Source organism: Oryctolagus cuniculus, chromosome 16 (assembly GCF_964237555.1).
Source record: "Oryctolagus cuniculus chromosome 16, mOryCun1.1, whole genome shotgun sequence".
Classification (NCBI taxonomy): domain Eukaryota; kingdom Metazoa; phylum Chordata; class Mammalia; order Lagomorpha; family Leporidae; genus Oryctolagus; species Oryctolagus cuniculus.
The window spans coordinates 57,066,053-57,138,141 of NC_091447.1; the positions used below are offsets into that span (position 1 = coordinate 57,066,053).

Consider the following 72,089-nt stretch of genomic DNA (forward strand, 5'->3'; position numbering starts at 1 on the left):
TGAGGAGTGAATCAATGGATGGATGATGTCTCTTTCTCTGCCTCTCCCTCTCTCTCTGTTGCTCTGACTTTCAATAAATAAGTAAATAAATAAAACATCATAGCTGTGTTTTTCCACCCCAAATAGTAAGCTTTCTTACTCAAATAATAAATCATTAACTGCATTTCTATGATACATCAAATTCTTAAGTGCAATTAGACCTATGTGTGCAATTTTTATTTTACCCAGAGTACTTGTTTATTCCTTTAAGTGGTATTGTACAATTTTTAAAAAAATCAGTTTAGCTGTATTTTATGCTTATTGTTTGTTAATAAAAATTCTCCCTTTATACTTTTTTCCTAAGAAGGTCTCAGTAGCTTCACAGACTTTTTTTGTAGATGTACTTTGGAATAATTAGGCATGGAAAGCCAAGACACCCTGGAAAAAAAAAAAAAAAAAGGAAGACCTAAATGGAAGATCTCTGGGAGTGAGATCCCAGTGGAAAGAATGGGGCCATCAAAGAAGGAGGTACCTTTTTCTGAAGGGAGGAGACAACTTCCACTTTGACTATGACCCTGTCGGAATAAGATTGAAGTCGGCGAACTCAAAAGGCTTCCATAGCCTTGGCAACTCATGACTAGAGCCTAGGGAGATTACTGATGCCATAAACAAGAGTGTCAAATTGTTAAGTCAACAACAGGAGTCACTGTGTACTTACTTCTCATGTGGGATCTGTCCTTAGTGTATTGTTCAATGTGAAGTAATGCTATAACTAGTACTGAAACAGTATTTTTACACTTTGTGTTTCTGTGTGGGTGCAAACTGATGAAATCTTTACTTAATATATACTAAATCGATCTTCTGTATATAAAGAGAATTGAAAATGAATCTTGATGTGAATGGAATGGGAGAGGGAGTGGGAGATGGGAGGGGTGTGAGTGGGAGGGAAATTATGGGGGGGCATTGTAATCCATTAACTGTACTTTAAAAATTTATATTTACTAAATAAAAAATTTTTAAAAAAAGAATTAAATTTTCTTAAGAGTTAGTAGAAATATACCAAATTTGTGTGTGTTCATAAAAAAGTAATATTTCTGTTCTGAAACATGTCTCTGCAGGCCCTCAAAACATACTCCAAACTGCATCCAATCTGACAACAAAGGGACTTTGGTTTCCCTGAAGCAGAGTATGAGGAAGGTGCGTGAATGAAAGTACAGCACAGTCCCATGTGTTCAATTTGGTTGCTGTGACGGAGTGAATATTTCCTGCCTGTTAGAAACTAGCTGATGCCTCTGTTTAGTAAGGAGTGCACTGGGGTCCTCAGGTTGATTGTCACAGCTGCCCCGACCCAGAGCTGTTACAGCTGCAACAAGGACTCCGTGGCGTGGGCTGTGGCCGTCTCAGGCAGATCATCCGTGTGCTTAGCATGTCCTGAGGCTGACTCTGGGAAGCCTCTTCCCCCTCAGGAATGTAATCTTGTTATTTCTCCTTCCCACTGGGCCTGGGCCGGCTGGGGCCCTGCTACAGCAGAGCATGCTGAAGGGAATCCCACCAGCCTCTGCTGGTCCAAGGAGCTTCCCAGGGTCCATTTGGCTCAGAAAGGGTGGGTGAGTCCTGAGAGAGCAGGAAGAGAGGGGTCAGGTGGACCTTGGCTCCGTGGCAGCAGCCACTGCCTCACGAGGACTGGGGACTAAAGGGAGCAGGGCGGCCTTGGAAGGGAGGAAGGCAATGCCTTTGGTTTCCTGATAGTCTCACACCCAATGTTCATGTTCAAATCTGTATTCCTTGCCCAGCCTTATTTGCTGGAGTCTCTGGGACAGCATGAAATGACCCCAGGGATCAATGTCCTTTTCCTGTGCCCTCCTCTTTGATAAGTGTGATGTCGACCGTAGGCAAAAGGACTTGAGCCAGCGGTAGCGCCACCTGGCACTCTGCACCACAGCCCAGGAGAACTGATCCTCCTTCCCAGTATGTTGATAGGTGCGGCATCCTTGGTGTCCAGTTGCCAGGTGCGACACTGGGTCTCAGGTACCTCACGGTGCACAACAAACTGGGCTTGTGTGAACTTCATGAAGTCCACGGGAAGTGAATGCTATGAAGAAACTATGCATGGATTTCAAAATGTTTTTGTGCCAAAACAATCTTCCCTTTGAATTCCACCTCCCAGAGAACATTTTGAACCCTCTTATTGCTCCCAACAACCAGGCCACTACAGACACAGACACAGAGAGATGTCAAGGGGTGGAGCGGTGTCCTGGGACCTCAGGCTGGGTCTGTCTAACATCCGAGACCAGGGCTCTTTCCCCTACAATAAGAAAATGTGTTTAACAAAACTAAAAAACCCAAAGCTGTTATTTTTCTAGAAAGTCTGTTTGCATAGAGCATGCCAAAGTGTATTCAGTCTGTTTTAGTCTTATATTCATTTGAGAGACAGACAGATGGACAGAGCTCCCAGCTGCTCATTCACTCCCCAAATGCCAGTGATCACCAGGGCTAGGCCAGACCAAAGTGTAGAGCTGGGAACTCCATCCAAGTCTCCGACCTGGGTGACAGGATCCCAGCTACCTACGCCATCACATCTGCCTCCCAGGGGTTTCTGTTGGCAGACGCTGCAGCCAGGAGCCGCAGGCAGGGACCACACCCAGGAACACAGAGTGCAGGTGCCCCAGCTGGCATCTTAACCTACAGGCCAGACGCCTGCCCCCGCCTGTTAATTTAGAACCCAGAATTGATGCTTTGTCCGCACTGTTGAAAATGTAAGCAGAATGAAAATCAATAAATAACGAAACAGCTTCTGAGAAGCTAACCTTGAATTTCTTCGCCTGTGATGTTGAAGCGCGTGCCACTGGGTCATTGAACATAGCCACAGGGAATGAGATTAGCTGCTGCTTGATGAGAAATGTGACTTGTGATTTCTTCAAAAGAAAAGTTAATTAGCAGCATCTTATTAGAATATGTTTTGGTTTAACTGAATTTAATGGTGACATTATCCATCCCATTATATCTGACTATTCATTTAGTTTCGTAACACACCTTGAAATAAAAGAGGTTGAATAGGTGGATTTGTGATGGTTTGCAAATATAAAAGCAAGAAAACAAGACACACTTGAGTAGCTCAGTGAGAACAGGCGTAGGAGAAACTCAGGCTAATACACTGCACAACGAACAATGAACTTGCACACAAGTGACAGGCATACACAAATTTGGTTCTGAAATTTCTAAGTGTAATGGTTTATGTGAGAAATTGTTAGCATAATTCTAAATAACATCAATCTGGAATTGTCATTTTTGCCAAAACTCCTGATGTTGCTTTCATTCTGAGGTTTGCAGATAGGCAGGAAAGTCAAGGGGACCAGACAGGACGACAGCTTGATTGGGAACTTGGCGACTGTTGCTCGGAGAGCAGGAAGATATGCACGGTTTAGTTACGATGAAATGATGAAGCAAATTGATGGTACTAGAGATTATTTTCAGAAACAAAAGACTATTTGCATCCAGAAGAACCTGTTACTAATATGTGTTGATCTAAATCAGTATAGCTTAGATTGTGTGTAATTGCTGCCAGTCCTATGGCCCACCGCGCCAACATCGTCTGTAAACTGAACGTCAGTGTCACTGAAAATTCAGCAGAGTGAACCACAGCAAGGAGACTGAATAGGACGTGTGGACCACGTGGTTCATATCCCTGCCTGCAGAGTGCTGTACGGATCCTGATTCACCTCGGATACAAATCAACTGTCAGTCAGTGGGTAGATAGAGAGGAGCAGAAACTGAGTTCCCAGTGAGGATCATTAGATAACCAAATGTTGCGAACTATGTTAAAGGATGTTAGCTGATAACATCTTATTTATCAAATATTTATATAGCAAGTCATTTGATCAATTCAAATTTATTATCGTAATATATTAATAATTAATCCCTATTAATTTTCAAATATGTGTCTTACCTCTAACATTTCTTTGAAAATATCATTTTTTACTCTATTTCTTCAATTGAGACACATGGGGTACTTCAAAAAAAGAGAAAATGGAGTTACAACATAGCTGATTTGGGTACAAAAAATGAATCCCATGCAGTTTTTTTCATAATATGTATTTACATAAAATTTCTGAAGACTCCTTGTATATACAATTTAAAAATTTTTCACAAAAGTAGATTTATTTTAGTTCTGTTTCCCATGACCATTTTGAAGTACCCTTGGATTGTCACATTTTGAATCTTAAATTCTTTTTGACAAAGGTAAATTTTAAAATCATCCTGCAAAGGATGACAAAATTAAAAATCACTATTGCACATGCCAGAATTAATAAGTATTACCATTATTTAGATTAAAATTTCCCCTAATTTGTATGCAGTTGCCCTACTATCTTATAAATTAAATTCCTGCTTATTCAGAAACTGGAAATATTGTTTGAGAGGTGACCATCGTTCTTACGGATGTCCCTTCCCTAATAAACTTTGCTACTTTACTTTCCACTAAAAAAAAAAATTACAATTCCAGATGCCATTTGTTGAAAAGCTTAACTTTTCAACATTTTGGGACAAGTTGGCTGCATGGGGCTCTCTGCCCTGCTCCGTCAATCAGCTTGTCTGTTCTGTCCCAGCAGCACTGTCCTGGTGGCTGACGCTTCAGAGTAAGTCTCCATGTGGGTCATGCAGGCCTCCAGCTTGTTTTTCCCTTTCTATATTGTTTGCCCTTTTGTTGGTCTTTATGTTCACCACATAGTCTCTAGAATCAGTGTGTGGATAGGTATGAAATACTTTCTGGGATTTTGGTTGTGATCGCATTGGATCTACAGATCAGCTTGGGACAAACAGATGTTCTGTCAATAATGCTTCTTCCTATCCATGAGCATGGACTACCTCTTGACTTATTTAGTTCTTCTACTTTGTGCATCAGAGTTTTTAGTTTTCCTGATATGTTTCTTGTATTTATTTTGATGGATTTAGTACTGCTTTATTTTGTATGAGTGCTAATGTAAATGGAATTATTATTTTAATTTCAAATACCAGTTGTTTGCTGGTATACAGGAAAGTTTTTATATAGTAACCTTCTATCCTACATTCTTATAATAATGGCTTCTATGTTCTGGAGTTTCATTGTTGATTTCTTTTCAAAGGTTCTATATAAATTTTCACAATATCTTATTGACAAATAAAAACTTAATGTGTCTTCAAACTCTGCACACTTGATAGTTCTTCTTTTGTCCTCTTGCATTAGCTAACTCTCCCATTATGATGTGGAAAATGATTGGTGACAGCAGATATCCTTGCCTAGTTCTTGATCTTATAGAAAAATCTCCGAATTCCTTACCATTAAGTATGATGATAGCTATGTTTTTCATAAATATTATTTATCAAATTGAGGATGTTTCTCAGTTCATAGTCTGCTAAGAGCTTCTATCATGAGTGAATGTTGCATTTTTGTCTGTTTTTTATATCTATTTATATGACTACACAATTTTTCTTCTTTCATCTGTTGCTATGATATGATATACCATTAGATTTTTATATGGAATCAGCCTTGCCTAAATATAGATAGAATACTTCTTAACCGATGAATTATTTTTAAAATTTCTCTCCTAGAGAAAAAAGATAAAACTAATTAGGGGTGTTGGAGTCAAAAGATGTTCAGAAGAATTCAGAGAAATCATAAATGAATAGGTCAGTGTGATCAGCTCAGATGAGGGGGTCTTGGGTTTGCAGTGCCCATGCCTGCAAACTGACGGACCAAGAGAGTGTGGCCACACAAGCTTGCCTGACTGGATGTCCACTGGGTCCTCGATCACCCAGGAGAGGCCAGGGCTTTTTCCAGTCATGCAGGGTGTGGAGGGGAGAGAAGCAGGCTCATTTTGAGAAGTTAAGGTGAGGCGGTATCTCCTGTGTTTGCTGAAGAGGTAAAAGTTGAAGGAGGTTTGTAGAGAGCAGAATGGTCCTACAGGGGGCGGTCTGCAGCTAGGCAGGAGGAGGAGCTCTGTGTGGTCAGGGGAGGAAGAGGGAGAGGTGACTGTTTCCAGAAAGTACATCACCTGGCCAGCGACAGGCACAGGAGACAGGGGCTCAGGTGTCCCCACTGGGGAAGTCTGTATTTTAACAGGCTCCTGGGCTACCTCACCTCCTCCCTACATTGCTCATCTTAGCCATCAGGGAAGTGCTTTTCCTGGCCTGGAACCATGGCTAGGAAACAGCTCTCGAACTCTAAAGGCTCTGGAACAGGCTCTGCTGCCTGGTGGTGGCATCAAGGGCTAGAGGAAGTTGGGGGCTGTGAGACCCCTTCCCCAAGAGATGGTGTCTGGGAGGCCAGAGTTGTCTGTAGACCCAAGGAAGTGTTGGCAATAGAACTGCTTCTCTGATGTTCCTCTCGTGCCCTCCATCTCTTCTGATTTTTAGCCACACACTGATGCCTGGCTACGTGCGATTACTCAGCCTGATTGGCTGAATGTTCTTACGCTGATTTTTTCCACTGTGCTCTCTTCTATTTCCTTCGAAGATCATTGTGTGATGTGCATCAAGCCAAGAAACTCTGAGGGAATTAGCGCCTTCTTCCCTGCCCCTTTGCCTCCCGCCCTGCACCGATGTGTGACTGCGCTGATGCATCACTGTCACATCAGCTGGGACCGCGAGGGTGCGACAATAGTGGGGCAGAAACACACCACAGTGAGCAGAGCTCCCAGAGGGCTGTGCTGCCTTTCTTCTCAGACAAGTTGTGGTGCCCTGCACAGAACTGTTGCTTACATGAGAAGCAAAAGTCTCATCACAGCCTATAAAAAGAATGTATTTTTTCTCTTTCTCACATGTTGTAGATCATTACCCATTTAATGATAATTGTTCTTCCATTATGACATGAAGCCATCTGTTCAATCTCTATAGAGATCACTAAAAATACTACTATTATAATGAAAGCAGACCCATTCTGATAACTCAGAGCCACTGCAACTCTCAATGTGTGTCTCTGTGTGTGTGGTATTGTTTCGTAATGACTTTATGGGTATAAAAATGTAGCTTCTTAGTATATCATGTGACTCTGGGTTCTTCATAAATGAAAAGAACCTACTTATGAAGAACATAGCCCCAAGAAGCATTTGGCCAGTTGCCCAAGGATATAAAACTGCTTTTAAACTGATGTGAACATCAACATTTGCTGGCAAAAATCATTACAGCCTGAACTGTGACAACAGTCTTAATGCAGGAGACCAAGGAGAACAGATCCGTGAGTGAAATATCTCCCCAGTGACAGGCATTGATCCTACAAGGAACAGAACAACCGACCATGTACAACTGGATAATAACTGCGATCAAACTCCACAAAAGAGAAGCCCACGAATTCCACATATGAAAGGGAGCTGGGGCAGTGTGAATATGGTGCCAAGTGGTGGATAATTTCTGGTGGGGCTCCTACAAAGAAAGGGACAGGCTCTGTGAGCTGGGCTGCAGGGTAGGGAACTGCCCACCAACCCTATTTACTGCAGTCAGCTAACCCCAGATGACACTCCAGTCTCCACGTTTAAGATGTCACTCGCATGGATGGTGAGGATTGATCAAAGCAAAGCTGTGTAAAACTTAAAGACCCATGCATAATGAAATGAAACGCATTTGTTAAGTGTGCTGTGCATGTAAGCAGGCCAGTCCTCTGCTCCTGCGGCTGAGTTCATCAGCAGAGCAAGGAGGGAGAGCAGAGGAAGCAGCACCTCCCGGGACACTGTGCAGCGGGACGGCTCCCAGCCACACAGTTCACCTGCTCCATCTGGTCTCTGGGCTGAGCCGTGCTATCACCTGCTCCTGACGCAGCATCACACAGGCAGCTCCAGCCTGTGAGACACTCAGGGTGGGCTGTACCTGCTCCTGACACAGCATCACACTGGCAGGTCCAGCCTTGAGACACTCAGGGTGGGCTGTACCTGCTCCTGACACAGCATCACACTGGCAGCTCCAGCCTGTGAGACACTCAGGGTGGGCTGTACCTGCTCCTGACGCAGCATCACACAGGCAGGTCCAGCCTTGAGACACTCAGGGTGGGCTGTACCTGCTCCTGAGCCAGCATCACACAGGCGACTCCAGCCTGTGAGACACTCAGGGTGGGCTGTACCTGCTCCTGACGCAGCATCACACAGGCGACTCCAGCCTGTGAGACACTCAGGGTGGGCTGTACCTGCTCCTGAGCCAGCATCACACAGGCGACTCCAGCCTGTGAGACACTCAGGGTGGGCTGTACCTGCTCCTGACGCAGCATCACACAGGCGACTCCAGCCTGTGAGACACTCAGGGTGGGCTGTACCTGCTCCTGAGCCAGCATCACACAGGCGACTCCAGCCTGTGAGACACTCAGGGAGGGCTGTACCTGCTCCTGAGCCAGCATCACACAGGCAGGTCCAGCCTGTGAGACACTCAGGGTGGGCTGTACCTGCTCCTGAGCCAGCATCACACTGGCAGGTCCAGCCTGTGAGACACTCAGGGTGGGCTGTACCTGCTCCTGACACAGCATCACACTGGCAGCTCCAGCCTGTGAGACACTCAGGGTGGGCGGTACCTGCTCCTGAGCCAGCATCACACAGGCGACTTCAGCCTGTGAGACACTCAGGGTGGGCTGTACCTGCTCCTGACGCAGCATCACACAGGCAGGTCCAGCCTGTGAGATACTCAGGGTGGGCTGTACCTGTTCCTGAGCCAGCATCACACAGGCAGGTCCAGCCTGTGAGACACTCAGGGTGGGCTGTACCTGCTCCTGAGCCAGCATCACACAGGCAGGTCCAGCCTGTGAGACACTCAGGGTGGGCTGTACCTGCTCCTGAGCCAGCATCACACAGGCAGGTCCAGCCTGTGAGACACTCAGGGTGGGCTGTACCTGCTCCTGAGCCAGCATCACACAGGCGACTCCAGCCTGTGAGACACTCAGGGTGGGCTGTACCTGCTCCTGAGCCAGCATCACACAGGCAGGTCCAGCCTGCGAGACACTCAGGGTGGGCTGTACCTGCTCCTGAGCCAGCATCACACAGGCGAGTTGTGGACATGAGGACATGGTCAAGGTATCAGAAGAGTACACGAACTCTCCACCACGTCATATGGGGAGATTAATTTTTTTAAATATAAATTACATTTATATAAAAACCTACTTGTAAATTGTAAATAGTAGTGATTAGTTAAATGTACAAAAATAAATTTAAAAATTAATAGCCATGTCCTTAAGAATTGGTCATTTGTAGCTATTGAGAGCCTTCTGAGTCCTCTAGATTTTTTTTAAAGATTTATGTATTTATTTGAAAGGCGGAATTACAGAGAGGCAGAGGGAGAGAGAGAGAAATGGAGAGAGAGAGAGAGAGAGAGGGAGAGAGAGAGAGATGTTCCATCTGCTGGTTCACTTCCCAGATGGCCACAACAGCTGAAGCTGGGCCATGCTGAAGCCGGGAGGCAGGAGCTTCTTTCTGGTCTCCCATATGGGCGCAGGGGCCCAAGCACTTGGGCCATCTTATACTGCTTCCCCAGGCCACAGCAGAGAGCTGGATTGGAAGTGGAGCAGCCGGGACTCGAACCGGTGCCCATATGAGATGCCGGCACTGCAGGTGATAGCCTTACCCATTAGGCCACTGCGCTGGCCCCTGTCTTGAAGGATGGAATGAATTGGTGTCATCTACAGCTTCCCTCCTGTCTTAACGTGTTTTAGAGCCTGTGATCTAACCTGGCTCTCTGTTCCCCACTTCCTACCCTTCCTAGTGTCTAGCTGTCTTGACATGAGTTGTATACATGTATCAAAATATCACAGTGTACAAATAGTTATCCAGTAGAAGTAAAAATGTAATAACTGCAGCTCTTACAAATTAGGTTTAAAACATTTAAGTCATTATAACAGAGATGGATTATGAGGGTTGTCTTCTTAAATCTATATATTGGGAGAAAATAACATTGAGTAAATTATCTTACTCAACAGTGAAAAACCAAGTGATGAATTCTAGACGTCTTGGTCCTAGAGAATCCTGAACTTGGGTGACACATGGCTTTCTGCACAAGACGTTGTGTTCAGGAATTCTCAACAGAAGAACCCACAGGACAACACTGGGGGCACTGGTACCTGGCACTAGAAGTTCCAGAAGCCCAGGCGAGGGTGTCTCTCAATGGACAGACCACAGAGCAAGCGTGCCTTCCCAGACACACACACAATGAAAGGCTGCTCAATATTTTTTGATACAGATTGTTTAAGAGATCATAGAGCCGGCGCCACAGCTCACTAGGCTAATCCTCCGCCTTACGGCGCTGGCACACCGGGTTCTAGTCCCTGTCGGGGTGCCGGATTCTGTCCCGGTTGCCCCTCTTCTAGGCCAGCTCTCTGCTGTGGCCAGGGAGTGCAGTGGAGGATGGCCCAAGTGCTTGGGCCCTGCACCCCATGGGAGACCAGGATAAGTACCTGGCTCCTGCCATCGGATCAGTGCGGTGCGCTGGCTGCAGCGACCATTGGAGGGTGAACCAATGGCAAAGGAAGACCTTTCTCTCTGTCTCTGTCTCTCTCTCATTGTCCGCTCTGCCTGTCAAAAAAAAGAGATCATAGAAAGGGGTGCAGAGGAAACAGAGGGGAAGCATGCAGCGCCCCACATGTTCTCTTTCCTGGTAAAGGAGTAGCCGTGCACAAAGACCACAAAGGTGCATCAGTGTCAGAGAGCAGGTTCCTGGGGAAAACCTGGCTCAGAGTGGGAGGTGCCTCCAAGCAGACACTCTGCTTACAGCAAAGCCAACTGTCCCCATGGCCTGTGGAGCCATGACAGGCAGCAAGGCCACCGTAGCTGTGGGCATGGAAGGAAGGGGTCTGAGCAAGATGAAAGACAGCGTGGGAGCTCAAGGGACACACCTCATAGTGCTGTGGGCTCCTGAGAGGCGGGAGCCTTCCAGAGAGGAGGGGCTGTCTGCCATTCTGACATGGGTCCCACTCCTAGGGACAGGGACGCTGTTTCTAAGGACTGACCTGCGAGGTCTCCTCTGAGGGCTGGAAAGAAAGGGGCCCGTGTGGAAGCGGCCGTGTCCATCCCAGTGGCAAGTGCAGCCAAGACTCTGTGGATCCACACAGAGCTGGCTGGGAGGGAGGCGGGCAGTCAGGCCCCTGAGGGTGCAGTGAGAGGCAGCAGGCAGCACCACTGTGAAGCACCCTCAGCCTCTCCAGGGACAGAATAGGCCATGAGTAGCATGAGGGTTTTAGCATCCGGGCAGGAGGGCCCTTGAAACCTTGCTGAGCACAGGGACAGCACCTGGGCCACACAGCTGGACAGCTTTTTATTAGTGTAGCCACCCATGCCCTGGGGGGTGCTCACCTTTACTGAAAGTCAATTGAATATAGATGCCAACCACGTTCTCAGAATAACTCCACTGCAAATCCCGTACTAGTGTTTCATGAAATCACTGCACGCTGATGTCTGGCGGAGCACACACAGAATGGACCACCAAAGGGGAGCTCCTAGCCTCCCCCAGGTCTGGCCATTGTTCGAGGGACTCCGAGAACCCAGGGATAGTGCAAGATCAGATGTCTTCCTGGTGCTTGGAACACAAATGGAATATCCTATGGGAAATAGGGTCTGTAAGGGATGTCCATTACTGAGAAGTGTTTTATGGAAACGATAATGCTAACCCCAAAAGTTACTCTAATTTGCACTCCCTGTTCAACAGGGCCATGTGATGTCTCCTGGTAGAAGTCCTGTCTTGGAGGTAAAACCACAAAATCGGCAGAGGAAGACCATAATGCAGGTTATCCTGTCCACTTGGTTGCTGCGATCCTCCTCTGCTAAGATCAGTCCTTGGTGAGTGTTCTCAAGAGACTCAAATTTCTTCACATTCTCACCTGCACAGAGACTTCCAGCCACGTGCTTCTTTCTACGACTTCTCACTGTTTGTTTTCTAATCGTGGTTCTTCCAAGTTCCCAGTCATCCAGCCACACCGTCAGCCAGACCTGACCTGCTGGGCACTGAGAACTCTGGTCATCCCCCCGCCCCTCACAGACCATGAACAAGCAGGTGTATTGCCCAGTGCTGCATCTTCAAGGAGAATTTCCCATCATCCACGCCATTGGCTGCAGTGCTCCAGCTGTTCCTTTAAGGGGCTGCTTGCACAGATCTCTGTGGAAACCAGACCCTCCTGTTGCTGCCTCAGCCAGCCCATTGCAGGATGCCCCCACGCAGGTACAGGTGTAGACTTGGAGAGGAGGTGCTGTAGAGGAGTTGGACACTGCTTCTATTTCTTCATGTCACCCTGCTAGGGTCCCTCATGTGCACACCACTGGCATTTGATGGAGGAGCAACCCTGGGAACTCTCAGCTCTGTGGCTGGTGGGCCAGATGCTGCCCACTCACAAAGAACAGCTTGGGTCACACGGTAACTCGGGGTGAAGGATTCAGTCTCCAGCAACAGCGGAGAAATCACTGTTTCTGAAAAAGAGACCAGAGTCTGAGAGGAAGGTGAGGATTTTCTCCAAGTTCCTATGCGCCTGGGCTGTGGTTCTCCCAGAGGAGCGTCTCACACCTCCAGGCAGGGGCTCTGTCCACCTCTGAGCCTCCGGCACTCAGCTGTCTGTCCACAGCACTCTAGACAGCACATCCAATGAAAGTGTCACCTTGGAAACCCAGACTGGCCCCTGAAGCAGGGGCCTCATGCTTGCTCTGGGTGTCCAGCTACAACAATTTCTTCCCGCCCCCCTGGCTCTCCGAGGAGAAGGCCCAGGGTTTCAGTCACATTTATTTCTCACCACCTGGCACATAAGAGTGGCGCAGTTGCTGCTGTGTCCCTGCTGGGTCCAGTCAGCCTGAGGTCAGTGTAGTGGCTGGGCTCATGTTGCACTGCGGGGAAACACAATCAAGGCCCTGCAAATCAAGTATTTGTCTGGCTGACCTGCATTTTGGAGCCTGGATCTCACCTTGTCCTGTCCTCTCCCCTCCTGGTGTTGTGCGCTTTGGAGTGGCACACAATTTTATAATGCTCATCAATTTGATAGAAATATTCCAAGGAATGAAGTATGCCTTCACCTACAGGCTTGCCTCATAGTAAGTTTGATTACCAGGAGCCAAGGGAAATATTTAGTGTTTCTATTGCCAAGTGAGTCCGTGGGCTTTCAGTGCAGAACGGAAGGATTTAATGTAGAGAAGTGCTCCACGTGACTGTGTACTGTCAGCTCTAAAGTCCGCAGGCTGGAAACAAGCATGGCTCAGGTCTGCAGCCTTGGGACGCAATGTCTTCGTCGATTTTGCTCCCAGGATTGGGGTTGCTTGATGAGGACTGCCAGCACTCAGAGGTGCAAGGGCAGATAGGCTGTTTCTCCTGTGCAGCTTGACACAGGTGCACACATCGACCCCCGTGGTCACCGAGTGCCCTGGGCTTCCCCCTGGAATGACTGGTCTCCTGCTCAAGATGCTATTCTCATTGTTCTTGTTTTTTCTGAAGTGAAACTCCTCTAATGCTAAATTCTTTCAGCTGGTCTGGGTCTGAAAAACAATCTTCCTTTGTTTTATTTCATAATACATATTTTTCTTGGGATACAATTCCAGATTGGCTCACTGTTGTCCACTGTCGCCTCTCTTGTGTTTCATCCTGCTCTCATTCCTTCATTCTTTTGTATACATCTCTTTTCTCTGCCTTTTTTTCTCTTTTTTTAAGACTGGCTCTTTCTTGCTACTTTTGAGCAGTTTTACTATGAAATACCTTAGTATGATTTTCTTCAGCCTGGAGCTTTTGAAATCCTTGGATATGTTCATTTATAGTGTTCACCACGAGTTGTTTTTCTGTTACTGTTCCTTTCCGGGAATCCAGCTATCCATGACATTTTTGACATCCCCACATCAGTAATCCCTGAACTTCCCCAAAGCTCACGGATGCTCTCCCACTCCTGAAATTCATTTTCCTCCGTGATTAATTGTGGACGGCATTTACTTCTGAAATTTTACACTCACTAAAGTTGACTCCCTATCATGTCTAATTGGCTTTCAACACCCCCAGTGTGTTTTTCATGGCAGATATTGCAGTTTTTATCTCTGCATGTCTAATTTGGGCCTTTAGAATGTTTTTCATGTCTCTGTAACACATTTGGAACAAATTGGATGCAGCTATAATAATTGCTTCTTTGTTCTCACTTGCTAATTCCAGTGTCTATGTCAGCCATTAGATGATACACATTGGTTTATTTTCCTCTTTGTTTGGAGCTGTGTTTCCCCAGTGTTTGCATGTCTGGTAATCTTTAATTGGACATCAGAGGTTGTGAATTTTAACTTGTTGGTTGTTGAATATTTCTCATTCATATTCTTGAACTTTGTTCTGAACCATATTTAAGTTACCTAAGACAGGTTGTGTGCATTGTGGCTGCTAACTTTTTTTTTTTTTAAGATTTTATTTATTTACTTGAAAGAGTTGTACAGGGAGAGGAGAGGTGGGGAAGGGTCTTCCATTTGCTGGTTCACTCCCCAGTTGGCTGTACCTGCCAGAGCTACACTGATCTGAGTCCAGTAGTCAGGAGTTTCTTCAGTTCTCCCACATGGATGCAGGGGCCCAAAGGACTTGGGCCATCTTCTACTGCTTTCCCAGGCCATAGCAGAGAGCTGGATTAGAAGTGTAGCAGCCAGGACTCAAACCAGCGCCCGTACAGGATGTTGGCACTGCAGACAGTGGCTTTACCCACTGTGCCACAGCGCTGGCCAGTGGCTTTTAACATTTATGAGTGACCAGGGAAGCATTTTAAGCGGAGATAGTTTTCCTGACTCTTGAGGCAAGAGCTTCTCTTGGTTCTCTTCTAAGCACACTGAGTTTACTCAGATATTTGGATATGGGTGTGTTTTCTTCTCCTCTCAGCAATTTGCTCTACTTTTGTTTTATATTATTTTAGAACAGCTTAATAAGATGACCAATAAACAAATATACAATATATTTTCATTTCTTCCATATTATTAAAGTGGTGCAATGAACATCTTTATATACCAACTTTGATTGCCTTCTAGATCATTTTATTTAAAAAATAATTACAGAAGCAGGCTTAATGGACTAGAGTATATAAACATTTTTAATGACCCATATAAATATTGTCAAATTGCTTTCCTCAAAGCTTGCAGCAGACTGAGCTCCCATAGCATTGCCAGTGTGCTTTTAAAAATTTCTGGAAAATGCATATTATGAAAAAAATTGGGCATGGATTTCAATCTTTGCATCAAAATAAATTTATCTTTTAATTCTATTTTTCTATGAATTCGTTGAAGTACCTTCACATGATACATAATCCCTTCCAGTTGTTTTGTCAATAACAAAAAAAAAAGAACAAATTAATGAGTTTTCTTGATAAAAATAAACCTTTATTTTTACTTGATTTCGATGGAGAAAAAAATCATCATGATACATATATGCATTCAATTTTTCTTTGTAAACTTCCCATTCACATAATTTATTTCCTTTTTGTCAGTGTATTCAAATATATTGATTTGTAAAAATTTGTCATGCATTAATAATATTTCTGTCAGAGTACCTTTTGAAATTTGTTTCCCTGATTATTTTTGTACTTTATATTAAATATCTTATTTTGGAGTAATTTTAATATTGCAAAAAGGCTATGATTTCAGAAATATTCATATTGACAAAATGTAATATCTTTCAAAATTTTATTGTTTTCTCTACATAGACATAGATGGTAGCTAGCTAGATTTTACTAAATAATATTTTATTTTCTCAAATAACAAAGCATATTAAGTTCTTCTCATTTTCAGAGCATTACTTATTTGCTTGTTTGAAAGGTAGAGTGACAGAGAGAGGGAGAGAGATCTTCCGTCCTCTGGCTACCTTCCCAGATATCCACAACGGCTGGGGCTGGGCCAGGCCAAAGCCGGGGGGCAAGAGCTCCATCCAGGTCTCCCACATGTGTGGCAGGGGCCCAAGCACGTGGGCCATCTTCCTTTCCCAGGACGTTAGCAGGGAACTGGATTGCAAGTGCAGCACTCAGGAATCCAACCGGCACCTCCATGGGAGGCTAGCGTCACAGGTGGTGGGTTTACCTGCTGCACCACAGTGCCGACCCCTACCAGTCACATTTTCAATGTAGCATTGAACCTACTTTCACCTATCATAAGAGCACCCCTCTCTTCACCACTGCTTGGCTGTGCTCTGTTATCTAAGTATTAGAATTGTAGATTGTTATTTTAGGCAGTGACTTATCATCCTTTAATTATTTTTCTAGCTGAGCGATGACTTATGCTCCCTACTTTTCTTTGCAAAATGAGCAGACTGGTATGCTCGCTCACCTGATTCTTAGATAATGCATAGTGGTTCACCTCCACACTGGGACTCTGCAATCTGCAAATGCCGTAGTGTTTCCCATGTGCATCCTGGAGAGCTCCACTTTCCTTCTAGCTGCACAGCTCTCCTTGGCATGCATCTAGCACAATCCTCTGCCTGGGGCTTTGAGGTCTTTATCAAGATTTTATAATTAATTGTGTATATTGCTGTTAAGTATTGGGGCCCATGCTGTGGTATAGTGGGTAAAACTGCCATCTGCAGTACCGGCATCCCATATGGGCACCGGTTCGAGTCCCGGCTGCTCCACTTCTGATCCAGCTCTCTGCTGTGTCTTGGGAAAGCAGTGGAAGATGGCCCATGTCCTTGGGCCCCTGCACCGACGTGGGAAATCCAGAAGAAGCTCCTGGCTCCTGGCTTCGGATTGACATAGCTCCAGCCCTTGCAGCCATCTGGGGAGTAAGCCAGTGGATGGAAGATTCTCTTTCTCTCTCTCCCTCTCTCTCTCTCCCTCTGTTTCTACCTCTCTGTAACTCTGCCTTTCAAATAAATAAATAAATCATCTTAAAAAAGAAACTTAAATATTCAGGATAAATTTCTAAAGGTGGAACTGATGGACCATTAGCAAGTGCACACAGGATTGTGTTCAGATTGCTGAGCTGACTCCCGCAGGGATTTTATCATCTCACGTCCTCATCAGTAACTTAAGAGCAAGAACAGAATTTCCCCAAAGCCTAGCCACAAAGACACCTTGTCAATCTTATACATTTGGGCTGGGTTCCTTTCCTGCGTTTCCTATGAACTGTTTGGTCATTTTCCATAACTGTCTTCCATATAGGCTGCACCATTACATTATGCACTTACAGGAAAGCTCGTTGGGACAGCTGCTTATTGGGACTACGCTACCTTTCCTAATTAAGTTGTCAAGAGTTGACATTTTGGAGATCTTCAGACATTCCATTAAGAACTAAGAATGACTTTACAAATTTCAAGTCCATTTTTGTATTTTTCAGTAATAGGTCTAAGGGTTTTTTGGTAAAAGTTCTTAATTTTTTCTTCCTAAAACACTCTGATTGCATTTATTTCTAATTGATTATTTGGGTATATGGAAGGAGAGATAATCACATATTAATTTTCTTTCCTGACATCTTGCTGAATAATTTGATACTTTGAGTTATAGCTGTTATTGATTAGTCAGGACTTCCCAGGCATATCATATTCATGGCACTAGAGACATGTCTCACTTCCTCTCGATTCTGTGCCTCTAGTGTTTTCTCCAGCACAAGACAGAATGGGGCAGTGGCACTGAGTGCACCTGCCTTGTTTCTGACCTTAATGGAAAAGCCTCTGGACTTTTCCAGTTTTACATTAGGAGAAAGAAGTAATAGAGTTTGATTTTCCTTAAGAAAATTACTTGTTCAATTTCACACCTGATAGCGAAGAGAAGAGAGAGAAAGTGATTTTCCGTTCACTGGTTCACTCCCCAGCTGGACACAATAGCCCAGGCAGGGCCAGGCTGAAGGCAGGAACCAGCAGCTTCTTCCGGGTTTCCCACATGGGTGCAGGGGCCCAAGAATTTGGGCCATCTTCCGCTGCTTCCCCAGGTGCGTTAGCAGGAAGTTTGAGTGGAAGTGGAGCAGCCAGGATTCAAATTTACACTCTAATGTGCCATGTCACAAGTGAACTTAATCCTCTGCAGAACACCAGCCCCTAGATGTTGACTTTGTATCCCTTGTCTTTCGGTCTTAAACTGTGGTCCTATGGGTTCCCTGGATTTGCCAGTGCGTGGGGATCCCCTGGGTGCTTCACTTCTGTCTCAGGTGATTGACAGTTCCTGATTGGCCCCAGGTGGATGAAAGGCAGCCCCAAGAGAAATGCACTCATGGTTTGAATTTCTGCTCTGCCTCATTAGGCCCATCAGCGTGTTCTTTGATTGACAGCATGGCCACACAAATGAAGTGACGATGGACCTCAACACCCTGTGCAAAAGTATTTCTTTCTTAAAGTGCTGGTAACAGCACTTCTGTGATTTCAATTGTGCAAAATATCCCTGTTGCAGGCCTTCCAGACTCACAGCTTTCCTCAAACCTGTGTGTGACATACGCTTGATGAAACCCAAACGCTTCTCTGATAGTCACCTCCGAGATGGCTATGCCATTCTGTGCAGATTTAATCCTACCATGTTTCCTGCAATTGTTTTAAAATATTTTGACTGTTTAGGGGGAATATTTATGTCTCATTTGGATTTTTTATACTTTAGGTATTCTTTAATCGTTCCTAGGGAGTCTGAAATCAAGCCCAAAAGATAAGAGTCAAGACGCCTTGGCTGCATTCTTGTAGTTGTCAGTCAGTCACTCACTCACTCCGCAGTCCTACAAGCTCTCAGGGAGGTGAGTGATCTGGATCCCACTCAGTAGCATCCCCTATCCTGCGCAGGCAATGGTCAGAGGACCTGCCCGGGGCCCCTGTGGGCTGTGGAGGGCTGGAGAGCACGCAGTGAGCAGTGGTCAGCCCACCAGCCCTCACGTGGCACTTCCAGGCTGGGGCCCCTGCCACACTGGCTGGAAGGGTACTCGGGACGTGCAAGAACCTGAGAGGAGGGGACCTGTGACTCAGGACTTGAGATCAGCTTTATTCTGTGTTGGGTCATGTGTAATCCAGCAAATCGAGTCCCGAGCCCTGATGCTACTCAAAGACCCTATGGTGGCAGGACCCCAAATACGGAGTTTTCAGAGACACAATCAGCTTGCCTGCTCCGTCTTGATTGAATGCATGATCTTGGCAGGCTGTCTCTGGAGCTCACCATTTTCAGGCCACTCAGTAACTAGTCGTGTGTTTTTCTTCTTGAAGAACTTCACAAACCAAATAAAATAAAAATGAAAAATCTGTTTACTAACAATAGATAAATCCACACAGGGCAAGAAAGTATGAGTTCAAAGCAATGCATATGTAACTGTAGGAAGAGTTTCAATTTCTGTCTGCTGATAATCAAAATGGTTTGGATGTTTAAATTTAAAACGTAGTCTCAATATTAGAACAACTAAGCATATTGCATCCTCTCTGAGTGGTGTCTATGCAATTTACCACACTCGTCCCATGAAGTTCAGCAGCAAAGTCCATCTGGCTGTAGGTGCAGCGTCCCTCTGCGGGGTTGTCTCGCTGCAGGATCAGACAAATGCCACAGGAGTTCCTAATGAAAGCCCTGTCTGCCTTGTGTCCTGATCATTCCTGGGCAATTGTATGCCCATTATCCGTGGCGGCCTTCTCCAAACCCAGGGGAGTTCATCGCCTGTCACCTTCTCCTCAAGTCAGATCCACTGATACTGGGTCTTCTCCCTAATGACCAGCAAGCATCAGTGTTGTTCAGGGCATGTCTTGAGCAGCCCCAGTTATTGATAGCACATTATACAAAAAGTTCCTTCAAATCAGTTTTGTTCATTAAACAGAACGTTATTCTATTCCTCAGCAGACTGTCAAATGGGATCCACTTTCTAGTATAATTTAATAGCAAATTTGAGTCTTTCTGTTATGTGAAAAGGACACTTTCCAGCACACTTAAAAACAGTTGTCTAATTGAGGAAATATTGTTTGAGACATTTAGCAGCACAGGCATTAACATTACGTTAGCGGGTATTTATTCCAAGCTATAAATTTTCTCTAACTCATTCAGAGTGAGAGTCCATTTTCCTAGTATGTATTTCACAGTAAATTGGATACTACATCACTTTCTTCCCACAGTATCAGTAATGAAACAAAGATAGGCCAATGAGGTTTCTTTCAGGCAAGTGGCTTTAATATATTCAGAAGAAACTGCTCACTTAAGCGAAGAATTTCTTCTTTTGAAAAACCATGGAACTTGTTAGAACAATGCTACACATCAGTTATATGAGGGTCTGGAAAATGTGCAATACCAAAAACTTATACATGGGCTTAAAAAATTTGCACTGAAACCAAATTCATTTTAATATCATTTTCTCATGAACATTTAAAGAATTTTAAATTATTACTGTTTACTTGAGAAGCAGAGAGAGCAAGCACACTGCCATTTGTTGGTTCACACCGAAGCTGGGTGCAGAGACCACAGCCCAGGTCTACCACGTGGGTGGCAGGAACCCAAATCCTTGGGCCACCACCACGCTCTCCCAGGGTCTGCATTGCCGGGGAGCCGGAGTCAGGACTATCAACCCCAGGTGCTTCAAAGTGGAACCAGGCCTCTCGACCAGCAGGCTAAATGTCTGTCGCCCACACCCACACCCATGAATTTTCACTTGAAGAACCTTTGCACCTGTGTCTTTGGAAGTAGAAATTAAAGAAAAAAGACAAGCTCTTCAGGTATAGAAATAGCATCACTGTAAGTATCTTGAAAATCAGTCTGAACCATGAAAGCATGGGGCCTTTTCACAGATGCCCCGGAAATGTGTTTAAATGTGATTATAATCTGAGCCAAACAATGATGCCAATAGATCTGAGGATCACAAAATCAGATGATCTTCTTTGAGAGAAATGAAAGTAACACAGATAAGATGTGCTAGTGGCTTCACTGTTCACTGAGAACTCAATATATGTCAAGCATTGTGTAAAATTAAATAAGACACATGAGTAAAATTAACTAGTGACCATGATCTTAATGTAAATAACTCATTCAAAATACATATTTGTTACTGGAACAACAATGCATTACAGAGTTTGAGTAAAATTATTTCAACACAGTGTAAATTAGCCAAAGTACCTCTAAATAAATTTGAGAAAACTTGACTTAAGCTACAAAGTATGTCAAACATAATGGTAAGTTTCATAAGTACTCACTTGTACTTGTGTAACACAAACATGGGTGTAATCACAATAAAACTTTGAATTTAATTATTTAATGTTTCTATAAAAAGAAGAAACAGAAATAAATGAATTTAATCCAAATGTAAAACTTTAGTAAAGTACCATTATTAAGTTTTAAAGAAAACAGAACTAAAGACAACTTAAGATGTAGACAAATTTCTGGAGAAATAGCTAATCAAAAATAAATATATAAAACAAAAATATTTATTTAGGAGAAGGAATGATGATGTAGACAGTGATGCATCATAAACTTTATACATGAAAATGCAAGTTTTCTAAATTTTTCAATGATTAAAGTTATGTAACAATTTTCAAAATTAAAAAAAAATCACAATTTCCCCAAAATTTTCTTCTTAGAAGCTATAGGCCTAAATAGTTTCACTCTTAAATTCTTTCCTATATACATTTAACTAGTTTTCTAAGACATAGTAAAAATTACCAAATGTAGAAAAAACTCTGGGGGCCGGTGTTGTGGCATAGCAGATAGAGCCACTGCCTGCAATGCCGGCATCCCATATGGGCACCAGTTTGGCCTTAGCTTCTCCACTTCTGATCCAACTCATTGCTAATGTGCCTGGAGACCCAGTGGAAGACGGCCCCGGTGCTTGGGCCCCTGCACCCAGTGGGAGACTGCGAAGAAGCTCCTGGCTCTGGGCTTCAGCATGGCCCAGCTCTAGATGTTCTGGCCATCGAGGAGTGAAGCAGCAGATGGAAGATTTCTCTCCCTCTCTCTCTCTCTCTCTCTCTTTCTCTCTGACCCAATCTAGCCCTCTCTCTAACTCTGCCTTCCAAATAAATAAAATAATTATGTAAAATTAAAAAAGCTCTGGTGCTAAAGTAAGACAAACACAGAATACGCAGGATCCAGGGTTGATTTCACCAGTGCCCTGCCTGTGCCCATGGCACATGAGACCTATCAGCCCACCACGGCCAAGGTGCATATTCTCTGTCAGGCTGTGAAGCCGGTAGATTAATGGAGAAGAGATGAAGTGAACACAGTGATGAATGTGAAAAATCACTTGAGAAATGCAATATCTAAAATATCTCATTATTGTAAGTATTCTCAAGCAAAGAAATATTGATCATAAATACAATGTCCTGTGAATCAAAATGCTGGCTTATCTATAATGTAACTTGGGAAACTGATTTGGAGAAATTTATCTGCAAGAAAAAACTTCCCCAGAATATACAGACCATACTCATATCTTCATGTGAATTATTATCTAAGTGTATGTGTTCTCATTTTCCCCTTTTTTCAAGAAATTCATTAGGACATAAAATCCTTGATGTGGAAGCTTTGGTCTGGTTATAAATTTTGAACTATAAAATTCCTCCATTAGGATTCTCCATAAAAACAGAACCAATAAGATAATGTGTGTGTGCATTTCTATAAATAGATAGAGATATAGATGATAAAGAGATAGTAGATTGGTAGAGATATAGATATGATTTAGAAATATATACATATAGGTATAGATATAGTCAGATATAGAAATATGTGTAAGTATAGATTTAGTTATTGGTATATATTAAATGTATAGGTGTAGATGATTTAAAATAGGAATAGATATAGATATACATTTTGATACACATATAGATTAGAAGTATATAGGTATACGTATAGACAGACTTATAGATTTTAATATTATTTATATGTATAGGTATAGTTGATTTAGATATAGACATAAATACGTATATACACATATATATGATATAGGTATATGTAGAGATAGAGATATAGGTGTCAGTATGTATCCATATGCATAGAGATGGAGATGGAGATACTGGTATATATTTTATATATATATTTTATATTTATATTTATATATACCAGTATATATTTATATATATATATATATTTATATGTGTAGGTTAGTTGACTTAGATACAGGTACACATATATGCTATAAGCATAGGTGGAGATAGAGGCACCCACATGTATTCACACATCTTAGGTGTATACAGAGATGAAGATATGGTATCAGTAGGTATTTATGTGTGTAGAGACAGATGATACAGATCAGCACGGATGTAAACACAGACACAGATGTACAGAGACTTGTGGTGAGGGATGGCTCCTGTGGCCGTGGAGGCTGAGGCTTCCACTGCGTGCCATCCACCAGCTGGAGATAATCGGGGTGCAGTCTGGCCAAGTCCACAGCCTTCAGCACCAGGAGATCCATGGAAGACTGCAGAGGAGGCGAGTGCCCCTGTCTCCTGTGCCTCAGCTCTGCCCTGAGTCTGCAGGCTCAGACACGCAGCCCTTCTGGAAGCTAACACTCAGACACACTCAGAAACATCTGGGCACTCGCGGCCACTCAGGTTGTCACCTAGAATCATCAATTTCCATGTATTATTTATTTAAAAGTTTATTTATTTATTTATTTATCTGAGAGGCAGAGTTACAGAGAGAGAAGAAAGACACAGAGAAAGATATTGCATCCACTGTTTCATTCCTCAAATGGCTGCAATGGCTGGGGCTGGGCCAGGCCAAAGCCAGGAGCCAGGGTCTTCATCTAGGTCTCCCACTTGGTCCACTGTGGGGAGCAGCTCGGACTAGACTGTTACTGGAATTAAGACTTATTCTATGCATCTGCTCTCCCACAATATGGCGCTGGGAGAGAAGTAAACAGCTTCCGCACAGCTGCCTCCAGTTCAACTAATAAACTGTAGGACTTGCTCCTGATTGGAGGAGAGCAGCGTACTCGGCGTGTGGGCAGCCGAGTTGGGATTGGCGGAGGAGGACTATAAAGGAGGAGAGAGACGGCATGCACCAGGAACATCTATGGGGAACATCTAAGGGAACCCGTGCAGCCCCCGAGAGAGCCGGCCGGCGGTGTGCCGCTCCCCTGCGGAAGTGGGGAATGCGGCCAGGGGGAACTGCCCTTCCACGGAGGTGGAAGGGATAGTAGCCAACCCGGGAAGAACCAGCAGCAAACCCGGGGAGGGCCGAGCAGACAAAAGAACAGCGCAGGGTCCTGTGTCGTTCCTCCACGAAGAGGGGGAGCGACAGTCCACCTTCCACTACATTCCCAGGCATATTAACAGGGAGCTGGATTGGAAGTGGAGTGGCCGGGACACCAACCGGAGCCTATGGGAGATGCCAGCTTTGCAGGCCACAGCTTAACCCACCCTGCCACAATGCCAGCCCCTACCATGTTATACATTATAGTATTTAATGTAAATCTATTTCCCTCCAAATTCCATATGCATATCCATGTAACAGTCTACTCAGTAGCCAGGTACTCTTATAAATCCATTGCCTTCCAACTCATTCCTACAGTCATCATACCAGGCATATCAGGCATCTATGCCCTAAGATCAATTGCCATTCCTCTCCTCTGCCACTGCCAATTTTATTGCCATGCCTTATATGCTCCAAATCCCATCACTTTAATATGTGAAGTGACACAGTGGCTGTGTGATAGATTACTGGCCACAGGGTTGCAACACTTAGGCATGCTTAGTGAATTCTTTTAATGAAAACATGCCTGGAGTGACTTTTTTTTAAACACTCTGAATCTTACTTGCTTTGCCTAGAAATTGAGTTTAAAATAGCTGACACCCAGTTTGCAAAGTGCCAGTTAAGACTGTCTGCTTGCTGTTGCAGGACCAGAAGTTGAGAACACTTTTTACCTCCCTTTACCTATTTTTGTTTATAACCCACGGTTTGGCTTAGAAATGAGCGGTTCAAATGAGCTATCATAGAGGTAAAAACAAAGCAAATCTCCAGGTCAAAAGTTTAACAAAGCCGCCAGAAAGCCCGATCTCTGTAAGGAGGAAGAGGAACCCCAGCTCCCTTACCAATTCCTGCTCTTCTGGCTTTCTCATCCTTTTATTAGTGTGTCAGGCAACCCTGATTGTGTAGATTTTTCTCTTCCATTTTTCTCTCTCTGACCTCTGGACTTGCAATCTCCCTTCCTGAAGTGAGACTCTGGTGAAGTTATATCAGCCCCGTTAGCTCTCTGGGGCTCCTGAAACAGCTTGTCACGAACTTGATGACTGAGCAAACCCTGGCTCGCCCTTGCCCACTTCTGCAGACCACCTGGAGCGGGACCACACGCCCCCGGTCTCTGCCAGCACCCGTGTACCCAGACAGTTCCTCGGCTGGTTGTGGCATCGTTGCCATCCCTCCTCCCTCCCTCTCTCTGTGTCTGTGTCTTCTCCTTTACCAACAAGGGCATTTGTTGTTAGGGGTCCATGATGACACCCCCGGGTGATCTGATCTTGTCACACTTAACGACATATGCAGAGACACTTTTTCCAAATGAAACCACAGCCACGGGTTCTATGTAAATGTGTCTTTTAGGAGCCACCATGCACTTCACTATAGCTGCCAAAGATATGTAAAAACTTAGCTTCAATAAATATGTGTGTGCAAACTTTTATGTACTCAGTAAAACCATGTAAAGTCACCCTAACCTTATGAGTTGGGGTGTGCATTATGTGTTAGTTAGCGATGTTATGGAGGGAGGCAGAGAGGAGGTAGGTGTGGTGGTGAAGCAATACTCAATGCCGTGTTTCTCATTTAAAACATGACTGTGTCAATATGGGAGTGTATTGACAGAGGATAGAACTGCACTAACTTTGGGTTTGGGATTTTCAGCCACAGAGCTTGGTGGAAACATAAGGGGTAGGCTCCCGGCTCCGGGAAGCTCTCAACTCACTTTTTCCTGCCACGACTTAGTATGCCAGGGCTTTACATTTCAAGATTGGAAAACTGAAGAAAAGAGAGAATCACTATAGATCATTGTCGGATTTTTTTCTTATGATTTGCCTATCAAATATTAATTCAAATTCTTTACACATATTTACAGGTGCCCTTTAAATGCACAGTATAATGTGAAGTTCAATCAGTCCCCAAGTCAGAAGTGCCAGATTCTAAAGAGGGGTCCAGTACAGGTGCATCAGTACTTGGTTACAGGAGCCCATCTGCAGATCTTCCAGAACTTCACAGGAGGACTTCATTCCAAGTAAAATGTGTTTGTATCTGGTGTAGATTTGTCAGATGCATGTCCCATTTTCCAGGGACCAGGAAATTCTATTCTACAATTCAATCCATAAAAGTGGTGTAATCAATCACACTGGGGTTTTAAAGGTTTTGAAGGGGCTAGTGTTGTGACTTGCAAGGTTAAGCCACTGCCTGAGATGCTGGCATGCCATATGGGTGCCAGCACTAGTCTCAGATGCTCCACTTCCAATCCAGCTCCCTGCTTATGCACCTGGGAAAGCAGCAGAAGATGGCCCAAGTATTTGAGCCCCTGCACCAACGTGGGAGACCCAGAAGAAGCTCCAGGCTCCTGGCTTTGGCCTGGCCCAACCCCGGCCATGCCATCATTTGGAGAGTGAACCAGTGAATGGAAGATCGATCTCTCTCTCTCCCTCTCTCTCTTTCTCTCTCACGGCGTCTCTCTTCCTCACTCTGCAATGTGTCTTTCAAATAAATAAAAAATAATTTTGAAAAGGATTCTGAAGGTGACAAGGAACATCTGCCATCGCCTCCCACACCTGTGGCCTGCAGTGCTCCTGTCTGCACCCAGCGGAGCCCAAGGCTGCTGGACCTCTCCAGGATCATTGCAGGATCTGCCCAGGATCTGACTCATTCTCCAGGGCATCTCTAGTAAAGGCTGCATTGTTACTATCCAGTTTCCCCCCTGGGAGCCACACAGAGCCTTTTCCATGAGGAAGCCTTCAAAGAAGCTACTTTTCCAATGTCCTCTCCACATTCCTCACTCTCCCAGGTCAAATACACCCAGCTCTTTTATGATTTTGGATGCTTGCTTCTAAATATGCTCCAGGGATTAATATTATTTTTGTAGAATAATGTTGAGAACAGAAAACCAAATTCCAGGCACAGAGAATTGCAATCAGCAATGTAACTGTAAATTTGCACTGCTTGTTTTCACTTCTGCCAAAGTCACTGCTAGGCGGCAGATATATTATTCTGTTGATTCATATTTTCCTTCTTATCAATTACCTCTTCTACAATTTATTTCTGTAAGTTTTATTGCAATGTGACCTCCTCTCTCAATCTTTTTCTGCTGCTGCTCCATGGACTGGGTTATCTATGGCCACAGAAGTTTATTTCTCACAGTTCTGGAAGCTGGGAAGTCTGAAATCAGGGTGCTGGCAGGGTCTGTACCCGACTAGGGCTCCTCTCTGTTGCCCAGCAGGCCCTGTGGCCTGGTCCTGGTGTTTCAAAGGCAGGAGTGTGAGGGGAGGAACAGCCCCTCTGCCCCAGGTCATCCTCCCATTCACAGGCTGCTCCCTTGGGCTGCAACCACCACCTGGAGCCCTACCCATAAAGACTATCACGGCCGGACAGTTTCTCCTTAGGAACTGGGAGGAACACATACATACGTTCACACAGGTCTCCCCACTCTGCTCCTCTTACTTGCTTTTAATGTTTATTGTTGCATGCTTTTCATTTTTCCTGCTGGGGTTACTCTAATGTTCTTGCTTCTGGAGATGTTATGAATTCCTCACCCCACCACCTCAAACGTGCACTCTTCTTCCCATCTTCAAGCAGGGGACGTATCTGTTACCCATTCCCCTCGTTGCAAAATTGATCTGGGACTGTCAGGTTAAGCGTTTCAATGTCACTGCCTCCGCTACTTGAACCAGGTCAGGACCGTGCCCCTTCCTTTCCTCCTGCATCTCTTGGTTCTGCGTCATCTTGCCGACCCCCACCGAGTCCGCTGCATGTGCCTTGACGCCGTCTGAAGAGGAGCCGAGATCCGCGTTAGGTAAATCAGTGTTGCTGACCCAGAGCCCACCTGAGGACAGACACACACTCTGATAAGGCCTTAGATTACCTTCCTAGTTGCAATGGCAAGCACATGGACTTGTGGATTTCATAAAGAAACTACTCCTAGGTTAAACACCGTTGATTTCGCCTCTGCTAACTGGGACATCATTAGCAGTTTTCCATCTTGCTGCCCCTGCCTCATGCTATATTAATCTCCCAAAGTTAGGAGAGCATTGCAGTGGTATTATTAGGCTTATAAAATATTTATATGGATCAGAGTGTCTGAATGCAGTCCTGTGGGATCTTAGATCATTTTCCCCAATTACTTTGCCTTCAACTCCCCTTGGCCCCACTCCTTGAGAGCACACAATCTGCTGCCAGAACACGGCCTCTGGACTGAGAAGAGGGAAGTAGGGCAGGAGAGGGCGGCCTTTCCGCTGGTTTCGCTGTGTAGCACCCGTGCCTTCCGGGTCAGCACAATGGCTAAATGATGCTGACCACACACGGCTGCACGTCGGTAATTGTTCTATAGAAGCACTTCAGTGTGAACTGGCAAATAACCCATACAAACTAGAATGTTTTGTTTTCCTACTCTGGAGTGAATGGCCATTTCCTGTAACATTGCCAGACTGATCATAAAATCCCATTGAACTTGGAGAATGAGGTAGCTGAGACGTTAGAACACTTCCTAGGAGAAATTATGTCAAATCTGAGGCTCAGAAGTTTATTGCTACATGCCTTATTTGGGCGTGAGACAAAGCAGGGCGGGTCATATTCTACATTTTATGGAAGAGTGATTTTATGATAGCAAGAGTATACTTCCCAGTCTCTAAGAGTAACTGACGTGCACGACAGGACGTTGAGAACGCACCCAGTGCTGAACGCCGGCATCGCCTCCACGCTCCACGTGCTCATTGTGGGGAAAGAAATGCCTCTGTGCCGTTACAGCAGAACAGCGTGGCCACAGCGGCGAATGGAAACATGCTGGCTCACGTCTGGGGCCAAGCACCAAAATAATACAGAGACCATCAATTAAGATCAGAAGTGTGTGGGCTCATGCTCCGGAAGCTGGGAAATCCTGGGTCCAGGGCCCTCCTGATGTGTCGAGCTGCCCTTTAAGGGGAAGCCGTGTCTGCAATGACGGCCCGCTTTTCTCCCTCTGCCTTAGTCCGTCAGGCCTTGAATCATTAAAACTTCAAAATCGGAAAGCCAAAGAAAAGACAGAATCACTATAAATCATGGCTGGAGTTTTTCATTATGATTTCCCTGCTGAGTATAAACTCATGCTATGTACACATATTTATAGATATCCTTTAAATTCAGAGTATCACTTGCATTTTGATCCATCTCAGAATCAAAAGTGTTGCATTTTAAAGAGGTGGTACAGTACAGGAACACTGATGCTTGGTTACCGGAGCTGACAACGACTTGGATGACAGATGGAAATGAGTCATTTTCAGACTTCGTGTACCTCACATTGGTGTTTCCATTCTCATACAGCTACCCTAGTTCTCAACTGTGGTTACTGTTAATATTTCTGTCACCTCACTTTGGCTGGAATTAAAATTAATTTACCCATTTGTATTACAATGATACTGATAATACAGCTCCTGGGTTTGTTGACATACTTACCTGGATCAATGACTTTTTTTAAAAGATTATTTATTTATTTATTTGAGAGGTAGAGCTACAGACGGTGAGAGGGAGCGACAGAAAGAAAGGTCTTCTGTCTGCTGGTTCCCTCCCCAAATGGCTGCAACAGCCGGAGCTGCACAGATCTGAAGCCAGGAGCCAGGAGTTTCTTCCAGGTCTCCCCTGCAGGTGCAGGAGCCCAAGGGTTTGGGCCATCTTCTGCTGCTTTCCCAGGACATAGCAGAGAGCTGAATGGGAAGAGGAGCAGCCGGGACTTGAACCAGCGCTCATATGGGATGCCAACGCCGCAGGCATAGGATTAAGTTACTGTACCACAGCGCCAGGCCCAATCAATGACTTTTTTTTAATATTTATTTTATTTATTTGTAAGTCAGAATTATAGAGAGGGAGAGGCAGAGAGAGACAGATAAACAGAGATCTTCCATCCACTGGTCCGCCACCCAAATGGCCACAACAGTCAGAGCTGGGCCAGGCTGAGGCCAGGAACCAGGAGCTCCCCCGGGTCTCCCACATGTGTGCAGGGATCCAAGCACATGGGCCATCTTCCACTGCTTTCCCAGGTGCATTAGCAGGGAGCTGGATCAGAAGTGGAGCAGCCAGGGCTCTACTGACACCCAAATGGTGCTGCAGACAGTGGCTTAACGTGCTATGCCAAAATGCCAGCCACCATCAATGACTTTTATACTTACCATGAATTCACGGTCATGCTGAATGTCTTTCTGGTTTGATTTGAAGCATTCCTTTGAGCGTTTCCTGTAAGGTGTGTCTTGTGTTCAGCGTTTGTCTGGTTAGCTATTTGTTTCAGTACTTTGAATTTATCAAAACACTTTTTTATTCCCTGCAAGATTTCTGCTGAAATTCTACTGATGCTTTTCCTTGTATACAATGAATTGCTATTCCCTTGCTGATTTCTTTCTTTCTTTCTTTCTTTCTTTCTTTCTTTCTTTCTTTCTTTCTTTCTTTCTTTCTTTCTTTCTTTCTTTGACAGATAGAGTTAGACAGTGAGAGAGAGAGAGAGAGAGAGAGAGAGAAAGGTCTTCCTTCCATTGGTTCATCCCCCAAATGGCCACTACGGCCAGTGCTGCACCGATCCAAAGCCAGGAGCCAGATGCTTCCTCCTGGTCTCCCACCGGATGCAGGACCCAAGCACTCGGGCCATCCTCCACTGCCTTCCCGGGCCACAGCAGAGAGCTGGACTGGAAGAAGAGCAACTGGGACTAGAACCTGGCGCCCATATGGGATGCTGGTGCCACAGGCAAAGGATTAACCAAGTGAGCCACAGTGCTGGCCTACCTTTGCTGTTTTCAAAATCCGCTTTCTGTCTCTAACTTTTAGCAGTTGTTTCATAAAGCGTCTCATGAAGATCTGTTTGGATTCATTGCGTTGCGACTCTGTGGGTAGGGACTGTGTTCTGCTTCTCTCTTGGCTTCGACGTGGGCTGCTTCCTGCTCATTTGTGGAGAGGTGGCAGGCTAGGGAGCCCTCGTGTTTCTGCTTACTTGAGGTCTGAAGCTGTGCTGCTTGTTTGAGGCTTTTTTAAGCAGACATTTATTGCTACAAGCTTCAGTCTCAGGACGGTTTTGCCTGCATCCTAGTTGCATTCTCATCTCCATTTGTCTGGGGTACTTTCTAATTTCTCTCTGATGTCATCATTTTGTATATGTGCATTGTTGTTCATGTGTACATTGTTGTTCATGTGTACACTGCTGGTAACACGTGTGATTATTTTTTAAACTCTTATTTAGTAAATACAATTTTCAAAGTACAGTTTATGGATTACAAAGGCTCCCCCCCATAACTTCCCTCCCACCCACACCCCTCCCATCTCCCACTCCCTCTCCCATTCCATTCACATCAAGATTCATTTTCAATTCTCTTTATATACAGAAGATCGATTTAGTATATATTAAGTAAAAATTTCATCAGTTTGCATCCACACAGAACATAAAGTGTAAAAATACTGTTTGAGTACTAGTTATAGCATTAATTCACATTGGATAACACATTAAGGACAGAGATCCCACATGAGGAGTAAGTACACAGTGACTCCTGTTGTTGACTTAACAATTTGACACTCTTGTTTATGGCATCAGTAATCTCCCTAGGCTCTAGTCATGAGTTGCCAAGACTATGGAAGCCGCTTGAGTTCGCTGACTTCGATCTTATTTAGACAAGGTCATAGTCAAAGTGGAAGTTCTCTCCTCCCTTCAGAGAAATGTACCTCCTTCTTTGATAGCCCATTCTTTCCACTGGGATCTCACTCACAGAGATCTTTCATTTAGGTGTGTTTTTTTTTTTTTTTTTTGTCAGAGTGTCTTGGATTTCCATGCCTAAAATACTCTCATGGGCTCTTCAGCCAGATTTGAATGCCTTAAGGGCTGATTCTGAGGCCAGAGTGCTATTTAGAACATCTGCCATTCTATGAGTCTGCTGTGTATCCCGCTTCCCATGTTGGATCATTCTCTCCCTTTTTAATTCTATCAGTTAGTATTAGCAGACACTAGTCTTGTTTGTGTGATCCCTTTGACTCTTAGACCTATCAGTGTGATCAGTTGTGAACTGAAATTGATTACTTGGACTAGTGAGATGGCATTGGTTCATGTGATCTCAATGGGATTGTATTGGAATCCCCTGGCACATTTCTAGCTCCACCATTTGGGGCAAGTCCGATTGAGCACGTCCCAAATTGTACATCTCCTCCCTCTCTTATCCCCACTCTTATATTTAACAGGGATCACTTTTCAGTTAAATTTCAACACCTAAGAATAATAGCCTGTTAATTAAAGAGTTCAACCAATAGTATTAACTAGAACAAAAAAAATACTAAAAGGGATAAAGTATTACATTGTACATTAACAGTCAGGACAAGGGCTGATCAAGTCACTGAGAAACAGTGACATGTGTGATTTTTTTAAAAAAGATTTATTTATTTTATTTAAAAGGCAGAGTTACAGAGAGGAAGAGACAGAGAGAGAGAAGTATTCCATCTACTGGTTCACTCCCCAAATGGCTGCAATGGCTGGGGCTGTGCCAATCTGAAGCCAGGAGCTTCTTCTGGGTCTCCCACATGGGTGCAGGGGCTCAAGGTCTTGGGCCATCCTGCACCGCCTTCCTAGGCCACAGCAGAAAGCTGGATCGGAAGTGGAGCAGCTGGGACTCGAACTGGTGCTATATGGGATGCCAACACTGCAAGCAGCAGCATTACCTGCTATGCCACAGTGCTGGTCCCCACATATGTGATTTTCATGTGTGCACTATGGCTCCTATGAGTATTGCTGCTCATGAGTGTACAGTGTCCATATGCATGCTGCTGTTCATATGTGCACTATTGCTCATGTGTGCTGTGCATATGCACAGTTGTTTGTAGACATGTTGTTCATATGTGTGCTGCTGATCATATGTGCACAAATGTTCATGTGTGTGCTGCCATTCATGTGTGCAATGTTCATTTGTGTGCTGCTAATCATGTGTGCACAAATGTTCATGTGTGGGCTACTGTTCATGCGTGCGATGTTCATGTGTGTGCTTTTGATCGTGTGCTCACTGTTTAATTTCCTCATTGCTGTGAACTTTTCAGGTGACAATGTCATTGTTCTGGCCTCGGCCATGTGCTTGACATGTTCACCATTCACGTTTTCCTTGTATTGTTATTCCTTACTGGCTTCTCACAGGTGAATCACTAGTTTTTCAGCTATTTTAGACAAGCAAAAAATACTGTGTAATTTTGTATTCCAGTAACCTCATACAGAGTTAACAATACAGCAATACTAAAACCTGATAAACTTTATACCCAATAAGTAGTAAATAAACAAGTGACTCCAGGAATCAGTGTCACATGGGAAAATTTATTTTATTGCCTGCATCTTCATTCTTTTGCTCTCAGCAATGTTGTCTTTCCATGTAGTATCTAATAAATGAGACGTATATTAATATGACTCCATTGAGTATAAATCTATGGCAAAGCACATTTATAATCCTTAAGTGGGAAGATGGCCTATTCTTCAGGTTTAAGTTGCTTAAAATACACACAAATAAACTAAATTTGAGTTAGAAAACCACTTCAAACTTCCTGGTAAATGATCTATAATTGCTTCCCTCCACATGGAGCCAAGTTTGAGAACTGAGTCCTAGTACAAGTGAGCTTCACAAAGTTAATGGGAAAGTAGAGTTTACGGAAAAATAGGTTATTTTGGTGAAAAAATTTTTGGAATCCAGACATAATGATTTCATAATTTGCATTTCTATGAACTATTTAAAAATCTATTTATTTGAAAATCAGAGCTACAGAGAGAAAGAGAGACAGATGGTCCATCCACTGATTCACTCCCCACATGGGCACAATGGCCAGAGTTGGACCAGGCTGAAGCCAGGAGCCAACATGGGTGACAGAGTCCCAAGCACTTGGGTTGTCTTCTGCTGCTTTTTTCGAGACTATTGGCAGGGGGATGGATTGGAGATGGAGTATCCAGAACATGAACTAGCCCCTCTATGGGATGTCGGTGTTGCAGGCAGCAGATTTTCCTGCTCCACCACGACACTGACCCCCTCCATGAACTTTGTGAAGACCCACAATCTGCATGGATTTCAAGATTGTTTTTGTTAGAAAATAAATGTGTCATGTAATTGCATTTTCTACAAAGTTTTGGAAGTACTCTATAATTTCCATCACCTGTGTTCAGAATTGTTCTAAATTTCTTCAGTATCATCAATCCATCATCAAGAACCATCTCACTTAATCCCATGAGGCTGTGTAAATTGAGCCTGTGGCCAGGGGTAGTCCTCCCAGCTGGGAGTAGGAACCACACAGCTGGGGAACACAAGACTCGCCCTCAGCACACACAATTTAAATACTCAGAATGACATGGGCTCTTTTTTTTAAAGATTTATTTTATTCATTTGAAAGACAGAGTTACAGAGAGAGGTAGAGACAGAGAGAGAGGTCTTCCATCCACTGGTTCACTCCTCAGATGGCCGCAATGGCCAGAGCTGTGCCGATCTAAAGCCAGGAGCCCAGAGCTTCCTCTGGGTCTCCCACGTGAGTGCAGGGACTCAAGGACTTGGGCCATCTTCCACTACTATCCCAGGCCATAGCAGAGAGCTGGATTGGAAGAGGAGCAGCTGGGACTAGAGCCGGCGCCCATATGGGATGCCGGCACTTCAGGCCAGGGCCTTAACCCACTGCGCCACAGCGCCAGCCCCGACATGGGCTCTTTTGTATCTAGCTTGACCTCATGCAAATGATTGGTGAGTGGTCAGTCAGTGCTGCCTCTGAGCCTCCTGCTTGGCCCTAGAGAAGAAGGGGTGTCTAAGTTGTGTGTTCTGGAGAAATAATGACTCTCATTGGAAAACACAGTTAATTGGAATAAAAATTGGGTACAGCTACTAAAAATAGAAATAGTCATGACATATCAGTGATGCACCTGCCTAGAGTTAGGAAACCCTGTTGTGCAATCTTACAGAATCTCATGCATTAAGGGCATCTTGTGTATTCTCAAGTCTGAGGGGGCAAACGTGTGATCAGCTTGAGCAGCACTGGTACCCCTGCAGCGGGTTCCAGAGCTCAGTTCCATGTCTCTCTGACACCTGAAGTCTCGAACATCCATTATCCCAGTGGCTAGTATGCTAGGGACAAAGCTTCCACAATCATGCTCACCCCAAACACGCTCTTGTGTGTGTGTGCACACAAGTACACACACATGCACATGCACACACATGTGCACATAGACACACACATATGCTCTCAGAGAATGTCAAGAGCAGACTCAGCAAAGCCCCACTTTTGTCTTTTGAGAAGCCACACTGCCTCAGGTTTCTCTCTTTTTTTTTTTTTATTTGACAGGTAGAGTTATAGACAGTGGTTGGTTCACTTCCCAAATGGCCACTATGGCTGGTGCTGTGCCGATCCAAAGCCAGGAGCCGGGTGCTTCCTCCTGGTCTCCCATGCGGGTGCAGAGGGCCAAGCACTTGGGCCATCCTCCACTGCCCTCCCAGGCCACAGCAGAGAGCTGTACTGGAAGAGGAGCAGCCGGGACTAGAACCCAGCACCCACATGGGATGCCAGTGCCGCAGGCAGAGGATGAACCAAGTGTGCCACCCCTCAGGTTTCTCTTAATTCGTTGGTTTATTGTATTGCTGTTTGTGTCTTCAGATATAGACAAACACTGCGGATAATAAAAATGGGTTCTCATTTGCCTTCCTCAGATTCATGCACAGAGCCAGTAAGGCACTTTTGTGCTTTAAAAACTGCATTTTGTAACACAAGTGAAATAGATCAGATCGAGCACTGCTCCTCAAAGTGTGAGTACATGCATGTGTGTGTATGCATGAGCATGCGTGTGTGTGCATGAACGTGTGGGTGTCTTTTGAGCACACATTTTGCATCCATACTGGACAAAGGCAACAGCCATGCTTCTCATGAGCGTCTCCTGCTGACATCTTTACTCCACAGGGAGATGCTGAGCATCTTTGTGCCGAAGAAGCCCCAGGCTGAATGCAGCTCCAAATTCTGCCCAAGGTTTGTGGCCTTAAAAATTAACTCATCCTCTCTGAGCCTCACTGTTTCAGAGATTGAATAAAGCTAAGAGTTGTGCACACCTTACTGTGAGGGACAGATGAGCTAATACATAGGAAATTCTTACAACAGCTACAGAGCTAAAATCCAGCACATGTAGCTTCTTATCATTACTCATTAAAACTGCCACCCTGTATGGTGAATAACAACAAGGGCAAACCCACTAGAACTGCCTACTTCACACAGGGATGAGTAAGTGCATGAGAAACACTGCCACAGATACCACCACTTCCGTCTGTCCCCTCACACACAGGCCTCCTCCCTCTGCTGACCCTGCAAGGGTCAGGCTTTGTTCACTGTAGAGGCAAGCTTCTCCTCACCTGGTTTACCAGACTCCTGGTAGCAGATACACAGCATTTCAGGCACACTCAGGCTGAAAAAGAAATCACTATTTTTGTGAAACTCATACTTGACTTGGCATCTGGCATTTCATTTGATAATTATAATGAGGGCATCAGAAAATCCAGTCTTCTAGGAGCAAGTATGAATAAATAATAAGCAACTGTGGCTGTTTGTTTTGCTAAATAGCATGGAAAGTATACAATTACATGAAAAGTAATCCATGTTGAACTAAAGTTTCCTGAGTGACATCAGCCTCTCAGGGCGGTAGCTCACTACCCCTCTCTGAAGCAGTGCTCAGGGCCTCAGGCTCAGGCTGCAGTGGTGTCAGTGGTGTCGGGGGGACAGTGCGCTCTCTCTGCAGGGCTGCAACCAGTACATGCCTCTCAGCTCCTCGCCAGCACTCACAACCCATGGCCCAGGACACCTCCGACCTCCATCAAACATTGGCTCCCTCGACAACAACTGTAAGTCCAGCAGGTCCCCATGGACTGCTTTTACATAATAAATAAGGAGTGGGTGGCCAGCCTGGGGGTTGGGATGCTCCCATCTCAAATCGGAGCGCCTGGGCTCAATGCCCTGCCCAGCTCCTGCCAATGCAGGCCCTCGGAGGCAGCAATGATGGCTGAAGCACTTGGGTCCCTGCCACCCACGTGGATGCCTGGATTGCATTCCCAGTTCCTGCCTTCAGCCTGGCCCAGCCTTGGCTCTTGTGGGCATCTGAGGAGTGAACCAGCAGACAGGCGCTTGCTTGCACCCTGTCTCTCTATGCTCCTCAAATAAATCCAAAAATAAATAAATTAAAGAGTGAATCGCATTTTCTTCCAATATTTAAGGGAAGATGAGCCACCAACATATTAGACTTTGATTTCATTCTTTATTTTCCTTTAAGAATAATACTGATGAGATAATTTTAACATACACAAAAAGTATATTATCTTCTTAAGCACTTAAAAATAACATCGCACACTTGTGTGTGACCTAGAGCAAGCACCGTGGACGGTGGGCGTGTGCAGCAGCATGGCACCATGTGTGGAAAATGAGTGGAAACAAGCTGCGTCCTCTCTGGCCTCTTCTCTTGACGTTTTCCCTCCTAACTGATCCTTCTGTGCCCCTGCTCTCCCCTCTCTCATCCACACTACAAACCGCAGCCAGAGTGATCTGGGGTCTTCACCTGCCGCCTCAGGACCGCCCCTCAGCGACCTCCTGGTCCAGCATGGCAGGCAGCTCCATTGGCCTTGGTTCATTTCCCATAAAGCAAGAGGAAAGCCAAACTTAAAATGCTTGGCCCTACAAGGTCTGAGGGAGTGCTGTCCAAGGACGGTGTTGAATGTGACATGATTCTAGGTCACCAGGAAGGATATGCACAGGACGTTCGGACCAGCAGGAATCTGCAGGGGCATTGCTGAGTGGTGGTAACGTGGATAGCACCCACTTGCCATGGAGAAGGTGCCTTAACAGGTAGCAGTTCCTCCTGTGTGAGGCATCTGACTTCATAAAAGGCCCCATTCACGGGCACAGGACCTTCCTATATCACCTCCTTGTATGGGCCCAGAGTCCCTGACGGAGTCATTTCCAGCACGAAGCAAATCAGAATCCAGGAGTCAAGAGTCGAACAATTAAGTGCTACTTCCATAATGAAATGACTCAGCAATGAAAAACAACTGTAAATCTTACACCAATGACCATGCCTGATGAATGCCACTTTTGCAAATTATCTATGTCAGTAAAACTTAACTTAAACTTAAACTTTTATCTTCAAAAATCTGTGTTTTATTATACATTACATAACCAATTTTTCACAACTTAAAATAATTATTCAAAAACATTTGGAGAATTGAAAGAATAAAAGACAGACATGCCTAAGTTTCTTTTTAGCCAATATTCTTAGACTGTTTAAAGATATTTTCTTGTGGAGTTAATACATTTGCTAATATTTTTATCAAATAAAAATAAGAAGCAGCAATTGCGTATTTTACAATCAATTCAAAGTCCCTGGAACTAAAAACAAGAATTGCTCATGGTCATCTGATGCCTAAACCCCATCTGGGAACCCTTGTCCTCTGCAAAAGTCTAAATTCAAAAGCAAAGTCATTCAATATTGGTTGAGAACTGGATTCAGACTGGCTCTGTGTCAGCCATATGACGTAACAAATAACAGATTTAAAAACTCGGAGTGCTTGTGATAAATCAGCCACAGAATACCCAGGGGAAGCATGTGAAGGGCACAGTGTGACCAAACTCTCCCGGGCCTCAAGGACACATGGGGACCTGGGAGAGCTATTCCTGCCCATAGGATTAACTTTGGGGAAAAAACAGTTATGATAGATTTTGGACATTATGTTGGCAAACAAGTTTGTTTCTTTCAGATTTGTTGTGAAAAAAGGAAAGTAGTTTTATAAGACCATCTTTAAGAAATACAGTTTGATGATTCATTGGTAGATAAAATCAGAGACCAGTAATACTTTTACTTATTTTTAAAATTATGTGCTTTTTATATAATTCAAAAGAATGAATACATACGCATATATATGGATACATGTATAATTATTGAAATTCACTCATTGGGCAGGCAGACAGATGATAGCTATAGGCAAATAGCTAGGTAGCTAGAGATAGCCCTAGACACAGAGAGAGAGAAGAATAGATATATCCTTGAGCAATTCCGTAATTAGGTCATATTTATTGTGTGTGTGCATTCATGTGCCATGTCTTCTTTATATATCTCAAAAACTCTTAAAAGATTAGTTAACCTTTGGATTTGTAAATTTGGATGCATTTCATTTTCCTAGGCTTATTTGTTTCCTTTGTGAAATAAGGGATCAGGACTAAAATATTTCAAAGAAAAATTGTTTTTAATTCTGGTCTGAGTGATCAAAAGATCATTCACTGTCACATTAAGATATCAGTTTTGAGGCCAGTGTTGCGCCGTAGCAGATAAAGCCTCCACCTGCAGTGCCAGCATCCCATATAGGCACCAGTTCAAGTTCCAGCTGCTCCACTTCTGATACAGCTCTCTGCTGTGGTCTGAGAAAGCAGTGGGAGACAGCCCAAGTGTGTGGGCCCTGCATCCATGTGGCAGACCTGAAAGAAGTTCCTGGCTCCTGGCTTCAGACTGGCCCAACTCCAGCCACTGTGGCCATTTGGGGAGTGAACCAGCAGATTGAAGACTCTCTCTCTCTCTCTCTTCTTTGCTTCTGCCTCTCTGTAACTCTGCCTTTCAGATAAATAAATAACTCTTCACAAAAATAAATAAATGAATGACATCAGTTTTGTCACTAGGGTAGCTAGGATGCCCCAGTGCAGTGCATCTGTGAGCTGGGATGAGAACTCTGGGAATGAGATGCAGTTTGAGGCCCACTATCATGGTTTCCCAGATGTCCCCACCAATTCAATTCCTGTGCCCGCATTCAAACCCTGTGAAGTTCTGAATGCAAGAACAGCTGAGTGACAGGACCAACACCGGGCTGTAGATAACTCTGAAGCTGGGGCTTAAGAAGGAGATGAAGAGAAAGATAAAATACAGATTAAAACAGGAGGAAGGATGGAGGAAAGATAGTGCTAGAGGCACACAAAGGAATGTATTCTATCTGCATGACAGAGGTCCCCAGAGTTCAGCAGTGAAAATCGATTGACAGCTCATTCAAGGATTCCTTCACTCACCTTTCCAATAGTTACTCACCCAGTGCGAGGCACTGGCCACATGCCAGACACAGTGTTAAACAAAACAAATGGTCCTGCAGTCAAGGTTTTTATACTTGAGTGAAGGACGCAGACACCCAGAACCAGGCTGGGTCTGAAACTTGATTTAGCGCATCTCGTAGATGCCGGCAGAAAACTGCGACGTGGGTCAGAAATGGTGGCGTCTGCCTGGTTTCCTGGGGCCCAGTTCCCAGAAGCCAGTGGTAAGGAGGTCAGTTAGTACCTGGACACACGGTGGGCTATGCTGTGGAAGACGAACTTTGGGGAGCAGACTGTGTAATGGACAATAAGTAAAGTTGGCTATCCAGTGCTGGGTGCCCAGTTACACTGGAATCTTTGCTAAACAGCGGATGGTTTTGATTATAGTTGTATCCCAAATATCACTTGGGGCATATTTACCTGAAACGCAGCTCACACGAGCACCTTACCATTCTCCTTGCTGCAGGGGGTAACCAGCCTGACTTCAGCTCCTGTGTGCGTGTGTTTGGGGTGGGGGGATCTCCATTCTCCTGTTTTTCTCCAGTCGTGGATGCCTTGCCCTCAGACTGCATAGGAAGATGGAGAGGCCCGTGGAAAGTCACCTGCCAGCTCTACACACTGATCACTTTAGCGCAAAGACGGACCGCTGCGGTTCGTGGCGAGTGTGGTGAAATGGAGGAAGCGGCTCAGAGCAGCGACTGCTCGGGGGTCTCCGGGGTCCTGGCTAAGCGCAGACTCAGCTCCCCCAGTTGCGCATCAGGGCGACACTGTGAACCTTCCGGGAGGACAGAACGAACCCTCACTCAAGGCCTTGCTCCTCAGAAAGTGGGTGGCGAGCCGCGGGCTGCTCAAGGTCCTGCTCTGCGGGGTTGCTTCCTAGGGAATCGCCCCCGACCCGTTCCCCTCAGAGAATCTTCGGGCTCGGAGCCAGAGGAGACCCGGGGTGCCCTGGCCCCGGCCAGCCGTCTTCACTAGCGATCCGCTGTGGCTCTGCGGAGTTCCGGCCGCTGCTGGACACACGCTGTGTCCACTGGGACCCGTTACACGTCCGCCCAATCGCTGGAGCGCGCTCACCCGCGATGGCGGCCGCGCAGGGGGCCTAGCGTTCCGTTTTAGTCATTCCCTGTCCTAGTCTCTGCGGATTCCACGCGAGTCCAACGCCCTTGCCCCTCTCCCGCCGTCGGAGCAGGCCCAGTGTGGACCCCGCTGCAGCCCCGCCGTCCAAGGAGGGTCCTTGTGGACCCCTGCGGCCCTCAGGACCCCCTCGCCCGCTGCCGCCACCGCCACAGACCCTCGTCTGTCCCCCGGGGCCGAGGGGTCGGGCTCCAGGCGCTGCTGTTTGCCAGCGACCGACGCGGACAGGAACAACCCCTAAGGTGAGGCGACTTCGGGGAGACTTCAGCGCGGTTGGCAGGGTCGCTTCCCTCCCACGCCGCGGGATTAGGCCTGCGCTGCGTGGGAATCCACCGTCACACTTTCTCTTCTTCGGTCTTCTCCGTGGTCCGCCTGGCGCACGCAGCCCTCCCCCGCGCTGCGAGGATCCGGTCGGTGAGGAGCTGCGTCCTGCCGTGCGCCAGCGGCCGCATCATTGTCCGTGATCCCGTTTCTTCCACAAATACCCAGGAGTTCCCCGCTGTCCTCAGGAACAGAAATGAAAACCGCAGCCCCACACCCCTGCTCTGGAGAATTCCGTCCTTACCTTGCTCTCTGCTTCTTTGCTGATGACCCCTGTTTGTCAGGTGTGTGAACTTCTGCGTTTTCTTTACCTCTTTCCTTTTCAGTTCTGCCTCCTACAAGGTCTGTCACAGAATCAAGACGCCTTCAATACGTCAGATAAAGTGTAGGTTATGAGAAAGCTGAGGCATTTTAAAAGTTCTTCACCACAATCAACTCATCTCTTAATTCTGTTGCCACAAAGTCTGTGAAGTGCTCATGTATACATCAGTTCTATTAATGATTTTATTAATGAGATGAATTTTTAAAATTCTCTTGCATTGTTTCTTCTGCCAGCTGGGTCTCATTCTCTCTTTGTTCCAGAAAACTCTGGACCGCTGTGGCATTGGCATGTATCTTTAAATATTGGGGGTCCTTATCTTTCCATCAGTATTCAAACAGCAAGGTACGGGAAATCTGACTCAGAAAACTGACCTAATGTGGTGGAAGAGAGCCAATTATTATGGGAACCCGAACTGTGAGCAGCTGTGTGTCTTTACTCTGACCTGGTCCTTCCTTTAGAAAATAACTCCCCAGTCCATTGCCTGGGGGTCACAATAATGGCTACTGGCACCTGGGGACCAGGAGGAGGACAGAGAAGGGACCCCACCTTTCAGAGAAAAAAGAGATGGGCAAGGATCTCTCAGACCCAGGCTTTGCAGCCCCCACCTCTCTCCTGCATTCAGGTCTTTTTGGTGCCTGAGTGTAACCAGGCTCTCAAATGAACCAAGCCACTCACCGTAGCCTCACGTCAGATGTGGTGGGGACAGAAGTCTGCACCATGTCCCAGGGACCCTCCTCCCACCCTTGCTCACACGTGCTATTTCTCTGCAGCAGACACAACACAATGACGGACACTGTCACGTCATCGATCCTCAAGACGGAGGGCTCCAATCTTCCACCAGAAATTTAAACATCCCCCATTTCATCATACATACCAGGCCTGGTCTCTCCCTAGGGAGATGGAGTTTTTCTAGCTCCCTACATGGTAGAGGCTAGGACAGGGCCACAGAATCCCTCTCTGAAAGTTTGCCTGCCCACATAAAGGGACTTTGTGTATGTTTTCCCCAGGTGTTGGGTGCTCTTTAGTTCCAAATGTCCCTCCCCATGATAACAGTCAGAGGCAACAATAAATGTCACTGCTGCCTGAAGTACATCCAGGAAGGATGAGTTACGACCGACACAAAATAATAAACCGCACCTGCCACTCCTTCCAGGACCTGCGTCAGCAGGTGGCTGTCCCTCACCACAGACACCTGGACTTGCAGAGGAAAGACTGAGGGCTCCCTTGGTCAGTCAGCCTGGTTTCCCCCAGGACTGTGTCCTACAAGTGCACCACGTGGGAGACTTTATTCTGCTCAGATTCAGTGAGACATAGTCTCTCTTTTCCTTTTTGGCTAACTTGTGATTAGCATCCGAAAGTCATGTGCACACACGAGTTCCGCTTTGTCTTCCTAACGGCCTTATCCTGAGGCTAACCCGTCCAGATGTGAAGAGGAGGCTTTTCTGAGACCTGCATGGCCATGGAGTAAGACTGGTTCTTCCTTCAACCACCAGAAACTTCTGAGCTTGTCTCTGATTGGATCCACTTAGATCACCTGCTGTCCCCAACCCAATCGAGTTGGGAAACACCTCAAAAACACCCTCGGGGTCTGGGGCTGTCCTCCAAGCCAGAACAAAGGGCTCCAGCCTCTACAACGAGGGAAGAGAAGCAGGATGGCCCTTCAGCACAGTGGCCACCAGGCAGGTCAAGCAGGAGGATGGTTTTGCATAACTCTACTTTGGCCACCATTGTAGTACTGTTTATAGATACTGTAAGATGATTTTCCAGATTTATATTATACATTTTAACCTATGATAATATACCTTCAAAAATACCACGTCACCCATAGTGGAAGAATCAAACATTATACTTTTATTTTCCTCATTCCATCCTTAGTTTCTGTTTTATTTCTACATATATTGTAATCCCAAACTTCCATGCTTCTACATAAGCTATACAATTTAGTATATTCATATAATTTTCATTTAGATTTCCAGTTATTTTTTAAAGTGATGAAAAGGGGCCAGTGCTGTGGCGTAGCGGAATAAGCAGCCACCTGCAGTGCTGGCATCCCATATGGGCACCGGTTCAGGTCCTGGCTGCTCCACTTCTGATCCAGCTCTCTTCTATGGCCTGGAAGAGCAGTAGAAGATGGCCCAAGTCCTTGGGCCTCTGCAGCCATGTTGGAGACCCGGACGAATCTCCTGGCTCCTCGCTTCGGATGGGTGCAGCTCTGGCCATTGCTGCCAATTGGAGAGTGAACCAGCTGATGGAAGACCTCTCTCTCTCTCTCTGCCTCTCCTTCTCTCTGTGTGTAACTCTAACTTTCAAATAAATAAATAAATCTTAAAAAAAAGTGATGAAAGATAAATTTAGAATTTATTTTATATTTACTGTCATATTTGCAAATCATTTATGTGGTAAGGGGCTTGCATTGTGCTTGTACAACCAAGAAAAGTAAAAATAAAACAATTAAAAACTGGACAACAGATAAGAATAAATATTTCTCCAAAGGAAATAACCAAATGAAAATAATCACACTGAAATAATACTCAACATTGTTAGGCCTTAGAACAATGTAAACCGAACCCATCAAATACCACTTCAAGTCTACTGGGATGGCTACAGTAGGGAACACAGGTAATAACAGATGTTGGAGAGGATGAAAAAATGCAAAAATCTTTGATGTTTCTGCTAAGGTTGTAAAATGTTGCAGCTTTTTTGAAAAACCAATTTGGCAGATTCTCAAAAGGTTAGCCAAAGAGTTGCATATGACACAGCAGTTACACTGCTAATTTTGTACTCAAGAGAAATAAAAAGATATATGCAGCTCCATTATTTGCAATAGGCAAACCGTGTAGCATCCAAATGTGCCTCAACAGATGGATGTGTGAACTGAATGTGGTTTGAACATAACCAAGCCCCAGCAGGCACTCTAACGCCTGGACAGACCTTGACCTCTGATCCCAGGGAAGCAAAATGCCCAGAGTCGGCAAGCGTCTGGAGCTAGGAAGGAAATTAGCAGCTGCCCACATCTGGGCTGGGGGACAAGTTGAGGAGAGATGGGACTCAACTGCTCACAGATATGATGAAGGGTTGGAGGGGTCAAAAAGTTCTAAAAACAAGCTATGATTAGACTGAGCAACTGAGAAACAGACTTGTACAGAGGATTTACACTGCATAGTGTGTGAAGTGTTCTGTTGTAGAGTTACTGAAGGAGGAAGATGACCTCAGAACGGCGCAGTAGTGAGCAGAGTGGGTAGCAGGGCGCACAGATGCTCTGCACTGCCTAACGGGAGCTTGTGGTCACTCACCTGGAAGCCACATCCTCACCGTCAGTGACACTTCTCATGTTCTGTCGTTCACACTCCTTACTCACAGCTGCCTCTGTTTAGACAGGACTCATTGTTGCAGATTACGGAAATCAAATTCAAGTTTGTCTAAAGTAGTGTGGAGAGTGCCCCGCTCATGTAAGTGAGGGAGACAGACGGAACCAATCAGGCGTGTGTGGCTTCCATCCCTGTCCATCACTCGGCTGCCTTCTGCTCTGTTTTATTTCAGGTGCTTCCTGCTCTTCTGTAAGGCACAGGTCCCAATCTCTGGCATGGTGACGATGGAAAAAACCATTTTCTACTGCTTACCTCTTGTGAATAGTGTGGTGTGCCCACTTCTCTGTCAACGTTTCTAAAGAGAGGGACCAAGAGGGGAGTGAAAGTATCTATTCACTGACAAAGCTAACAGGTGCCAACTAATTATAGTTTTCCTCTTCACTAATATCATGGAGTTACTTGAAAGGTAATGTATAGCAAAATGTTCTTTCAGTTACAACTGAAGCTAACTGGGGAATGGGGCTTAGATCTGTAGCCAGATGGCTTTCCCATTTTTGTGTCCGAGACAGAAACAGGAGCCAAATGAATGAGAAGTTGGCTCTGCAGAGTGAAGGGAGTCAAAATACGCTGAGAGGTGAGTGGTAAGCTCCACCTGCCTCCGCCGGCCCCTGCTCCCAACTCTTAATTTGGGAAACAGTAAGAAAGAGAACCAAAAAAAAATCCAAACAACTGTCCTTACATCTCTGCCTACTGAGGAGGACGTGTTCCTTCCCCACAGTACTGAGAAAGAGAAGCTAAGTACATTCATGCAGAAGCTGGCCCCCACGGAGGAACCCAGTGTGTGTGCACGCACACAGATGCACACAGGCACGGCTTGTGCTCTTGCTCTCCTCACAAAGGAAAGCCGTGCACCTTCATGCTTGCTGATCCACCCAGGGATGCTGGGAAGCTGACACGGTTAATGCTGAGTACAGAAGCTCTGAACCGCACGGATGATACTTGGGTATGCGTGACTGCATCTCAAAGCCTCGACACAGTCTGCAATTTGCCTAAATCAAATAATCATGATGAGGTGACTAAGCATGGTTGAAGCACAGTAGTAATGATGATTTAAACAGAATTATAGAGGCCTCAGAATGAAAAATCAACTGTACTGCAATATTTTAGGAATAGGATTAGCTTCTAATGAATGTACAATTAAAGAGCCCTTCTGTTTAAATGTCTTCGAAATGAAACAACATTTCCCGGTTAGGAGATAACTTGTTTTTTAAATATTAGTGATTATGAACTAGCCATTGTACTATCACTATCTTTATTATTATTTTTGATGTCTCATAATGATTGAAATATTAACATTGACTCCCCTCAGTCCTCAAGTTTAAACTACAATGGGACAATAAAATATATACAAATAGGCAAGAAATTCTAAATTTCTCTAGGTAAACCTCTCTATGGAAAATAGATTAATATAATTTGGGCTCAAAAGTAATGTCTTTAAAAGTTCTTGTATAAATTTTCTTTATATTTTGAAATTTTAAATGATAGTCATAATGACAAATAATTAATTACCAACATTAAGAAAACTAGTAAAAATATGTCATCAGCCAGTTCAATAATTCGTATTTTTTGTGAAGTTAATCTACTATCCATTTTTCAAAAACAGTGATTGAAAAAAACACATTCTCAGCTTTACAGTATAAGTCCATTTTAATATAGTATAAAATGAAGTTTTTAAAATTTGAAAAGCGACTTATAAATCTAAAAAGAACTACTGAAATTTTCTCAGAACATTAATTAGTGTGATATTAAAACTAAAGAAATCAAATTTCCATACTCAGTTTGTCAATATTGGCTCTTTATCATTAACATATTTTAATTACTGAATTAGGGTGGCGGCCTGTTAGACACACAGGCTACCGCACTGCCACATGGACTCAGCACGCTGGGTCTGTTTCTTCTTCAGTCCACAAGTGCTGCTTTCATGTTCCCTCCCTACTCTCACATCTGCCACCAGCTTTCTGATACCAGTAACAACCTAACAGCAGCAAAATGCTTCATCTTCTCATTTACATCGTGTTTTAGCAAAGTTTAAGTTTGTATGGTTTTCTCACTGTTACAGAATTCTATATGAGAAAATGGATGATTTTAAAGAGAATCTTATGACTGACCAAATCACAGAACTAGAACTTTTGGAGTTAGTTTTTAATGCCCTTCATACTTGAACCCACATTCAGTGCTCTTTCTATGGCAGGACCTATCACTCTTCCTTCAATTTAATGGAACTATTGTACCACCTAAACTTTAAATCACCTGTCTTTCTAGTCTAAACTGGATTCAGCAAATACACTGAATACAAGAATGACAAGGTGAAATAATGGCTGTTTTCCAGATAATCTCAGCAGTGACTGGAAAAAACATGGTTTGGGGTTTGTTATGTTGATGATTGACAATGAAAAAATGAGAATGAGAATTCCTAGAATCATTCCCAGATAGGGACAAACAGAATGGACACTAGTAAGGGAGAGTTGGAGACCCAGTGTAGTGGGAGGGAACCCTAATGGTGCACACAGCTATTTCCGTATCTACTTGGATAGATTAATCATAAGCCACATCAGTCACATACTTAAAATCTTTTACAAAAGTGTTCATGAATGTATTCTTGGACACATTAGAGAAAAGTTAGCAAAAGATAGAAACTCTGCAAGTCTGCTGAAGTTTAATGAATAATTATTACACCTCAAAAAGCTGGATGCAGATCCTGCTTCCTGCTGATGTGGACTGTAATAATACCTTCTTTTCTAAGGAACACATCATTAAAGTTGAAAGGTTGTTCCTTAGAGGAAGAAAGGAATACGGACCCACAAAAGAACAAATAATGTCAGATCAGGCATTTAGAAAAGTGTAAGATCAAAATGATGGATTAGTAGCTGATTGAAAAACTCAACTCAGAGGGAATTAATGGGTAGAGGTCAATGTATAAAGGTGGCTTTGGGTAGAGGACCACTGGCTTTATCCTTGGTTATGTCCTTTTCAGAATGTCATCAATCAGCTGGACAACCATGACTATCTTATCTGTGCAGGACTAATATCAAGGATGTATAAACACAGTAATTATGCTAAATGGCCAATTAAACAATAGGGGTTTAGACAGCTGCTCAAGAAAATCCATTCAGGAATGCAGTTGGCAAAAAGAAGAAAAACAAAGATACAACAAAAGAACCCAATAAGTGAATGTATAGTCTGCAAAAAGAGCAGTTTCTGAATAAGAGAACAGTAGCCTGTCCAATCTCAGTGATCCAAGAACACCCAGAAATACACACCTACTTTGTGACACACACTTTTTAAAAATGTCCAATGAAATATACCGAAAGGAGAGCCAAGAAAGAAAATGTATTATGTGAAAATACAGTTTCAATAACTACTGGTTTTTGGAATATTATCAGCTCACAGTGAGGGTGGGTGGACTGGTCACTCACAGCTTACACAATGGTTATCCATCGCATGCTGTTGTATGGGCAGGAGGAGGACTGTGCATGGGAATTACTGGGAGACAGTTTTATATTCTAGCAGCTGACGAGCATGAGCGTGAGCAGCAGACTCAGGAAGATGTGAGACTCCATCCATGTTCATGTTCCCGTGTTAACCAAATGAGCATGTGGGCCAAGGATGGTGTCCACTGGGCACAGCAGCTGATTTGATTTCTGGCTATTTTTCATGTCATTTCTAGCAACAGAACCAAGTCACATATAACGTGAAACAAGTGGGTAGAGTAGCTGTTAAGTTGAGTGCATCGGGGACTTCATATAAAACAAAAATATAAGTTCCATCTCCATAGTAGACTCTCCCATTATTGAAACATACTTGTTTCCGCTCCCAGGAAAGATTGAAGAAACAATCTAGCTTTTAAGAGAATCGTTTTGCTAAGAGTCATCAGTTCAGGCCAAAGGAGAGATGAACTTTTCATAACTTAAGGTAGGAATTGACTCAACCAACTCCGAAGAAGAAGGAACAATGGAGAGGCTGTCTGTGCCCTTGGGGAGCGCACATCTGCCACGGCCGTCTCTGTGATTAAGTAGGTGGTGGAAAAGGAGGTGCATTACTGAGTGCAGAGCCAACGGCACGGGTCAAGCACCTCCTGGGGAAGGGGTGGCTATTCCCAGGGTGTGCTTGGAGGGCCTAAAAATACTCCCCAGTTATATTCTTTTTGTTTTGTTTTGTTTTGTTTTTTGACAGGCAGAGTTAGACAGTGAGAGAGAGAGACAGAGAGAAATGTCTTCCTTTTCCGTTTCCTTTTCTGTTGGTTCACCCCCCAAATGGCCGCTACAGCCGGTAATGCACTGATCCGAAGCCAGGAGCCAGGTGCTTTCTCTTGGTCTCCCATGTGGGTGCAGGGCCCAAGGACCTGGGCCATCCTCCACTGCCTTCCCGGGCCACAGCAGAGAGCTGGACTGGAAGAGGGGCAACCAGGACAGAATCCAGCACCCTGACAGGGACTAGAACCCGGGGTGCTGGCGCCAGAGGGGAGGATTAGCCTAGTAAGCCGCGGCGCCGGCCCCCAGTTATATTCTTCCTGTCGCTTCCCTGAACATAGAGCAGGAGGGGGGATTTAAATTGGTTTAGTTCATAGGTCTTTTTATCAGGGGACCCACAGCTCAGACATTTATACACCCAGGCCATGGTGGAGGGTATGGCTGGGGACTAGGGGACACAGCTCAGACTTTGCAGACAGATACAGGGTGCTGGGTGTGGTTGGGGACTTTGGTCACCCTGCATGAGGGAGTGTGTGTCTTGCTTGTGGACAAGGGAAGAAACACAGGTAATGCCCAGAAAGTGGACCCTGGTTTATCGTCTCTCCCCTCACTGGGGAAGAACCACATCACCCCACTTTCCTGATGAAAGCCCTAGCCTATGATTTGTCTGTCAATGAAAATAGGTAGAGGTGGTATGTTTTCTTTCTGAAATAACTTTGCAAGCTCCTTTTCCCTTCTCCTATAGACTGAGGCCACTTCACAGCCAGGGCTGATGTCGAAAGAATATGTGGGGCAGGTGTTGTGGGGCAGCAGCTAGCTGCTGCCTGGGATGCCCACTTCCTGTATCAGAGCACAGGTTCTGTTCCAGGCTGCTTCTCTTCTGCTCTGTCTCATGATTAATATACCTGGGAGGCGGCAGAGGACCGCTCAAGTGCTGCCTGTGCCCTCCCATGGCAGAAGGCGCAGCCGGTCTGTGGGGTCCCCCAATGGCTCTCAAAGACCTTTTTGCTGATACTCTGGATGGAGCCACTAGGGGCTCAGTGGGGGAATCCGTTCCTGCCTCAAGGGGACCTCACTCCCACCGTGCTGGGTCAAACCAGCCACTTCTTATGCTAACTTATGCCCACGTAATCTACTGTCCCAGAACTTTCTTTGGAAATTTTCTCCATTACCTTAAGTAGATCAAAATATGGACACTCTGTGATCCAGTCCCAATATCTGATCACAAAGCTTGTGCAATTGTGATTTGTTTATGCTGAATTTTAATTTCAAAAGATATAATTTCCTTTCCAGAATTGATAAAGACATTGTTTTTTCAGAGGTTTCACTATCTTTTCAATATGTGCTTCATTACAGAAGTTGATAGTAGATTTTTCAAGATATTGTACTGAAATACTGTTTATGTGAGTCTATAATTTTTCAATGTTTAAGATCAATCCCAAACAAGCATTCTGAAGGTGTGTCTGCATATCCAGTTCATAATATTTTCCTTCCTTCACTAAAATACCATTTCCAGCAATAAATCACAAAACACTCACTTTCTCCATGGCCATTCTCTTCCCCCAAAAAATTCCTAATTCTCCCCATACTTCTCTCTTTTGCATTACCAACTTCCTTGGTGGTGTTCATACAGATTTTGAATTCAAAGTCATGAGTCTGAGTTTAGCATAAAATTACTGAGATTTACAAGTACTGAATTGAGCTGTTCCAGGTTTACCTTTTCACAGACTTCCTCATCTCAGAACACAACTGCACCCAGTTGACTTGGCCTTCAAGCTAATTTTCAAATAATTTTGAAATACTGTACTTGACCTTTTGTTTTAATAAATATGTTATGAATATATTAGGATTTTAGAGTTTATGCAGCCTAAAGGAATGTGTAAAAGTTTTTATAATGGTATTGCTCTAAAAATACTTTAACATTATGATCAGAAATGTGATGCCAGCTTCACTAAGTGACAGCAAATGTACATTAAATATTCTATGATTAGTAGTCACACCAATTTTCACATCGAAGGAAATCAGAACTGTCTTTCAAGACTTCTAAAACTCATTCTACATGGAAATCTTTTCTTTTAATAATGGCGAAGATGAATTAAATTATATTTTAATCTATAAACTTGAACGATAGTTGATCTTCTGGATTTAGATTTAAAAGGAAAGCCATAACAATAATTTATCCTGATATATTTTAGAATATAATATTGTATCCTAGATAGTTTAACTGGAACCTTGGAGAAATTACCAATAGTCAGAACTGTGAATTGTGCACGAGATTTCCGTGGGGTGGGAGGAGGACAGAGTGTGCAGAAGGCAGGAAGCTCTGGTTGAGGGTGCACTCCCTGGGCATGATGCACTCCTGTTTTCCTTCCTAGCCCTTCCCACTCCCCACTCCCCACACCCTCTCTCATACCAGTGGGTGAAGCAATGGCCAATTACATGGATTTGGAGATAACTGTGCCCGCTAGAAGCTGAGGGTAGCTGGATGGAGTAGTGTGCCAACCAGGGCAGCACCGCCTCCCTGTAGTAAGGTTCTGTCTGATCCAAGTGACTCCACTGTGTCCCTGGCCACTGGCTGGCATCCCAGGCTGCAATGGATCCAGGTGCATTTGCTGAGTGAGGGTGCACAGCTGTGTGGCAGGGGCCAATATGGAGCCTGCATTCCATTTCCTGAATCCACGGAGCTACTCGCTGGGGTCCTCTCAGTCCTCTGCAGCTCAGGCTACTTGCCGCCACCCTCTCCCTAGAAACGTGTTTCCCTGGGCCTTCCTGTTGCCACACTGTAATCTTACCCCCTCTCTGTTTCTCCCAGTTCTCTGCTCTGGCCTTGAGCAGCTATATACTCCTCCAGCTCCTGCAAGTGGGTGCCTTGTTATTCCCAACATTCCTGAAATAAGATCGGATATCCCATCCAGCTGTTCCCTTGGGCAAGCCACCTAACCACTGTGTAGCCATTCCCATTTTTCATCTGGAGAGTGGGAAAAATAATACCTATTTCAAGTATTATTGTTCAATTTGAATTAGTTATACTCTATGTAGAGCAATGCAATTTTCTTTTTATTCTTTCTTAAAATTTTATTTTTAAATGGCAAGTGGCTGTATACATTCATGAGATACAAAGTGATGCTTCAGTACATGTTAGTAGAAAGGTAGACTAGACATGGAGTTGGGACTTGAGACCAATAACTCCAAATGTCCACATCTTGAGATAATTTTTTTTTGTTTGCACACTTGAATTAATTTAAATTTCGTAGGATCTCTTCTTAAGGAACTGTATCTGTCTCCGCAGAAGCCCCAGCCTTCAACACCACCATTTACAACTTGGCATTCAACAAAGAAAATTCCAGAAAACTCTCAGACATTTTGTGTTCTACAAATATCAACTCTGGCAGGAAATCTTCAATCAGTGATAAAATGTAAGGGATCTTCAAAAATTTCATGTAAAATGCGTATCTACTGACTGGAATTAGATAAATTTGTGAAATCCAAATGACTGTTATTTCCATTAGATGTAGGGGTCCAAATAAAATCAGATTTCTAATTTCTTCACAGTGGGTTCTATAAGACAGAAGCAACAAATGAGAGAAGGTAGGGAGGAAAGGAGGCAGGGAGCGGAGGAATGCAAAGTGGGTGGGGAGGGCAGGCGGGTGCTGCAGGTGGGAAGGGGCAGGACCACCTCCGCCACAGCTTTGCTCTCCTGCTTTGTGGTGTGGGACCCAGTGAGAACAATCAACGTCACCACGTCTATTTAGCCTGAATTCCATGGCAGCGCAGTGGCATCGTGATGTCTGGGAAAGACGCACAGGAGCCAGAGTGTCACCACGGCCTCAGGAGGGCACTGATCTGGAACGGGAAGGGTGTCTGGTCAGCGCCACAGCTCTGCTGGTGGTCCCAGGTCCCACATGATAAATTGCATATGAGGACACTGTCAACCCAAAAAGGATCACTGGAAGAGAGTTTGCGTTAATAAAATCTTTGCTCCATCTTGCATAATTTGTTTGAACACAGCTGTGCACCCTCACTCAGCAAATTTTCTATAAATTGCTACTTTTTTTCCCAGTTTATTTTTTATTTTTTTTTGTTTTTTTTTGTTTTTTTTTTCTTTTTTTTAAACTTTTATTTAATGAATATAAATTTCCAAAGTACAGCTTATGGATTACAATGGCTTCCCCCCCCCATAACGTCCCTCCCACCGCAACCCTCCCCTTTCCCACTCCCTCTCCCCTTCCATTCACATCAAGATTCATTTTCGTTTCTCTTTATATACAGAAGATCAGTTTAGCATACATTAAGTAAAGATTTCAACAGTTTGCTCCCACACAGAAACATAAAGTGAAAAATACTGTTTGAGTACTAGTTATAGCATTAAATCTCCATGTACAGCACACTAAGGACATAGATCCTACATGAGGAGTAAGTGCACAGTGACTCCTGTTGCTGACTTAACAAATTGACACTCTTGTTTATGGCCTCAGTAATCTCCCCATGCTCCAGTCATGAGCTGCCAAGGCTATGGAAGCCCCCTGAGTTCACTGACTCTGATAATTTTTAGACAAGGCCATGGTCAAAGTGGAAGTTCTCTCCTCCCTTCAGAGAAAGGTACCTCCTTCTTTGATGACCTGTTCTTTCCACTGGGATCTCACTCGTGGAGATCTTTCATTTAGTTTTTTTTTTTTCCCCAGAGTATCTTGGCTTTCCATGCCTGTAGTACCCTCATGGGCTTTTCAGCTGGATCTGCATGCCTTAAGGGCTGATTCTGAGGCCAGAGTGCTGTTCAGGACATCTGCCATTCTATGGGTCTGCTGTGTATCTCACGTCCCATGTTGGATCATTCTCTCCCTTTTTGATTCTATCAGCTAGTATTTGCAGACACTATTCTTGTTTATGTGATCCCTTTGGTTCTTAATCCTATCATTATGATCAATTGTGAACAGAAATTCATCACCGGGACTAGTGAGATGGCATTGGTACATGCCACCTTGATGGGATTGAATTGGAATCCCCTGGTATGTTTCTAACTCTACCGTTTGAGGTAAGTCAGCTTGAGCATGTCCCAAATTGCACATCTCTTCCCTCTCTTATCCCCACTCTTATATTTAACAGTGATCACTTTTCATTTAAGTTTCAGCACTTAAGAAGAATTGCGTATTGATTACAGCATTCAACCAAAAGTATTAAGTAGAACAAACAAAAAAAAATACTAAGAGGGATAACATATTAAGTTGCTCATCAACAGTCAGGGTGAGGGCTGATCAAGTCACCATTTCCCATAGTGTTCATTTCACTTTAACAGGTTTCGTTTTTGGTGCTCAGTTAGTTGTCACCTATCAAGGAGAACTAGTGGTATTAATTGCTACTCTTGTGTGTTTCATCATGTTCTCATTAGTCCCAACTACACTTTTATGTTAACCAGTCACTTAAGAGTGTCTGTTTCTTTTTTAGAATTTTGTTATTATTTTGCAATTTTTAATATAATTTTTATCTTTATGATAATAACATCCAGTTTTATTCTTCATGGCTGGTAAAGTTGACTATGTAATTTCTGAGTTTGGGATATTTGAATTTCTAGCTATTCTTGAGAAATGGTTAGTTTGTAACACTTTAAGCATTCAAATAAAATATAATAGCTTGGTTTAAGGTATGTTTTTGGATAAATAGCTAGTAAGCCAATGGAATTAGTTATCAGATATTTTGTTTTTGTGATCCATTGAAGACATAGGAATGTCAACATATGCTGTTATTACTGACATCTGAGTCAATATTTCTGCTCAGTGGGAAGAGCTATACCATGGATTCTAATATTCTGCTTGATCGCATTTCCGTTGTGGGTTTTATCTCCGCAGTATAAAAGACCTTTGTGTCCACTTTGATTTTCTTTTGCCTTGAATCATTCTCTATCAGACATTAATATCAACACCTTTGCTTCATTTCTTTTTTCATTTTCTAGCAAATTGTCCACCCAATATTTTTATAAAAGATTTACTTTTATATCATCAATGTGTCTGGGAAAAAGAAAAAATATAATCACATTCATTCTTAGCACAGATGTGAGCTATTAAATTTGTGTAGGCAGCCTTCCACACTGTTGGAAAATGATGTAAATACTGACAAGGAGCAGTGGTGTTGCTGTTTATGTAGAAACAGACTCAATGAGAGTCTAGGGAAAGTTCTTTGCTCCCTCCACCAGGCCCTAATTGTCATAGTAGGAAGAAATAAGAAAGGGAGGGAGGGAGGAAGAATGGAGGGATGGAGGGAAGGAAGAGAGAAACGGAAGGACTGAAAAAAAGAGGAATCTAATGACTAACATCTGAAATCGCCTGGGAGTAATCCCTCGATTTTTCATAAATATTTATAAAACCACACCCCAGGGCACTCACTGGCATGCCTAAACCAGTATGGGGATAAGTGATGTCAGTGATGGGGAAAGCTCCGCTGAGTTTGCCATTTGTGGAAACGACTCCATCCCAGAGTTTTGCCCCAGCTGGAAGCAGAGGCTAATGCACAGCCCAACTCATGGCACTCACAACTCCAGAAGACACAACCCTCCCTGCTCCTAGACAAGGCACAGGGCCAGGTCTGTCTGTCCCTGGCTGCACACCTGGGGCTGCCTCAGTTTCCCCACTATCTCGGAGACGGGTGTCCAGAATCCCTGGGACTGCTGTGGTCTCAAGGCATGCTATTCAAACATGTGAGGCTGGCATGACTTCTGATGGTTCATCAGACGCACGATTATCTAAGGTTCACTCAGGCCACTACTCTGGTTTCAATGTTGAGTAAATCAGACGGGCTCTGATTCACAGGGCACATGTGCCAGGAGTCACTGAAATAACTACGTGCTCCTGAGTGAAGTCGTTCCCCAACTGAGCAAAGACAGTGACAGGCTGCAGGAAGACTTCAGCTCTGCACTGTGTGCTGCTTGACTCTGGATTCATGCTTTGCTGCCTGGGGCTGGTGTGGAGGAGGACACAGCTGGGAGGACCAGCAGAACAGCTGGTCCAGGAACATACACCACCCCCACCAGTGATGCCTCCACCCGGCCCCACATGCCAAACCCCAGCGAGTGGGATTAGAATGAGAGAATCTCCTCAAAACATCCTCCATCCACTGATAATTCAAAGTAAACAGGATCTTCACTGAGTGACAGGTGCTGCCAGGAGGTCCTGCCCCGGGACGGCCCCTTCCCACTCTGACAGACACAGCCAGGGCACAGGAAAGGCCCAGCAAGAGCCCCTCCTGGGTCCCACAGGGGCTGTACCTGCTCAGGCCAAGAGCAGCAGACTCTGGAATGCGGAACTACATGGAAACAACACAACCAATGGACACCTGGACACAGGTTAGGCGAGCAGGCCCTGAGTTGCAGGGAAGACTGCTGGACACACTTCAGGAGGTGAGAGGGAGTGGGCGTCTGTAAGAGCATCAAACAGCTCAGCGAGAGTGCACAGAGAAGAGACAGCAAAAATTATCCCCGGAGGTTGGTGTGTGTGTGTGGCTTGTCTTTTCATTGTCTTAAAACTGCCTTCAGCAAAGCAAGACTTTGCAATTATAATGAGGTCTGTCTACTGTATGGAAATTTTGTGCTTTTTTCCCTTTCATGAATTATGCTTTTGTTGTTGTGTCTGAAATCTCATTACTAAACCTAGGCTCACCTCGATTATTTGTTATATTTTTGCATTTTAAATTTAATTTGATCATTTATTTTGAGTTATATATCGATAAGTTCTCTCTGCTGATATTTCTATGACATGGAGTTATCTATCTAAACATGTGTTAGTCAATTTCAAGTGCAGATGATAAGTTGCTTTATAAAGTATTAAAAACTGTCAACTTTTGACAAATTATTTTTAAGTGTTGTGACTGAATAAGTTTCAATATGGTCCACAGCATGCTTCGACGTTTCCATTTCAATACTATTCCAATCACATAAATATTTTAAAAGACTTAAGATTTACGTAAATTCTGAAATCTGGAGTAAGGTGTGGTGTTCCCTTTCTTCCCATATTTTTGAGCTGAGCAGAGTATGAAAATTCCATGAAACAGCTGTGGAATCAGCATGGATAATGTATCCTTGTCAAACAACTATCCTCACTGATTTCATCGAGGACTGTAAAAATTCTACTAAAAATATCTGTCCCACTTTCTCTCTCTGACATTCTGTCCAGGCATGTTCCCTCTGGGTGCAACTCTTATTTGGAGAGGTGGCACAGACGCAGCCAGTGTCTTGAGTTGGGCCCCTGAGGGACACTGAAGTGAGCTAGAAGATGGCTCTTGGTTTAAACAGCATCATTAATACCAGATTTCACTGTCGCTCCCCCTCTTCATGGAGGAACAACACAGGACCCTGCGCTGTTCTTTTGTCTGCTCGGCCCTCCCCAGGTTTGCTGCTGGTTCTTCCCGGGTTGGCTACCAACCCTTCCACCTCCATGGAAGGGCGGTTCCCCCTGCCACTTTCCCCACTTCTGCGGGGGAGCGGCACACCACCGGCCGGTTCTCTCGGGGGCTGCACAGGTGTTCCTTCAGGTAGATGTTCCTCAGGTGTTCCTGGTGCATGTTGTCTCTCTCCTCCTTTATAGTCCTCTTCCACCAATCCCAACTCTGCTACCCACACGCCGAGTACGCTGCTCTCCTCCAATCAGGAGCAGGTCCTACAGTTTATTGGTTGAACTGGAGGCAGCTGTGTAGAAGCCGTTTTTACTCCTCTCCCAGCGCCATATTGTGGGAGAGCAGATGCATAGAATAAGTCTTAATTCCAGTAACTTAGCTTAGTCCAAGTTTCTCCCAGTTGCTCCCCACATTTCACCGTTATTAAACATGGCTTTAAAATGCCATATTAGAAAAAGAAAATATGATCAAAAACCTTGTGCGAATGGAAACATTTGTACTTAAAATTTTAATACTTTTAATCATTCTTTGACAAAGAACTAAGCAAGATCATAGATGTATTCACTAATGATCATAAAATATCCTGGTAGAACTTCTTATTCCCCTCTGTTGCTTTTTACACCCCTAACTTATATCTGAAGAAGTTTGATAAGAAGTAGCATTAAACACAGAATGTCATAGTATTTTGAGTGCCTCTTTCCTATTCATCATTCCTGGAGAGACAGAAGCAATGCACTGGGGTATCTGGATTGTCTCCACAGTTACTTTTTATGCTAATTTATGAGAAGTGCCTCCCCTGTAACATTTCACTGTATCTACCTCATCTTTGTGTAGCCAGAGTGCCTGGACACAAAAAGAAACACATTGACAGGATTATAATCTTGAAAACAGCATGTTACAGAAGCCCTGTTAGGTGAGATGTGTGGCTACTGCACAGACATGCATGCATACATGTTTAACATGACATAATGTGTTGTTAACACGCATGTCCATGCACTATCATTAGAACCCTGAATGGAAGTGCTTCTATCGCTTACTGGATATACTTTTATGTCCACACAAAGGCATTTAGATCAGCTGGTTTTTAATTTAAAACTTATATGAAAATATAGAGATAAATTTTCTTAAAATTTTTCCATCAAAATACAATTGAACTTATTTAAGTAGGTGAATCCATGTACTTCCCCAAAACTAAACAATTCTAACTAAAAAAAGGGAGGAGGGGAATAGGCCAAGTGGCAGCTTCAGAAATATGAGTAAATTTCACACATTCTGAAACAGGAGATAGATACACATATGGAAATGTCACAGAAGCCTCAACACAGCTGCACGGCAGGCAGCTGGAAAAACCAAGTTACTTTTGGCTGCTTCTGTGCCCACTCTTGGTCTCCCCCACACAGCCTGAACCCTGGTCCTCAGCCAGGGTGCTCATCCTCTCACTGCTGCATTCAAGAACATTTCTTTATCACTGACATTTTGAAGTCCAGCTACAATTTGAGTTAGTGTGAGGACCTTCATTTATTCTGCTCCAGAATCGTTCCTCTCCTTTCAAACGTTTGTGATAAATACTTGAGTATTGTTTCTTATCCCATTTGCTCTTTCTTCTTCAGCCTCATCTTCCCACCCGGAACTTCCTTTTTTTTTTTTTTTTTAAGATTTACTTATTTCAAAGTCAGAGTTACATAAAGAGAGGAGAGCCAGAGAGAGAGAAAGAGAGAGAGAGAGAGAGAAGGAGAGGTCTCCCATCCGATGGTTCACTCCCCGATTGGCTGCAACAGCCGGAGCTGCACCGATCTGAAGCCAGGAGCCAGGAATTTCTTCTGGGTCTCCCATGTGCGTGCAGGGGCCCAAGGACTTGGGCTATCTTCTACTGCTTTCCCAGGCCATAGCAGAGAGCTGGATTGGAAGTGGAGCAGCTGGGTCTCAAACCAGCACCCATATGGGATACCGGCACTTCAGGCCAGGGTGTTAACCTGCTGCGCCACAGCGCTGGCCCCTGGAACATCCTTTTGAGAGTTACGAATCTTTCTTCCACATTTTCTAGTTTTTAACTACTGTGCTGCATTCTGAGGCATTTACTAAGATTTCATTTTTGGTTTGATAATTTGCATTCAGCAGTGTCTAATCTGCTCAGAAAACCTGTTTGTAAGCACACATTCCACCTTGCTGAATAATCGCCATTGTTGCTCCACACCCTCGATCCTCCCACCCGGCTGTAGGCACGTGGGTGAGACGGCCTCCCCCTGTCACAGGGTGGACCCACACCCTGACAGCCGTGTTGCCATGGACTTCCGGGTTGTCTGGAAAGGAGGCAGCCTGCACCTGCTTGGCTGCTGCACGTCCTTTGGTGCAGGTGACCTTCCTGGAACTCATCTCCACAGCCCACCTCTCCCTTAGCTCCTTCCCCCTGCCCCGGCAGCACCTGTACCTGGACAGGAAAGAGTAAAAGTGGCTCCTGGGACTTTTGCTCCACTCTGTCTCAGGTGAGTTGGGTATAGGACAAACCTGATTTCCCATCCAACTGTCTCTTCCTTCCAGGCCGGGCCAGCCGTGTGGGTACTGTTCCTCCTCCCTGGTGCCAGCCTGCCTGCCAGACTCAGGAAAACACTGAATGCTGACTCCCCGGGCTGGGGAAGACTCGGGATGGTCACCAAGTATGTGACCCTCTTCCCAGTGAGACGCATGGTCGTGTTCCTTTCTAGAATCTGGGCTTCTCTGACCACCTGAATTCAGGGCACACGGCGGACAAGTTTGGAAACCTAGGCTTGCAGTAGACCAGTTGTTTCTCGAATGCCTGAGCTGCCAAGGAAGAAGCCCTCATACCCTGCCTGCCAGGGGTGATGTGGAGAAAAAGTGGCACCCCAAGCTCTGCTTTCCAGCTGCCCCAGACAAACTGGACCCTACAGTCGAGCTCAAATAGCAGCCGCACATATCAAGTGGCTCCAGTCGGCAGTACGGGAAGTAGAATAGCCTCACTAAGCTTTGCCCGGAATCTTAAACCACAAATCATGACAAAATTGTTATTTAAGTCTCGGGTAGTTTGCTATGTGGACACAAATATGAGAAACCACAGTAACTGCGGAGCTGCACAGATTCTGCATGTTCTGCACAGTCTCCACCAGAGAAACCTCAGCCGGTCCTTCATCTGATGGTCCTGCTGTGGGTTTCTACCATCTTGGGACGTGCAGCACTGCTGGCATCCTGCTTGGGTTGGCGGTGCCACCACCCTGCCTATGTACACCTGATTGTATTTGGCTGACATTTTGATTTCCAAAGAAATCTATGTGGCCCTCTAAGAAGCAGGGAACATACCCTTCAGTCTACCCCATTCATACTGTTTTATGGGATTTTTCCCAAGCATCAGGGATGTTTATTTTCTCTTATTGAATGCTCACCTAATCATTTAATTTATATTGCTTTGACCAAGGATTCAGGATTCTGCATGACATTCACTACCAATATTTATTTTATTCCATGAATCACTCTTATGGTTTACTCAGAGGAAACCAACAGAGACCACACCCATTGCCTTCTCTTCTTGAGCCACATCAAGGCTCTCAGCATGAAGATTCCTATGGAGAAGCATGGTGGGAGGGAAGGTCACTTGCCTTCCGGCTCCAAGTGTGTGGCCAGGTCCTTGCTCCTGCATCACCCCTGCGGTGGGAAAAGCGATCCCATTCCAGTGTCCTCTCCCTTAAGCTCTGTGTCAGGTCCCTTGTTCTCACAGCAGAAAGAGGCAAGGATGCACGATGTCTCAGGGCAGGCACGGCCACCACACCTGCCTGCAACCTGTTAGTGCTGCTTGGGACTGGGAAGGCCCCACGCTCGCGACCACATTGAGAGCTGAGCAAGGGCATACTTTCCGGTTAAAGTGAGTTTTGTTAACCGGTTACTGCCAGCATCTTTTCCTGAGCCCCCTGACAGTAGAGAATCATCTTTATAAAATTCACTTCTCTAGCATCAGACTCCTTAATTGACGCATGGAGTGAAATACATCCACACACTTTCCCATTGGCTGGACAGAAACTCTCCCTGCTGCACTTTCAGCTTCACCGTGCCTCTGTCATGTCATAAAATAATTTTGTTCCAAATAGGTAGCATATTTCCCAGCTGCTTGCTAAAATTCCAAAACTTCATACTTTTCAGAGCTCAGTAACATTGCCTCCAATTTTCCTCACATACCCAGTACACCAGAACTCAGCCATTCAGAACTCAACCCCACAGTGACGTGTGCAAGCAAATTCTCACCTGCATCATGACGTCTTAGGAACCCTTCCTCTATGTCACTTCCATAGGTCACATACACCATGCAACTTAGGTGTATTTCAACTGCAGGATTTATCAATCATTACCCTTTGTTAAGATGTATTTTCTACATATCCTGGCAAGATGTGAATCTGTCAACAATACGAATGAATCTTTTGATTTTGAAAATATGTAAAGGCATCTAGCATAACACACAAAAAGCACATATGCATGCTTTTAAATATTTTTATATGGTGTCACCTTGTTTCATAGTGTTTATTAAAATAAAACATTTCTCGCAAGCTGTACTCTCCTTTGTTCACTCCCCAGTAGGTTCCCTGTCATGGCTTCATGTGTGAAGTCACTCTGAGTTCACTGTATCTTTCCAATTCATGTGTTCACGGCCTTGGTACAAACACACACACACACACACACGCTCTTCAGTGTACCCCGCAGATGAAATCTCAATGCTCCCATTTCAGCTCATCAGTTGTAACCAAGTACTGCACTATTGCAAAATGCAAATCATGGGCAAAACGCTGTGGGGACAGAGGGCTTTGAGGAATTTTCTGAGTTCTGTCCAGTTTTTATGGAAAGCTAAAACTACTTTAAAATATTTTCTGAATTTTTTGAAGAATTAATATGAAGAACTCCAGTCACACGTGTAATCCTGACTTCCTGAAGGCCATGCCTGGGGGAGACTCCCACCTGGAGTGCCAGGACTCAGCTTAGCATAAGAAGTTCAGGACTTCCTGCGCCTCCATCTGGCCCCTTGTCCTCAACTGTGCTTGGTTCCCAATTTCTGCTTCCCTTCTAAACTCTTATTTATTTATTTTTTATTTTATTAACATAAAGCAGATATATTTCACATATTTCATAGGTACAATTCTAACATAATAACCATATTCCCTCTCTCCCCTTCCCTCCCTCAACCCCCCTCCTTCCTTCCTTCTTTTTTCTTTTAAAAATTAATATTCATTTAGTTTTTAACACATCCGATGGGATTTGTAGATTCAGTTCTAAGAACGTAATGATACTCCCTCTCCCTCTCCCTCCTTCCCCCTCTCTGCATCCTACCCTCCTTTCATCTCCCTTTCTTTCTGTCTTTTCCTTTTTGATTTCTGAGATAATGTATTTTAAATTTACATTACAGTAAAAAGGCTTAACATGGAATAAGAAGCTTAACAAGTAAGAAAGTGAAGACTCTAGTTTAGTGGGAATATAGACAATGGCTATAAACAATAATTGAATGGAAAAATGAACATTTCATCTATATACAGTAATTTTTTTAAAGATTTATTTATTTATTTGAAAGTCAGAGTTACACAGAGAGAGGAGAGGCAGAGAGAGAGAGAGAGAGAGAGAGAGAGAGAGGTCTTCCACCTACTGGTTCACTCCCCAGATGGCTGCAATGGCTGTAGCTGTGCCGATCTGAAGCCAGGAGCCAGGAGCTTCTTCCGGATTTCCCACACAGGTGCAGGGGCCCAAGCATTTGGGCCATCTTCTACTACTTTCCCAGGCCATAGCAGAGAGCTGGATCGGAAGTGAAGCAGCCAGGTCTCAAACTGGCGCCCATTTGGGATGCCAGCAAAAACATAGCTTCAATCCGCCCTATAATCACAGGCTTAATGTACCACTAACTATAATATTCAACAAGTAGAAAGTAGAGAGACCACAGTCCCACAGGAGTATAAACAAGGGAAAAGAGCAGCAATCAACTCACAAGATGCCATTTCATTTCTATACATATCAGGGAAAAGAGATGATATTGGTCTTTTGGGGACTGGCTTATTTATTTCACTGAGCATGAGGTTTCCAGTTGCATCCATGTTGTTTCAAAAGACAGAATTTCATTCTTTTTTATGGCTGAGTGGTATTTCACAGTGTATATACCACATTTATCTAGTCTTCAGTTGATGGGACAAGGGATCAGATGATATTCCAATGATCCATACTTGGGTTTCTGAAGAACAGATCCCCACTTGCTAGCAAGGCAAACGCACCACTTCCCTTGCCCCTGTTGTCTTCCCCTGTCCTCCTGAGAGTTCTAGCATGCTAGAAATGTACACTTGTCAGAGTCACATCCACTTGACACAATAAATACACATGCAAACTTCAAGCCTATCCAATAAACCATTGACGTTTTAATTTTAAAAGTAATTGTTCACTTAAAGTATATCCCAGAAAATGTGCACTATGATAATGGAGTATGGTCATGTAGCCTTCAAGCCACAAAGTGGGAGAATACTATAAACAACCTCAGCTGAAATTTTCAGAGGGTGTGACTACTCACGAATGTTGCAAGTCAAATGAAAAACCAAAAGACAAAATGTGAAAAAGACACTAAAAATGCCCTGATGCTGTTCAATATTTATCTTCCCCAAGTTCCGGGCTACAACAAACATGTGCCAATTTGGTAAATTAATAAAATCTGCTCACGTGGTGTGTTAAAGTGCATGTAGAATGCACTAAGATATGACGGAAGCTGAGTGAACCTCAGTGCTGTCAACATCAGTGTCTGCAGTGACATCAGTGGGTGCAGGCTGCAGAGACGGCAATGCACTCCTGATGCCAGCAGGGCTCGCATGCACGCATACCCCTAACAACTAGGAAATGATAAAAATAATTGTTCTGCTAGTAAATATGCAAATAATTGAATAATATTTAGCTTACGAAAATAGAGTAGGTTAGATGCCAGAGAAAGACTGGGCCTAATCTGACAAATGTGGAAAAACAGTATGCCAGGGAGATGCAAGGGTGCAGTCAACCTGGGTAAAGTGGTGGCTGTCGCGGAAGTTGGCCACACCAGAGCAGTGCAGAAAGGGCTGCTCTTGGAATCAAGCACCCACACCCACTCTGCCTCTGCACCCATGGTGGGGACGTAATTAAATCAAATGTTGAGTAGGACGGTAGACACCTTTCAGTCCTGGAACAATGACCCCTCTTGCTTAGAATTCATACTCACCAAACAGATTCAGGATCGACTGTCTCTCGTGTGCTTTATCTGCAAGGGTAATGGCTGTAGTGGGGCCTGGTCACTATAAAGATGGTTACAAGCTAAACTTTTCAATTTTCAGTTTATAAAATTAATAAGTTGACATGCAACTGTATGCAAATTGATTCCATGGAAGTCTCAAGATCATAACTCACAAATTCACTGGAAGGCACGGCATTCATCCATGATGCTTCATGAGACACAGACACAGCCTGGTGATGCCCTTCTGGGAACTCACCTCGGCCTCTCTGTCTCTGCTTCCCACACAGCCATTGAGGGTTTCTATATTTGCTGCATTACTTGGAATTAGTAGGCTATTGCCAACAATGAAATTGAGAATTGTTCCAAAGAAATTGGACTCAAATATAACTTTATGAGAAAAATGTATTAATCAACTGAACTAACTATGGAATTTATTTTAGCACATTCTAATAAAATCACTACAATACCAGATGTAGCATGAAAAGCCAAGCCCATCATCCATGCAAATTCACTAATATAAAATCTGCACAGAGATTTGATCAATAATACTTACAGAGACTGGGATGGCGAATATTAAACCTAATGTTATTCCCTAGGTTACATGTCTTGATGACACACTGGGAAAAGGTGTTTTATTTAATATTAATAATTCCCTCAAATATTTGCTCTTTCAAGAACTTATATTACTTTCATCAGTCTTATCAGACTATTCAGGGAGAAAAATATATTAAGATTAAAGATATGCAGGAAGTAATAATATTTCATAAATCTGATTTATAAATCTCATAAAGAACTGGAAACAGACCCTTAGTTTTTGCCATACCATATAGCAAGCTGTTATTTTGAATGAAGGTTGTAAAGTCTCACTGATCCCAATTTTTTAATTAATAGTTCTGAATGGTAAATACCCATTTTTATAGATGGCCTCATTGGTATATGGTTCACCACTGGACATCTATTTCCAATATTAAGACGACATTTTCTGCAGTCCACCTCCATGTATCAGAAGAGGAAATGCACTTTCCTCACAGAGCCCATTCTTTAGCATCCTCCCTGATAAGTGATGGCGGTCGTAAGAGGTTCATTCCTCTTCCACCAGCAGGACTCTTGCCCTCTACCTGAGACCCCTTCCAGGTGGATCCTACATTTCTACGCCCAGCACCAATACCAAGTTCAGACCATCCATGTGTGCCACAGACCACACGAGGAGATGCTGTCATGCTGACACTGGTCTTGTGCTTTTCATAAGCCAACATTTATTAAGAATTCTACTTTTTGTCATGCATTACATGAAAGAAGCTGGGAATACAAAAGTGACTAAGAAAGACATGTCCTCTTCCTCAGGAACAAGAATGTGGTGGCAGAGACTGCCATGTCTTACAAAAACAGGAGCCAAAGCAGAGATTTTCAGGGATAAAGGGAAACATGATGGGAATAAAATCAGGGCAAAATTCTTGTTTATATTCTGCCTAGAAATAAACAAGTAAAAATACCCTTCATGGGATCAAAAATACTGACTCCAAGTTGAAATGTAGAGCAAATAAGAAAATGGATAAGCTTTATAAAAACAAGTCAGGGGGCAGAGATTCAGGCTTGCAGTCAACATGTCCGTATCCCACACTGGAGTGCCGGGGGTTGATTCCTTGCTCTGGTGCCTGACTCCAGCTCCCTGCTAATGCAGACTCGGGGAGACAGCAGCGACAGCTAAAATAATCGAGTCTCTGCCATTCATGTGAAAGACCCTTGAGTTCCTGGCTTTGACCTGGGCCAAGCTGTTGGGAGCATTTGGTGAGTGAACAGGGGATGGGCTCGCTCTCTCTCTCTCTCTCTCTCTCTCTTTCTCTCTCTCTCTCTCTCCCCTCCTTAACAGGGGTCACTTCATGGGAACCTCATTTTCCCTTCTTGTGTATCATGTTCTGTTCCACCTTGCAGATCAGCATAATGGTATTTTCCCCTTACTCTGCTTTCTTAAATCAATTGTAGCATCCAGCTGCGCCTCTTCCCTAGCCCTCAGCTAGGTACCCAAAGACAGATGACAAAAGGTGTACTCAGACTGCACAAAACCCCTGAGCCTGTCATCCGGGGACATCCGAGTTGCTCCAATCAGCTTCCTACCAGCTGCTTCAATTAAGAGGAAGTGCTAGAGCTCAACCAAGGTTTCCCTGGGAATCTACCTGGTGCAGCTTTTGTCTAGAGGTTGTATCTATAACGGGTTTCCCGGATTTGCATCTCCGTATGTGTTATCTGCACTTTCTCTTCCCTGCAGACACACTTGCACCCTTTTCTCTGCAGTGCCCCCCAGACACAGACAAGAAGGTTTCCCAGGGAGCAGGAATGCAGTCAGAGTGGGCCTGCACGAGGCAAGGTGAAAACACTGGGTCTCTATCTGCCTCAGGAGCGTTGATGAGACACTTTGGGCTTGGCTTTCCCATTAATGAAACATAAATATTACTTAGCCAAGATAATACCCTATCCATAGCTCCTCTCAAAGTCCTAAACACTATCCCCAGAAGTCTGCACACGTGTCTCGGGTCCACTGTGCTTCTCTAACTCCAGAGCTGCTCAGCCCCAGGCAGGCAAGGCTGAAAATGCCCAGGTACTGATGCACAGGAAGCCCACCTCAAACAGTGAGAGATGTTCGCTGGTGGATGCAAACCTCAATTAACTCGCTGGTGATGGCTCCAAGCCCTGTCCTGGGTGCTCTCAGCAGAACCCTCACAGAATCCACCCACGGTGTCCACAAGTAACTCAATGCATGTTTTATTGGTTTTCCATCCTTTCACGTCTTACTTTTCCATTTCTGCAGAGTCCACTGCTGTGGTTACGTCCTTATTTTAGAGCCTTCTGTGAGAACAGGGAGAGCAAAACCAATATTGCACCATAGGGTAAGAAACACTATTCTTGATACTAAATAAACTGAGCATCCATAAGACATGTGGCACAGATCTGATAATACTAACATGCCTTCCCCTCATCCTTACCCAACTGGTGCATGTTGGCTACACCTCTCCTACAGCTGAGACAGACAGACAGACAGACACAAACACACACACACACGACACAGAAAAAAGTGATCCCTATTTCTGTTAGAGGTTTATCAACATGCTTTAGGTCAGCAGTTTCCATTTGTTTTCAACCAGAAACCTCAGATGAGACTCGTGTAGCCACCTTCTGATAGGCGACACTGAAAGTAGAAGGCCTTGGATACAGAAGCCCACATTCAGTGAATCCAGGAGCACACATATGCAGGAGACAGGCAGGGGGACCTCTGTCTTCACAATTCTTTCTCAATGAGGATTCCACGCCCACAGGAGGAAGAGGGAAATAGGAATGAATGAGGGAGGACAAGTAAAAGAAAAAAATCAACAGCACAACTCAAGCAGGTGCAACTCCACCTCCAAACACCAGCTGCCAGCACTCCCTGTGGGTGGTGTTCCCCATTCCTCAAGAGCAGGGCTTACCTAAATTAACCTCAGAGCCGCTTTGCATGCAAGCTAGAATATTCACTCCTATTCTGTTTCCCATCAAAGTCATGTTCAGTTTCACTCACCATTCAGCAAAAAGATTGAAGGACATCACTGAGGTGCCCCAATAAAAATGCAAGTTAATGGAGACAATCCAAGTTTAAACACAAGCTCTGCTTATCAATATTTAAAGAAACAAACAAAGGTTGAGAATTAAATTCCCTTTAAGTAAGGTTGCAGTCCAAAGATTAAAGATTACTAACTGGGCTCAGCATCAACTGATCTGCCTGTGTTTGTTAAGTCTGAAGAGACTCGCTTCCTCCTCAATCCTTGAATGTTCTCATTCCCAATAAAACAAAGAACCTTGAGCAGCCAGTGCCTTGGTGATCTGTCACAAGGTGAGCTACATGCACCATCTGAAATGCATTGGTCAGGAATTTTTAGGAAGAAAGAATAGTTCTGTATGGTACTGAGTTGGTTCATGCACAACTGTGTGCATTGGTAAAACCCACAGACCTGTACACCACAAATGGTGAGCTTCACTGCCTAAGAATGTCAAACATCTCCCTGAAGGTGGGGGAATACAGACCGTGGCGGATGAGCTAAACTGTGCGCCTGGTGGACAGCATGACCTCCCTGAACTGAGAAAGTTGCTGACCCACTTATCTTAGGGAAATACCGATGGAACATAGCAATTCCCTGCTAGAGAGGAAAAGAACTGTACAAACACACTCTCCTCTGATTGCCAATTTATTCCTCAGAAGTACTGGTTAGCAATCCTTTTCAAAAACCTGCTTACTTATGTAAAATGCAGAGACAGAAATAGAGAGAGACAGACAGAGATCTCTCATCTGCTGGTTCACCCCCTCCCCAAATGCTTGCAACAGCCAGAGCTGGGTCAGGCCAAAGTCAGAAGCCTGCAGCTCAGTCTGGGTCTCCCACAGTGAGTGGCAGGAACCCAAGAACTTGAGCTGTTTCCTGCTCCCTTCCAGAGTGCACTTGGGCAGGAAGCTGGACTCAGATCTAAGCCTGGACTCGAATCCAGGACTCTGTTCAGGGATGTGGTGTCATCCACTACACCAAAAACCCGCCCAGTTGGTAATTCTGAAACCTACTTTACATTTTAACAGTAGTTTCTCCTTTTCCTCATTTGAATTCCTAGAGACTCAATTATCCATAAAATGTTAAATGAAAAATTCCAGAATTAAACAATTCATAAGTCAAATAATTTTTATTATAGCATATTGTTACAATTATTCTATTCTATTTATTAGTAGTTGCTGATCTCTTACTCTACCTAATTTGTAAATTAAAGTTTTTCATTGGTATGTATGAAAAATCAGGATATACAAAGTTTGTCATTAACCATGGCTTCAGGAATCTCCTGGGCATCTTGGAATGTATTCTCCATATAATGTAGTACAATGATTGACTAAACAAGTAAATAAATTATAAGTAATGGGAGTCATATTTCTCACTGTCAGTAAAAGACGTTGTAAAGAGCTGGAGAAAAGTAGGCATTATCAGTATAAATTCATGATTATTATAGCAGACAGAGGATGCATAGGTAAACAGATAGGTAGACGATAGGTAGGTGGTAGATGATAGCTCGATAGATGACAGATTATCTGATGGCTGTAGCCAGGTAACAGTGTGACTACACGGTCAAGTATAGACACTCGTACTCCCAGCTCTGTCCCTTTGGAAGGCCTAGAGACAGGACACCAGAGTGGCACCAAAGCATAAGCAATGCACACATTTAATTCCAGGAGACCATCATCCTACTGCAGAAATCAGAGCATCCTACTGAGTGACTGATTCAGGGATAGGACAGGGCAAACAGCAGGTGAGGTGGAACATCTTACAGAAAACAATAAAATATTTTCTAAAAACAAATAAATGAAGACGGGGACATGCAAAGGTGCACCGGAGACAATCAGAAAGCATCCCTGATGGCCGATAGGAGAATCATTTGAGCAACAAAGAAACAATGATAATGTTGCATTATATATCAAAGAATATAATTAGTACCCTGGAGTCCATATTAGCATAAGGAAAAGAATAAAGGAATGAAATGACGATAAGGGCATATATTATTAGCAAAGAATTTTAAATAATAGAAGAATGTGGGAGGAGAAAAATCACCATTATATTGCTATATAAATAACAGCTGCAGGCCAGATCCATGGATGAATACGAAATTAGCAGGTAAAACTTTAAAGAGAAACAGAACATGTTCCTAGGCTATAGTTTCCAATTTCTTGATGCCAGGACTTAGTGACTTGCTCCTAACAGTGTGGAATGGGAAAGAACAATAACTTCACAGTGGAGAAATCGGGCAGAAACCGCCCTGAGTGAGGGACAAAGGTAATGCGCAAGAACTGTCTGACCTGAGGTCTGAGAAGGGCACCTCTCTATCTCGTCATGCAACCTCACTCCTTGCTTGTCTCTAACCTCCCCCCTCCCAGCTGCAAGAATTCTGTGGCTTCCACCATCTGCCATCCATAGACCTAACATTCAATTCCAGTGTACATCTGAGGTACTTCAAAACCCTCCTGGGAAACAGAATAAACTTAACAGTAAGTTTATTTTGGTGCAAAAATGTGAAATCCAATGATACAGGTTCCTCAAAAGGTTCATGGAAAATACATATCATGAAAAAAATTATGCAAGAGTTTCAAAGTTTCTGAAAATCAGAAATCCAGTCTAATCATGACAAAGTATCAGGAACACTCAGATGGAGGGAGATTCTACAAAGTGCCTGAGCAGAACTCTTCTCAAGTGTCAGAGTTCAGGGTCAGTGTCGCGTGTGCAGCAGGTTTATCTGCTTCTTGCAATGCTGGCTTCCCATATTGGAGTGTCAATTGGCGTCCCAGCTGTCCATTTTCCTATTTACCTCACTGCGAATGTGCCTAGGAAGGCAGCAGTTGATGGTCCAAGTGCTTCTGCTCCTGCCACCTATGAGGGGGACCTGGAAAAAGCTCCTGTTTCCTGGCTTTGGCCTCAACCAGCCACAGCCATTGTGGCCATTTGGGGAGTGAACCAGTGGATGAAGGATAGAAGATCTTTCTCTTTCTCTCTTCCTTTCTCTCTCTCTCCTATCTCTTTCTCTTTCTCTTTCTCTCCCCACCCCTTTACTGTTCTGGCTTTCAAAAAGATAAAAAAAATTAAAAAAGAAAGCTGACAAGAATGAAAGATAAATATTAAGGAAAAAGTGTCACAGTTCTAGAAATAGGAAAGGAATGGAGGCACTCATGGATAGGCAGGACCAGGTGGTTATGATGTATAAACACACATGTGTTCCAGGATATTCCTGAAACAGAAAAATGCAATGACATTTGTGAGAAAAACTGGTGAAATCTAAATAAAGCCTATCACTGAGTTTAATTTAAGAACACGTTTCAGCAAAGGAGAATGCTTAATGCCTTTGCTTTAGAACTGTGTGTAGAATAGAACTATTTTGCCACTCAGGTCCTTGTAGTACTGAATCTCAAGTCTAAATTTGATTCAGAAAGTGATTTACAAGTGTTGATTCAATATCCCTTCTCTTGAACTTCACGTGCCAGATTCCAGGGTTACACAGGATGATGGCATTGGCTCTGCATCAAAGACCCTTAGAAAGCAAGTTGTTGTCTACTTCCTGCAGCAGAAATCCC

General features: G+C 44.3%; 2 long non-coding RNA genes across 2 annotated transcripts; one reads left to right on the top strand and one right to left on the bottom strand.

Moving 5' to 3' along the window:
- Positions 1–33,279: 33,279 nt before the first annotated feature.
- LOC103349524 (uncharacterized) lies at positions 33,280–40,857 on the bottom strand. The gene is made up of 3 exons (XR_007922288.2): positions 40,454–40,857; positions 36,334–36,386; positions 33,280–33,349 (listed from the first exon to the last, which is right to left on the bottom strand). It is a non-coding gene; the product is annotated as an uncharacterized lncRNA (long non-coding RNA).
- A 418-nt stretch (positions 40,858–41,275) lies between these two features.
- LOC127492641 (uncharacterized) lies at positions 41,276–53,407 on the top strand. Its single transcript, XR_007922287.2, has 4 exons — positions 41,276–41,409; positions 45,351–45,584; positions 48,996–49,090; positions 52,658–53,407. It is a non-coding gene; the product is annotated as an uncharacterized lncRNA (long non-coding RNA).
- The last annotated feature ends 18,682 nt before the right edge of the window (positions 53,408–72,089 follow it).